General features: G+C 35.8%; 1 protein-coding gene and 1 long non-coding RNA gene across 4 annotated transcripts; both read right to left on the reverse strand.

The window, feature by feature from the left end:
- Positions 1-662: 662 nt before the first annotated feature.
- Positions 663-39,964, reverse strand: LOC149840913 (ARM repeat superfamily protein). The gene is made up of 8 exons (XM_090003457.1): positions 38,390-39,964; positions 37,342-37,426; positions 2,898-2,994; positions 2,694-2,757; positions 2,528-2,584; positions 2,288-2,325; positions 2,093-2,174; positions 663-1,200 (listed from the first exon to the last, which is right to left on the reverse strand). Exons 1-8 carry the CDS (start codon positions 39,455-39,457, stop codon positions 1,111-1,113), a joined length of 1,581 nt encoding a protein of 526 aa, XP_089859583.1. The 5' UTR covers positions 39,458-39,964; the 3' UTR covers positions 663-1,110.
- Positions 39,965-60,569: 20,605 nt separating this feature from the next.
- LOC149840914 (uncharacterized) lies at positions 60,570-67,611 on the reverse strand. Of its 3 annotated transcripts, XR_016431614.1 has the most exons (8): positions 67,364-67,558; positions 66,016-66,080; positions 65,828-65,917; positions 64,628-64,754; positions 64,484-64,552; positions 64,089-64,200; positions 62,187-62,351; positions 60,573-61,066 (listed from the first exon to the last, which is right to left on the reverse strand). It is a non-coding gene; the product is annotated as an uncharacterized LOC149840914 (long non-coding RNA). The 3 variants fall into 3 exon arrangements; XR_016431613.1 differs by having other exon boundaries at positions 60,570-61,066; positions 64,089-64,552; positions 67,514-67,611; XR_016431612.1 differs by having other exon boundaries at positions 60,570-61,066; positions 64,089-64,552.
- Positions 67,612-72,089: the final 4,478 nt, after the last annotated feature.

Genomic DNA, 72,089 nt, shown 5'->3' on the forward strand with positions numbered 1-72,089 from the left:
ATATATATATATATATATAGAGAGAGAGAGAGAGAGAGAGAAAACATATTGTGATTTGTATCATGATTTCATTTTGTGGTACACTTGTTTGTAATGCAAGCATTTTCCGGTTAAATTTCTCTGGCTGAAAGATTATTGGTTCAGATTGAATGATCCATAGCTGGAAATGTTTTCTGTTATTGTGCTTAGACAACAAGGTATGCTTTGTCTTAATTGCTGCCTCTATATGAAAATGAGATAATTCTGTAGTTGAAAAGCATATTAAAACTGCCTTATTTAGGTCTTGGTTTTGCCATCTAGATAAATATTGCTGACACAGGAAAAATGTGCCTAGAACTAACATGAGACTACTTTCTCCTGGTCCAGGCACAAGAATTAGTTATATGCTGAATGATCGGTTGGTGGAAACTGTATGCTATTTGTTTTCTTGGTGAGAGTTGTAAAATTTTTAAAGCAAAAACCCATATTCGGGGTTAAAAATCCCATTCGAGATCCATATTCAAGGCAAAAGTCGATATTTGGGGCTAAAATCCAATTCCAAATCCATATTCATGGCTAAAAGTCTCGATTTTAGATATAATTTCATAATTGAATCCATATCCGGGCAAAAAACCATAATAAACTTGTTAAAACATATAAAATGGTGGATGGATCACGTCATACAATCCAAAACAAAGTAATTCAACATGATTGTCCAAGTTGTCGTCATCAAACGGATATTTGGAACATAGCATTTGAGTACGGTCCAAACAAACATTGAACTTAGGAACAGTTATTATGGAACGAACCGAACCAATGTTCTGTTCCGTTCTTTTTGTTCATTTCGTCCAACCCTGAACAAGCAATCAAACATACCCTAAGAGTGATGCATTTCAATTAGGTTGGTAGATAACCAATCTGTTGGAAACGCCATCATGAAGACTGCATCTTGGCTGCTGCCATGGCCAGCATGACTTCAAATGACGAAGAAAAAGGATTTGGACCTTTTAGAATTGAATGATGCTGTCAATTTTGATACAGCAACGATAATACACGCACAATTACACGTCCAACCTCTTCAGTCTTCACCCTTCCTGGCATATCATCAAAATTTCTGACCGTGACAGCAAATCACAAGGCCTCGATGAACTTTTGAATCTTTGCCTGTGCCCGGTCCTTTTCCTCTGGTCCATCGAGATCCCCAATGTTGTCATGATATTCCTACACATATCCAGAGTAAATATCGAATCAAAGGAATATGAAATCGTTGGGCTTCATTCCTGATGAACAAAAACAGACTTCACGTACAACCAGATAACTCTATAGATTGTTAGTCATTGCTTGTGCAATGGACTTATTGCAAAAATAAGGGTCAGCACTGACATCAGCATGACCCACTCCAGCACCATGGACTACGGAATCTCACTGGGTCAATTTTCTCCTCTTTTTTGTTTTAAATCCATGGAGAAGGTACCGAATAACAATAGAAAATGCATGGAGCACTGGATCAAGGAAGGCTAATAAACAACTGGTTCTTAATCATTTGAGAAGGCTGGCATAAAGAAAACCACCAAAGTCCACAAGAAATTACGTAAGTCAGATCAGGCATCTGTCAGGCTCAGTCTGGAAATAGTCACAGGCCTAAGCAACACTATTATGGACAATAGGAGTGCACAACGAGCCAAGCTAACTCGGGCTCGGCTCGAGCTCAACTTGTTTAAGCTCGGCTCAAACTCATCCGAGTAAATAAAAGGGCCAAGCTTGAGCAAGGGCTCAAGATCACTACATATAACTGAGCCAAACTTGATCAAATAATCAAAAGCTCAGTTGAGCTCGATTAAGCTCGGTTTGTGTAACTATGTAAGGCACCTAGTATTGCTATATGGATGAGACGTTGAGCCTTTGTAAAGAAGGTGGGGAGTTTGAATCCCACCCACAGTTAACCTTTTCATAAATAAAGATGTTTGTCTCGAGTTTCACACGAGCCGAGTTTGGACAAAAGTTGTTGAAGCTTGAAAAGCTCTTTTTTTAGCAAGCGGAGCCAAGCCAGCCTAAGCTAGGCTCGAACTTGGATTGTGTGCAGCCCTAAAGGAGATGGATGCTAAGCACACACCTGCAGTACATCCTTAACATCATTCTTTGACAGTCTATGTTGCTTTAGCAAAAGCTCGATTCTTGCTCTCATTCGAGGGTGCCTGAAAGACCATTATAGTTGATGCCCTGTTAGTTATTTATCAAAAGAGTTCCTGAAAATACAAAAAGCAGCAAATGCACACAACGTTGAAAAGATATGATCAAGTACGCTTACTCAGAAGACCACAGGTGACCAAGAATAACTGCAATTAACTGAGAAAAGAAAAAAAATCATATTCAGATAAACTTCCACTAAAAATACATCAAAGAAAGATGAAATTGGCAAAAAAAAAACAAAAGCATAAAAAAATACCAAGATTATTCCTTCAAAAGGCATCATGAAATTGGCAAAAAAAAACAAAAGCATAAAAATAAATACTAAGATGATTCCTTCAAAAGGCATCATGATTATTACTTGGAGCGTATAAAGACCAGATTCAAGTTTGCGGTTGTAACGCTCCTCTTCATCCATCTATCAAATTAAACAAAGACCAGAAGTAATTAAGAGTTTCTTTAGCAAAAATTCATGAATCAAAAAACTGATTTCATCTTGGCTTGTGAATGACAGAGAAGGGACGCACCTCTAAGTCATCCAGCTCCAGTTGGTCAAGCCGTTCAGTTTCTGCTTTAACTCGATTTGAGTACCTGCAGCAAACAGAACCTTGTCATGGTAGCAGCGCAGCCACTTGAACACCACCAATACAAGAATCAAACGTCACATTTTTTCGTCCTTAAACACTCGAGCAAGCAGATTACTAGATCTTACAACCTCTTATAAATTTTACCTCATATACAGTTCCATCAGCCGATCTATTTTTTCACATTCATTTTCAATGAACTTGCTAAGTAGCCTCTCTCTTCTTGAACCTCGTGTGATGCAACCTAAATGAAAGAAAGATCAAAGAAAACTGATCACTGAAATTGGCAGCTACTGCAAGCATATTAGGCTTCTGGAGGAATGGATTTACTTGAACATAGTAAACTACTATAGCACAATGTACCTAGTACATATACAACAAAGCCAAGCTAGAAAAACTTAGATCCAATAGTAGAGCTTAGCTATCAACCACAAGAAACTACACATAACATGAAAAATGGTAAAGTGCGTATAAAATTTTCCAAATTGTGCATATCCCACTGGATGTGAAGTGAGCTATAGAGAAAAAATGAAGCTGATCTCCAAGCCATACCATCAAGCCAGTCCGTAGTTTTAGGGAAGATCATACAAAAAACTAGTATCAAGTATATAGGGCACAGCAACTTCAAAGGAATCAAAAGTAATGCAAATATTAAATAAAAATGTATGCAAAGTTCATCAAGGTCAAATAAAAACAAAAGAAAAATTCAATGAGGGGATAACTTATGTGCACATTAGAAAAGATCAATGATAACCAGCACACAAACTCCTTTTGAATAACACTGTACAGTAAAAACTGATTCTGACTTTCCCTTTAAGTTAAACATTATGAATCTCCAGAAAATTCAAATCATGCGGTCAGGAGCAACTCCACACCTAAAAGATATTTGTTTAATCCACGCTTTCCCACTATCAAATGACTCCTCCACATCAGGTCAATCTCAAGCAAATATGTTCATAGCTGTCACAAAGACATAGACAAGAGCCATGACTCAACACAAGTATAAGACACAAATTCACAATAAAAGAAAAGGATAAGGACATGGATGTTTTTAATTTTTTAAATGATTAAAAAAATCCATTTAATATTTTAAAATGTAAAAGATATATTGCTTATTGAAAATAATGATCATATGTGTTATATTTTGTCACATGGCATATCTGCATTTCATGTTGAGTCACCTAGACACTGTGCCCAGAAAATGGTGTGCCCTTATGACAGTCATATAGGTCATAGAGAAAGACCAAATGAAGAAAAGACAATTATTTGTAACCTTCAAGACACGATGAACATCTAGCCACAAATAGTACTTGGCATGTTAGAAGAACCCTCCACTTAAAATCAGCTACTCCAGAAAGGTTGCAGACAAAGTTTCCACAAGGTTTATGTAGCAAGAATTGACTGAAAATATTCCTTGTCCATTCACGCACAATTTTATCATCTTCATATAAACATGTTATTTGATCCACTATACATTTCAACATCCTCTCATTTAACTCTTTCCTGAATGAACTCATGTTCAATCACTTATCCATTGTTTAGTTATTGAATCTTGAAAAGTACCCATCCAGAAAACCATTTGATTGGATAGCTATATGCCCATCCGAATGCTTAATGATTTATTGCTCCCCCACCTTTCTCTGATGTCTATAGGTTATCAAAGTCGGCAACCAACATCTCTCTATTCAATTATAATCTCTAGAAGCAGACTCTTCCCAAGACCATGGTAGCCCCCTATCTCACATTCAGTCCTAGACTATCATTTAGTTCCCTTTAGGAAGTAACCACCAGAAATCTAGCACTGTTTCCCCATTAATAGATTCAATTCTTCTTGTACCAACCTCGTTTTGGTTGGGAAGAATCTAAGTTCTAATCATCCAAGATGAATTACTTTTATCTGTCCATACCTTTCTATAAGAATGCTCTCATCTTCATCACATTTAAGGAGAGAAGAGTGAGGTTTGGGGAAGGATAGGTGAACCTAACAGCTAGAACTAAATGGATATAATGGCTAGAACAAAAACGTTCTTGATGTTGCCCAAGAGAGAGAATCTGTGTTCCAATGTAAAGCCATATCAGCAGTGTCGTGTTAATATTATTTTTCAACCACCTCATGTAAAGCCTTCCTAGATTGTTCATATATGTTGAACACTAAGACGTGACTAACCTCAATTGTACAATAATGAAAGGTAATTTGTTCCACACCTCTTTATTGTTAATGTGCATTATTACCAATGAGATAAAATCCGGTACACGTTTCAAATGCTTCATTCCTTCCAAACTCTCCATTTTGTTGAGGGATCTAGCATCACATCGCCTGACCCATACCATAGTTGGCGAACTCGTGACTCGGATTCACATTGCCTGACCCTTGACTTGCGAGTCAGCGAGTCGACTTAGTAACTCAGATGAGTTAGGACTAGGTATTTTCTAGTGTTAAGATATGGAAAAAAAATCAAAATTCATATTGTATAATCACTAAATTTCGCACATGACATCAGTGACTAAGCTATTTAAATATTAAACTATACATAATTGTTAATATTTATGATTTAAAAACATATGATTCTTTATAACAAGTATTCTTTTATGGGCATTACACATTAAAACCACAATGCATAACAAAAAAACACATGAGAGGCATGTGGATCGGTCATCCTGAATCGGTGACCTAGTTGGGTCCGATCAGATCGACTCAAGAGATTCTCGAGTCAACTCGTTGGGTTTGCCAGCTATAAATCATACAATAGGGATGTATTGTAGTGTATCGTACAATACACTCGTACCATACGAGTCAACACAGTTTTTTTCTTTTCTGGTGCTGAAAAAGTGGTCACCAACCACCTATGGAGGCCATTTTTAAGGCCCCAGGAGTCGTTTTTGTGAAAAGTCTCACACAATCAAGTTTCCAAATAAATTGATATTCAAAACATATGCCAACACAAAATAGCATCAAAAAGCTTCACACCACAAGAAAGAACAAGTGCTTCAAATGCACTGTGGTATTGCTATGAGGGGATAAAACTCTTTCATTCATACACACTTACAATGGGCTCATTGCCCTTATTTATAATGCATTACACTTTAAAAGAGCCGTTGGGCTATTCCCAACAGCTCTAATTAGAGCAGTTGGGAATCAGCCCAACAGCTCTTATTTGACAGACTCTGTACACAGTCAGTGGCTGACTGTTGTACACTATACACAGTCAGCTACTGACTATGTACAGAAGGGGAACAAAAACTGAAAAAGAAAAATAAATAAAATGAGAAATTACAGAAATAAGAAAATAAAAATTACAAGAATATACGTATATACTTTAAATATATATTTATATACATATACATACTCTTGTATTAAGAAGAGTATATATATATATATATTCAAGTATATACATATATGTATTGTTTTCTAACAGTCTCCCTCAAACTTATGGTGACATCACCGAAAGTTTGTCAAGTAAAAAGTTGAATCTTGGTGAGCACAGTGCCTTGGTGAAAAAATCCGCAAGTTGATATTTTGATGTCACGTAGGGAAGATCAATAGTCTTTTTTAAATATTCTTCATGAACAAAATGACAATCCATCTCTATATGCTTGGTTCTTTCATGAAACGTATGATTTTGAGCAATGTATATGGAGCTCTTGTTGTCAGAGCATAATCTTGTAGGATTCTGAAGATGAACTCCCATATCTAAAATTAGTTGTTGGAGCCATACGATTTCCATGGTAGTAGTTGTCATTGCTCTATATTCAGCTTCTGTAGATGATAGTGACACATTTTGTTGTTTCTTGCACCTCCATAAAATCAAATATTCACCTAGAAACACACAAAAACCAGTTGTTGAGTGTCTATTATTTGGATCTTCTCCCCAATCAGCATCAGAATATGCAATAAGATCTAAGAAGGAAGAAGAGGATAGAAAAACTCCCTTATTTATTGTGCTTCTAATGTATTTTATAATTCTCATCACTGCACTCATATGAGCTGATGTTGGAGCGTGTTGAAATTGACTGGCTATACGTACAGCATGAGCTATGGCTGGTCTTGTAATACTCAAATACATAAGAGATCTCATATCTCACGAGTTGTCTGAAGGGAGTTGGATTGTCTAAAAGGACTCCATCATCGGCTCGCATTTTCATTCCAACAGTTTCTGGGGTGTCAACAACTTTATCATCCGATAGTCCTGACCTGTCAATAATATTTGAAGCAAACTTTGTTAGTGACAATATGTACCCTCTATTAGAGTAGGATACTTCTATACCAAGGAAGTATGTTAGGAACCCAGGATCTGTCATTTCAAAAGAATTTTTTAAAATTTGTTGTACTTTCTTGATTCCTTCTTTGTCACTCCCTATAATCAACATATCATCAACATATAAAAGTAAAATTATAATACCTGTAGAAGAATTCTTGATAAATAAAGTTGTATCAGTATAGCATGGTTTAAAACCATATCTTGCAATAACATTGTTAAAAGTATCAAACCAAGCTTTAGGTGCTTGCGGTGCTTGCTTGAGACCATACAGTGTTTTTTTTAATTTAAGTACTTTACCTGAAGGAATTATCAATCCAGGTGGAACATCTATGTATACTTCTTCATTAAGATTCTCATTCAAAAATGCATTTTTAACATCCATTTGAAATATATTCTAATTTTTAATAGCTGAAATAGCTACAAGCATTCAAACAGTGATCATCCTGGCAACAGGAGCAAAAGTTTCTTCGTAATTCACTCTATATTCTTGAGAATATCCTTTAGCAACTAGCCTAGCTTTATGCCTTTCCAATGATCCATCACTTTTGGTTTTTACTTTAAAAACCCATCTACATCCTATGGACTTCTTTCCAATGGGTAAATTTAGAATTTCCCAAGTGTTAGCTTCTTTAAGAGCGTCTAATTTTATATGCATAGCTTTTATCCATTCGGGTAAATTTTTTGCTTCATTGTAACATGAAGGCTCAAAATATGAATGAATAGTTATAAGACATGTTCTATGTCTAGGAGAGAATGAGTCATAAGACACAAATTTATTTGAAATTCTTGAGGTTCGTTCAGATCTACGAATGGTGGTTTATTCTGAAGGAATTTCTAATGCTTCATAGTTACTTTGATTTACACTTTCATTAGTTGCATTTTGATTTCTTCTAGTGTATGCTATTGGTTCAACTGTTGTTCTATCTTCAATAGGAGATTCTACATAACTATTTTCATCATCAGACAACAGTTTAAACAAGAAAGAATAATCAAAATTTATGTCTTGTGACGTGTTTCCTTCAAATCCACTTTCATTTTCAACAAAATTAACATTTCTTGAGACGAAGTTTATCATTTTTATGTTTCAGAGTAACCAATGAACGCACAGGGGATAGCCTTAGAGGATAGTTTATCTCCTTTATCATTTAAAACATAACATTTACAACCAAAGATTCTCAGTCTTTGATAGTCAGGTCGATATTTGAATAATTTTTCAAAAGAAATCTCATTTGACAGTTTTTGAAGACATCGTGCTTATGAGATATACTGCGGTTAATGCAGCTTCAGCCCAAAGATTTTTAGGAACATTTCTAGCAATAAGAAAGGTTCTTGTAGTTTCCATAATATGTCTGTGTTTTCTTTCTGAAATTCCGTTTTGTTGTAGGGCTCTAGGACATGATTTTTGATGTAAAATTCCTTCGTTTTCTAAAAATTTTTTAAACTTTGACAAATATTCTCCTCCAGAGTCAGTTCTGAGAATTTTGATCTTACTTTCAAATTGATTTTTAATCATGTTATGGAATGTTTTGAAGGTTGCAAATACATCTGATTTAAACTTAAGAAAGTAAATCTAACAATATCTAGTGAAGTCATCGATAATAGTAGGAGAATCCTCCTTTAGAAGCAATAGGAGTAGGACCCTACACATCCGAATGAACTAATTCAAAAGGCATTGAAGAATAAAAAGTTCTTTGACCATAAGGCAAGGCTGTCATTTTACCGAGTAAACATTCTTTACATTCAAAATTATTTTTACAAAGATTCTTGGTAACCGGTACAAAATTTAATTTCCTTATATTTAGATGCCCAAGTCTATGATGCAAAGTCCGTATATCTTTTGTTTGGGAAGTGTTACAAAATGATTCCTTTGGAATACAAAGGAAAACCATATAATAGAGATTTTCTTGCCTAGAACCTTCCCCAATCAATGTTTCGGACTGGCGATCCTACACCCAATATTTACTTGATGAGAAAATGACATCATATCCATGATCCGAGATTTGAGAAACTGAAAGTAGGTTAAGATGAAGTTTTGGTACAAGTCTTATTTTTGAAATGTAAAATTTGTTATGTTTTGACAAATCATTTTTAAAAGTTCCAACACCCTCTATTTCCAAGGCAGTGCCATCGGCAGTGGAAACAAAAAATGCATTCGAATTAGATTGGCATTCAGATAATATAGACTTATGTGGGGTCATATGAAAAGATGCTCCTGAATCAAGAAACCAAGAGTACATACCAGGAGTAGAAGATGATGCAATGGCCGCTCCTGAAGTAGATCCTTTGAGTAATGGTTGCAATGCTTCTGTTAGCTGAGATAATGATTTGGTGAGGTCTTTGAGATTCAGAGTATTCTCATCTTGTTTTGATGGTGCAGCAGCAACACGCTTTTCTTGAGGCCTATATTTGTATCTACGACATTGAGGCCTAATATGACCAGGTTTATTACAGTTATGGCAAATGATTTTTTATTCTCCTCTATTCTTGCTAAAATGAGGAGGTTTATATGACTTTATATGATGCCCTGGTTTTGATGCGGAAAGTGCGCAATCCTCTTATTGGCCATTGTTAGAAGTAGCAAGCACACTAACATTTTTACTCATATTTAATCTAGTTTCTTCTCTACTAAGTTTAGTGAGAATCTCATGAATAGGAGGAGGAGACGAAGATGATAGCAAGGAGGCCCTTGTTTGTTCAAACTCTGGTCTCAAACCATAGAGAAAAAGCGAACAGTCTATCTTCTTCAACTTGAACTCTTCACATTTCGATACACTTACCTTCCCATTTGGGTTCAAATTGGGCAAGTTGGGTCCATATGGAAGATAACTCTATAAAGTAATCTCTTACATTTTTATCTCCTTGTTTGATATTTCTAACTTTTTCTTGGAGATAATACTTGTGGGCCATATCTTTTTCGGTAAACATACCTCTAAGATATTCTCATGCTTCATTTGTCTTTTTGTAACTTAATAGGTTTGAGGCAATTTTTGTCTCAACTCCACTTAACATCCATGAAAGATTTTTTGCGTTTTTCATTTTCTATTCATCCAATTTCTTGTAATATTCTTCCATGGCTTTGTTTCTTTCGTCAAGACTAATCTTAATCCCATTTTCACCTAATGTAATTTTGGGAATAGGTTCAAGAATAGTACCTCTTAAGAATCCCCACAAACCTAACCCTTGATAAATATCTCCAAGTGTCCCGCCCAAATGTTATAGTTGCTTCCTTTAAGTTTGAACGGCGGAATAAAATTGGAGTTGCTTGTATTGTGTGGGAAAAAATCACCTATAGCGAATTAGAAGAGAAAAACTAATCACCACCATGAAAGAGAATAAGCACTCATTTCGAGACAACCCACCAATGCACGGTTGATCATACACCAAGCTCTGATACCATGTGATAAAACCCTTTCATTCATACACACTTCAATGGGCTCATTGCCCTTATTTATAATGCATTACACTTTAAAAGAGCCGTTGGGCTATTCCCAACAGCTCTAATTAGAGCAGTTGGAATCAGCCCAACGGCTCTTATTTGACAGACTCTGTACACAGTCAGTGGCTGACTGTTGTGCACTGTGACGACTATGTACAGAAAGGGAACAAAAACTGAAAAAGAAAAATAAATAAAATGAGAAATTACAGAAATAAGAAAAAAAAAATTACAAGAATATATGTATATACTTTAAATATGTATTTATATACATATACTTATACATATACATACTCTTGTATTAAGAAGAGTATATATATATATATATTCAAGTATATACATATATGTATTATTTTCTAACAGTTTTGACCCAATTTTTTAGCCTTCTCCCTCTCCAAACCTCATGTTGAAGTTATCTTATTGAGTTTTGAGATCAGACCAACCCCAAAAATAAACCTTGAGCTCAAGAGGTGTGATTTACCCTAAATTTACATATTTCCATCCTAGACGATATTTTTTTTCTAACTCTCAAAATTGAGCCTTAGGGGCTTAATTGAAGGTGTTTGACATAACATCAACCATGTTTGAATAGTGAAAGGCCTGAAAGCATCAAACCACAGGTAAGCTTCCAATTATCGGTAATTTTGAAGGGAGGTTTGGCACAATTTCTACATTTTTGGGCATGTTACATCAAGAGACCTGGCATGAGACCATTTGCATGTCGATTTATGAGGGAAATAGGTTGTTTAACAGGTGGAATTACTGTAAGAAGTAGACTCATAGGAGAATTTCAAGAATCAAGCATCATTTGGATGGTACAAGCCAAGATGTGGCCCTATGCACTTCTAGGTTGTTGCCAGAGGTTATGAAATGGCACATGAAAGGCCTATTGCAGGAGAACCAAAGAAAGAGAATGAGAAAATAAAAGTCAGCATACATTAGGGGTTGGGGGGTGGGATATGGCCCAACCATGAGGAGACCTAAATGTAGGGCTGCACGAGTCGGATTGGAGTCGAACGCGGGTTGGCTCCGCTCGACTTGACTCATTAAGAAAAATTAGTTGTTCAAGCTCGGCTCAATTTTGGGCCAAGCATAAACAACCTTTCTTTGTGATCAACTCGACGGCTCGACTCGAGCTGAGCACCTCTAGTTTAAAAAGTTTTTGAAATCCATGTAAGAAGCCTTGATGATCAATTAAAGAATAGTGGGATTCGAACCAATACCACTTCCATAGGTGACCAACGTCTTACCAGTCAAGGTAAGACCTCCTTTTGTGTAAATGAAATGGACAAAATATGTACATATATGAAATTTAATATCTTTATATAACTATGTGAGTTTAGCCTAATCGAGCTTATCAAGCCTATCCGAGTTGGAATGTCTGTTCAAGCTTAACTCATTTATGTGTATCAAGCTTGAGCACTTGCTCAAGCTCAGCTCATCTATTTTATTTCGAACTAGTTCAAGCGGAGCTTAAATAGATTGAGCTCGAGTAGAGCCCCAGCTAGCTCGTTTCGTTGTGAAGACCTACCCAGATATGCCTCCTGAAGAGCATGGGGAAGCAAGCAGCAGTGTCAAGGACAAACCTAAGAACCTAGCCAGATATACGTTCTGTGATGGCTTCCAAGCAAATAATCGAGTAGTCACACACAGCAATGGGCGTTGACGCCCTTCAAAGCTGCAAACTCATTTCAGTTTCGAGCTATGGCTAATTCCATAGCCAGTATAAAGGCTGGTTATAAGATGCCCTCTATCGTGCATTGAAGTAGGATTCTAAAGCAAGTTGCTGCAAAAGCAGTAATGTGGTGTGTTCAGAGAGTCTTGAAACACTATTGAGTCGCAGTGTCGCACCATCATGGCAAATGGATGGATAGACAGGAAACTAGCTAACTTTTTGGATGTTTTTTAAATTTATTGATATGTCAGACAGGACAAAGATGGCAAATAAGTTGCTCCTTATGTTTAAGGAGGTGATGGAGGATACTAAACCTGCTAATGTGATCCAAATCATTACTGATAATGCAGCAAACTTCAGAGTTGCAAGAAGAATGTTGCAAGATTACTATAAAAGTTTTGTTTGGTTTCTATGAGCAGGCATTGCATTGATCTCATGTAGCCAATACCATATTTGACTAATTGAATGTTGGCTAAACGGGTCCACATTCAGGTTAAGATTCGGATGGTCAAAAGCTCATACCATGTGTAGTTTTTTACATGTAAATGAATTTATATCTGTGTCAAATTTGGATACTTATACGATTCTGTAGCACAAAACAAAATTACGTTTGCATCTGATTATAATCGGATACAGTTTTGGCTTACCAAATGCAACGAAAAGAAATTGAATTCGGTCAGATATCAAATAAAATCCAATTCATTGACATCCCTAATTCAGGTGTGCAACTTACAAAATTTACCTATAATCATATTGGGATACCAAACTTGATGAGAAGGTTCACCAAGAGGATCGAGTTGATACGACATGCATTGACAAAGTTTGCTACAAATGTTTTGACTATACAAAGCTTTGTCATTTATCAAAATAAAATGAAGATGTTTGCTTTAGGCAGGTGGAATGCTACGAAGATTGTGTATAAACTGATTGAGATTGACTAGTGGAGTCTGCAGAGTTTTGGAAGGGTCGTAATATGTTTTTTATGCTACTTGTGAAATTGTTGAGGAGAGTAGACATTGATGAGAGGCCAACTATGCCCTACTTGTCTGATTATATGGATAGGTCAAAAGAGTAAATTATGGGGAATTTTAAGAACAAGTAAATATAGTATATGCCAGTTTGGAAAGTAATTGATAAGAGATGGACTAGCCAACTTCATCAAGACATTCATGCCCCTTCCTATTACTTAAACCTTCCCTACCATCAGATTCTTCCCCACATGCATAGAAGATAAAGAAGCGAGGAAGCACATCCTGAATACCATTGAGTATCTAAATAAAGATGATGTGCAGGAAGTCATTCATATGGAGTTAGATAAGTATACCCAAAGCGAGGGGGGGCTTTGGAAGGAGGGACACAATCCATTTTCCATTTGCACAACTCATTGCAGCAAGGTATGCATTTGAAATTCACTGTTATTATATATAATTATGTATTTATTTATTTTTGTAAGGCACTCAATGGAGTAGGTCTAATGGAGATGCTCCCGCATTCTCTATGTTTGCTCAACATATATTGAGCTGGGGATGCAACACTGTGTAATGAAATATGCGGAAAAGAAATGTATGTCCTACAATGGACATTCACACATAGAAATCAAAGAACAAGTCCAAAAGAGGACATACACAAAAGCCAATAATGGCTAGAAAGCATAAAATCTTATAAATGCACAAAAGGGCTTGAAGAAGCCACTCATTACAAAGGGGGAGACCCCACTTATTTATAGGCAAGAGAGGAGTGAGGGAGAGTTAGAGAAAAGCAAGAGAGAGGGACCATTGGGAGTCCCAACAAGGAGTCGTTGGGCTCCCAACGGTCACAATTGTGACCGTTGGGGGCCCAACGACTCTTTGTTGGGGCCCCCAATGGCTGTGCATTAAATGCACAAAAAGAAATAAAAAAAAGACAAAAAAAGAAAAAGGAAAAAATAGAAAAAGAAAAAGGAAAAAAGAAGAAAAGGAAAAAGTCTAAAATGCCCTTATTGGGCGAGATTACAAAACTACCCCTCATCGGGTAGTGAATGAGAACTATATATATATATATATATATAGGTATTACATATATTTTAACACCCTCCCTCAAGCTTTACGGGGATACAACGGAAAGCTTGTTGAGAAGAAACATGAAACGAGGAGCAGCAAGAGCTTTGGTGAAAAAGTCCGCCAACTGGTACTCGGATGTGACATAGGGCAGTGCTATGGTTCCTTTTAGGTATTCATCTCGAACATAGTGGCAATCCATCTCAATGTGTTTAGTACGCTCATGGAAGGTGTGGTTGCTTGCAATATAGATAGCACTCTTGTTATCGCAACACATCTTCGACGGAATTGAGATGACGATGCCCATATCACAGAGGAGACTTCTAAGCCACACAAGCTCCATGGTTGTAGTGGTCATTGCACGATATTCCGCTTTAGTTGAGGACAATTATACTTTATGCTGCTTCTTGCATCTCCAAGAAATCATAGAGTCACCTAGGAAAACACAAAAACCAGTGGTTGAGACTCTATCATTGGGATTTCCTCCCCAATCAGCATCTGTATAAGCAATTAAATCAAGGGATGATGAAGAGGAAAGAAAAACTCCCTTAGTTATGGTGTTTTTAATATATCTGACAATTCTTAAGACTGCACTCATGTGCACAGTTGTAGGTGCATGTTGAAACTGACTGACGGAGTGAACTGCATGAGCTATGTCTGGCCGAGTGATGGATAAGTATGTCAGAGACCCAACGAGTTGACGGTAGGGAGTAGGATTCTCAAGAAGTGTCCCATCTTCCAGTCTCAGCTTTGCATTGATAACCTCAGGGGTTTCTGTCTTCTTATCATCCGAAATTCCAGACTTGGCACAAATGTCAGCAGCAAGTTTCATCTGAGAGAGGATGTACCCTCGAGGTGAATATGCAACTTCAATACCTAGAAAATATCTTAAGAAACCAAGGTCAGACATGTCAAAATTTTCTTTTAAAATTTTCTTAATATCATGGATTCCTTGCTCATCACTTCCAGTGATGATCATATCATCAACATATAGTAGTAGAATAACTACAGAGGACCCTGCACTTTTCACAAATAACGCAGTGTCAGTATAACATGAACGAAAATTTAAGCCAGTCATTACAGTACTAAATCTGTCATGCCAAGCTTTTGGAGCTTGTTTTAACCCATATAGTGCCTTTTTTAGTTTAAGAATTTTGTTTTCACCAATAGATACTCCTGGTGGAGGATCCATATAGACCTCTTCACTTAGTTCGCCATTAAGAAATACGTTCTTAACATCCAATTGATAGATAGGCCATTTTTTAACGGATGCAACCGCAATAAGAGTTCTAACACTAGTCATTCTAGCTACGGGAGCAAAGGTTTCTTCATAGTCTATTCCGTACTCTTGAGCATATCCTTTGGCTACCAACCTAGCTTTATAACGTTCCAATGACCCATCACTTTTAGTTTTAATTTTGAAGACCCATCTACATCCAATAGACTTCTTTCCAGTGGGTAATGAGGTTATTTCCCAAGTTTTAGCCTTTTCAAGGGCACTAAGTTCAAGTTTCATGGCTTCATTATAGTGTGACGGTTCATGATAAGAGTGTAATGCAATTAGGCATGTCCTATATTTAGGTGTTAGGGACTCATAATAAACAAACCTATTAGGAGGATTGGAGATCCGGCTAGATCTCCTTAAAGAGGTTTCTTCTATGTTGGAATTTTGAGAATATTTTTCTAAAGCGCTAATGGGAGTTTCTTGACCACGCCTAGCATAGGTTTGAATGGTCCTATTTTCAACATCATTACTTGCATTTTCAACATTACTAAGAGGAGTATCCTCTAAATCATTAGGAACATCCTCTTCGTGAGGAGTCACATCTTCTTGAGAGAGAAGATCAAATAAGAAAGCATATTCGCTTTCATCAATATCTTTATTTTTCTCAAAACCGTTCTCATTTTCTAAAAATGTAACATCTTTGGATACATATAGTTTGTTGCTTTTGGGATCGAAGCACCTAAAACCCTTTTGATTTTCTCCGTATCCTAAGAACACACATTCGATAGCTTTGGGAGATAACTTATCTCTTTTATGTGTAAGGACAAAGCACTTACACCCAAAAATTCTTAATCTATTAAAATCGGGTGTTCTTTCAAAAAGTTTTTCATATGGAGATATATTTTGTAGGGATGAGGATATCATTCTATTTATCAAATAAGTGGAGGTTAAGGCGGCTTCGGCCCAATAGCATTTTGGAATTTCTTTGGAAATAAGAAGAGTCCTAGTGGTTTCCAAGATGTGTCTATGCTTTCTTTCGGCTAGACCGTTTTGTTGGGGAGTCCTAGGACATGACCTTTGATGACAAATTCCATTGGTTTCCAAATATTCTTGAAATTCATTTGATAGATATTCTCCACCGGAATCGGATCGAAGAATGGAGATATTAGTTGAAAATTGATTTTTGACAATCATATGAAATTTTTTAAAGAAGTTAAAAACTTCGGATTTTAGATTGAGAAAATAGATCCACACATATCGAGTGAAATCATCAATGAAAGTAACATAATATGAGTATCCTCCTTTTGATATGACCGGAGAAGGACCCCAAACATCCGAATGAACTAATTCAAAGGGTCTTTTTGACACAAATGTTCTCTTTGGAAATGGGGTGGATTTCATTTTTCCAAAAATACAACTCTTGCAAACAAAATGTTTCTCATTACAAAATTTCTTTCCAAAGGGAAAGGAGTACATTTTTTAGAAGCTTGGATGTCCAAGTCTTTGATGCCAAGTTTCTATATTTTTATCTTGGACATGATTACAAAATGAGTTAGTAGGAAGTTTCAAGTGGGTCATGTAGTAGAGATCTCCCCTCCTGTGGCCTTGCCCAATCCGCTTCCCGGACTGGAGATCCTGTATAGAACAATCCTTGGTTGAGAAGGAGATTTCACATCCATGATCACATATTTGGGAGACCGATAAAAGATTTAAATTAAGTTGAGGTACTACTCTTACATTTGGCACAAAAAAATCTTTTGAAAAATCTAAGGTTCCAAAACTTTTAACTTGTAAAGAGGTACCATCGGCGGTGGAAACAAAGGAATTTTTGGAGTTGCTACATACATTGGATAGTCCATTTTCAATAGGGGTCATATGAAAAGATGCTCCAGAGTCAAGGATCCAAGAAGGCGTACCTGGAGGAGAAGAAGAGGCAATGGCGGCTCCCGAAGTTGATGGCGACTTGAGTAGAATTTGTAGTGCTTCGGATAGTTGAGCAAGGGAGAAGGACTCTTTCCCTTTCATTGTCTCCTCCTTCTTTTGTGGGATTTCTTCAATAATAGCAACTTTACCTTTTGGAGGTTCATTTATCTTTGGACAATTAGGTCTTATATGACCCGGTTCTTGGCAATGATGGCAAATGGCTTTCCTATAATTGCCATTATAGTTATTTTGCCTCCCAAAGTGTGGAGGCTTATATGCTTTCATATGATTGCCGGGTTTAGACACGGCAAGAACTTCATCTCCTCCTTTAATCATGCCAAGACGTGTTTCTTCTTGGCATATTTCGGCTATGGCATCTTCCAATGGAAGTGGTTTGGATCTATGAAGGAGGGAGGACCTAACTTGTTCATATTCGGGCCTAAGCCCATGTAAAAATTGAAAAAAGTGTTTTTTCTCCATTTGTTCTCTCCTCATTTCAACATCTTCACTTGATACCCATTTGGGTTCAAGAAGGGATAGCTCATCCCACAAAGGGCCAAGAGTGCTATAGTAATCTCTTACACTCATTTCACCTTGCTTAATGGTACGAATTTTTTCTTGGATGAAGAATTGACGAGCAAGGTCTTTTTGGGTATACATACCTTTCATAAAGAACCATGCTTCATTTGCTAGGCGGAATTTAGCAATGTTGGCGCAAATCTTTAACTCCACGTTGTTCATGAACCATGCAAAAATTTTTGCATGCTTACTTTCCCAATCTTCTACCTTGGATTGGTGATCTTCAATAGCTTTCATGCGAGCATTTCCTTCTAGAGCTTTTTCTTGATCACCATCAATTTTCGTAAGTTGAAGTTGAGGTTCCCTAATGGTGCCCATAACGTATCCCCAAAGCTTTTTACCCTTGAGGTCGTTCTCCATGGCGGCGGCCCACATCATGTAGTTAGTACCATTGAGCTTGAAGGAGAGATCAATCTTTTGTTCTCCTTCCATTATATAATCAAAAATGGAGGACAAACAAAGAGAGATAAAACAAGACAACTAGCAATATGAATCAAGAGCACAACCAAGGCTCTGATACCATGTAATGAAATATGCGGAAAAGAAATGTATGTCCTACAATGGACATTCACACATAGAAATCAAAGAACAAGTCCAAAAGAGGACATACACAAAAGCCAATAATGGCTAGAAAGCATAAAATCTTATAAATGCACAAAAGGGCTTGAAGAAGCCACTCATTACAAAGGGGGAGACCCCACTTATTTATAGGCAAGAGAGGAGTGAGGGAGAGTTAGAGAAAAGCAAGAGAGAGGGACCATTGGGAGTCCCAACAAGGAGTCGTTGGGCTCCCAACGGTCACAATTGTGACCGTTGGGGGCCCAACGACTCTTTGTTGGGGCTCCCAATGGCTGTGCATTAAATGCACAAAAAGAAATAAAAAAAAGACAAAAAAAGAAAAAGGAAAAAATAGAAAAAGAAAAAGGAAAAAAGAAGAAAAGGAAAAAGTCTAAAATGCCCTTATTGGGCGAGATTACAAAACTACCCCTCATCGAGTAGTGAATGAGAACTATATATATATATATATATATATATATATATATATATATATATATATAATATATATATATAGGTATTACATATATTTTAACACACTGATGGATATGAGAGAAACTGGAGTTTTTTTAGCCCTTCTACACAAAGAAAAGTAACAAGTTAGAGCACCAAGATTGAATGATATTTTATGTCACCTACAATCAATGTTGTAACTATTGTACCCATATCGAAAAGGCTAAGGATATGTGTGTATTGCACCGTGTTGTATTGTATCATAAGATACGGGGGGAAACACTTAATTTTGCAAAAAAATTAAAAAAAAAAATCTAAAACTTAAAAAATCATAGAATACAAGAAAATAAATTTAAGCATGAGAAAAAGCCTTAAATCAAGCAATCAAATAAAAATAAATATAGGCTATTAACAAGTGATTAACATGAAATAGAGTTGAGTAGTTCACTATATAAAGTCAATAACATATAACTTAAAAGTTCAATAAATAAAGTCAATAACATAGAAATTTACTACATGACTACAAAAGTCAAAAGACTCTAAACAACAAGACTCATCACTCAAAGTTCACTAATATAAAGTCAATAACATATAAGTTAATTATATAATTCACTACATGACTACAAATGTCAAAAGACTCAAAAAAACAAGACTCATCACTTGTCTTCGTCATCAAATATTTCACGTTCATAATCAGGGATGACATCTTGTTGTGCCTCGTATTGCTCCTCATTTGATTTATTATTTGCTTTCTGTTGTGTCAATGCATGAATGTTGTGTCCGTGCCAATACTTGTAATATTTCTTCTCTCCAATTTATCTCATTCAGATTAGTGAGCATTGCAACCCGTCTGAAGTTTGAACACATGGTCGCACTGGCCCACCAGGTTCCCAAGCAAAGTGCTACTTGATAAGATGCAAATCCCCACCAATCAATAAATGACAATCTACATCTCAAAACATCATGCGCAAAAATACTGTCAACAACCTCACAATACTCCATGTCAGGTCATCAACACGTCGTGCCATTGCTAAATCTAATGATCACAAATGTAATTAATTAAACTTAAAATAAAATATTAGTACATACAAAAGTCAAAAGTGTACATAAGAGGATGTCATAACCAAAGGCCACACAAAGTTACAAACTAAAGCTCAAATACACACACAGATATATATATATATATATATATATATATATATATATATATATATGAGCCATGATATGTGTATGTATGGGAAAATATATGGTGGTTGTGTACCATGGTAACACTCTTATTTATAGAGATCTAGCCACCAAATGGTAAATCTAACCGTACATATGTATTTAGCATGGTTTATTTACTATATTAGACGGTTTTATCATGTCTAATACAATATAGGATTCCATTTTTAAGAAGGTGAAAATCAAAGGCTCACAATTCATAAAAATAAGAGTGGTTTAAAAACGGTATGAAACATCATATTTGAGTCAACTTTAACACATGAAAATTATAAATAGAACATGCTAAACATGATCCAACGGTTAGATTTTGCTTTTAGCACTTAGATCTATGTAAATCATGTGTGCACCACCAAAAGCTATGGTGGTACATTACCACCATAGAAGCACCCTAATATATATATATATATATATATATATATAGCTCAATGATTTTCTCCGTTTGCTGCCTACTAGCCTGAGACGTCGATGAGTCATCGTCTTCTTGTTAATCATATGGACGACTTCTAGCAGTTTTTCTGCGACAAATGTTGCATGTACTTAAACACTTACTTTGTTGTCTTCTATAAGGATTGTAAGAAGCTCAAGATGAACCTCAGTGGGAATATGATGGGTACATAATCTTATGATGGAATTGCTATAGCCCAAGATATGACATTTAAATATATAGAATCCACTATGCATCACAAAAAAATAAAAATTACATTTACTATCCCTCTGAAACCCTCCCTCAGGTCTAGCAGTTTGCAATATTTCCATGCTAAATCATTTGGGAGGCATCCTCTACCCTCCATGGACCTCTTAGGGCATGATTTTTGCTTAACACAAAAATATGGGATTTAAGGTGAAAATAAGCAGAAATAAGCTCAACAATACACCTAGGGGTAAGAAAAAAAAGGGATAAAGACGAAAATGAAGAAATGTCTTGAAATAACAAAGGAAACGAGTTTACCCTTGGTTTTCATGCTTTCAACCTTCTTAAAACTTCAATCTCACACAAATTAAACCCCTAATGCTCAGGTTTGATGGTTAGAGGTCAAAAAAAAGGTTGCTTGGTATGGAACTGTGTAGATTTGGGGTTGATCACACCTCTAGGACTTGAATCTAGCAAAAACCTTAGTTTTTGAAGTTGATTTGGTTTCAAAATTCAATGGATATAGAAAATGAGGTTTGGAGAGAGAGAAGGTGGAAAATTGGGTCAAATGTCCCATAAAGACTTAAGAAGGACATCTCTAAGTGGTCGATCACCACTTTTCTAGCACTGGAAAAGCTTTAAACAATTACAATTAACTCGTACAATACAAGTTGTATCATACTATACAGTACAATACACCCTTGTATCATACAATAGGTTCAATAAGAACTGATAATCTTATAAAAAGATATGAGTGATGTATCAATTCATGCACCAATACAATGATTCAGCATACATCATCACACAATATGATACGATACTGATAACGCTGCCTACAACATGTGATTGCGGCAAATGTAACATTAAGATATATGTTAGTGAATTTAATTGATAAAATCTGCAGTTTTATATTCATATAATTAATATTTGAATGATGCAGACACATACAAAAAGAATCAAGAAGATGCCATAAGAGCAACAGCTACAACCCTATCAGTGTTAACAACATTGAGATATTGGATGAGTAGGTGGAAGAAGAGCTAGGCATCCTCAATGATGGTGAAAACTGAAAGCCACTGGAGGCAGAGATGGAGGCTACTGAAGTGGAGGATGAAAATTATTATGTTGGCCCAAAGTTAAATGAAGAAAAAGGAGACAACTCAGAAGAAGAGGATCCAGCATTTTGCCATCATTTTCGTCATGATTGATGAATATAGATAGATTAGGATGTTTTTTCTTTTGTTTTGTCATGTAATGTGTGACTCGTTAATAGTAAACAATCATGCTTGTAACTTTTGTTGTTAGCAGTGTTATTAGTTTCATTTCGAATGTTTTACTAATGCATGTGCTTGTTTAATTGTTCATAATGCTTATATTTGATTTTTTTTTCTATTGCATCATATGATTTTTCTTGAACTTTTCTAATTTTTTGGAGAATTTTTTTTGTGTCTTTTTGTTATTTTTGAAATGAGTTTTTCTCATCTTAAGATGAAATACGATACAGCATGCTTGTATCGTTTGTTGTTAACAATGTTATTAGTTTCATTTCGAATGTTTTACTAATGCATGTGCTTGTTTAATTATTCATAATGCTTATACTTGAATTCTTTTTTTTCATTGCATTATATGATTTTTCCTAAACTTTTCTGTTTTTTTGGAGATTTCTTTGATTTTTTGTGTTTTTTTGTTGTTTTTTAAATGAGTTTTTCGCATCTTAAAATGCAATACGATACAGTACAATACACCCGTAGCACTAGGCTTTCCAATAGGGGGTTCCGATACGATTCTTAAAACATTGGTTGGTAGGTAAGACATTTGCCATCAACTAATAAAAAGAAGAAAAGTGACCTCACGAAGTTAGGTTACGTCCTTGCATCTATCATTAAGCAGCAAATACACGTATAATAGAATTGAACTATAAATAGCTTTAGCATGAAGGTGAATTCCTTTCTTAACACACGCCTAAGGAGCCAGCATTTCCAAACATATTTTAATCATTCACTGTGAATTAATTGCAATGGACCCATAATGAGCTTTCAGATACATGTACCTCCAGAACATCAAAACCCAAGCTGTGCCATGGCCACCTGAAAATCCTTTTAAAGATGCGTATTTGCAAAGCAGAGTTCAGCGATTGCTTCATTTTGAGCACGCATAAGACACCAGCTGGTCTCATGAAGACCCCATTTTTTCAAATTCATGTGTTTATTTTATCCATGAACGCCAGCCATGCAACTAAGTTGTGCTCTAGGTGATGAGCATGTCCCCATTGGCACCCTTCGGAAATGCCCCCACCACCAGTGCTAACAAAGATCAATGAAATGAAGCAACCAAGTTCATACATGTATCATTGTTGCCCCAGCACATGTCCCAACTTCCCTTAAAAGGTCAAACTGCCATCAAAATATTTATAAGCTACAATCTATGCAGTCAAAATCTGTGACTAGGCTACAACTAGGTTGCCTAGTCAGACTAAGTGCAGCCTTACTGCCTAGAGTCATGCACCAAGGCATTAGGGCCCATTTATGGGAACAACATTGTCATATTTCTTTCGTTTGACGAGTACCTAAAGACACACACACACACACACATATCTATATATACTTGTTTTTTTGCACATGCATAAGTATATATAATTATATACGCCTTTCTGGATATATATCTGCATTTTTTCTTATATAGGCATATATATCTTTTTCATATATATGTATGTTTTACTTTATAATATATATATATATATATATATGCCGTGATCCAATTATCCACAAAGAGCTGTCTTTTATGATACTTTAATGCTAGATCATTCCACACTCCAATCTCCATTTCAGGCTATCACTGTTAGCCCTTGAGCTATAAGGAGAATGTTGCAAATCGCCCAAGGATAGTGAAGCTATGCCTAGGACTTTAAGCTCTCGAACCAGTTTTGCTTCTTTTTTGGAGCTTTGGATTCACCTGGAAGCAATAATCTATTTAGGATATCCATACCCAGCAAGTGCCTTCGTGCCAGCGTTACACTCCCAGCAAGTAATACTACATCTTCAAACCACTCCCCATGCAAGGAAATAAGTACAGCTTCCTCTATTGACTCCCACTTAGCGGTTGAGCAACCTCACCACGGCCAAAAATCTAATCCTGGTGAGAATCGAAGTTTGCTTTACCAATGGCATCTACTTTTGAAGGCCATTTTTGTAAGCTTTGAATAATCCCCGTGACCCATCTACTATTGAACCAAGAGAAGCTCGGTACACCTTTGAAGGGAGCAAGAAGTCAATTAGGCATCCTTGATGCCACAACTTGCTCCAAGTCATTCCTCTACCACTTGACAAAGGAAAAGTCTCAATGAGGTCAAAGGCTGAGAGCACACGAGGATTCCTAAACAAGAGTGTTAATAATATATATATATATATATATACACTGTTAGAATATTAGAAAGATGTTGGGTTAGTAAAATCTTTTTGTCCTTTTGTTGTTTTTTTTCTTTTGTGTTTTGTATTTATGACTTGTCTTTTGTATGACCTTTCCTTTAATAGGTTTTTTGTCTTGTCCTTGTCTTTTGTACATTTGTATCTTTTGTTCATTCTTTATTTTTTTGCTGCCCATCAGAGCTGCTTTTGTGCTAGCCGTTAGCGCTTGCTATGTTAGAGCTACCTATATACTAGCCGTTAGGAAGTTCTAACGGATAGTCTTTTTCACTCCTGAATTTATATGGGACTTGGTCCCTCTTGTAAATTATGCATTTTTTATGCATTCCCTTATGCATATTTGGTTAATAAAATATTTATTTTTTAAGTGTGTTGCCTTTGTGATCACCCCTTTATGGGTGTATTTGTATTCTTGCCCTTAGTAGGCATTGTATCTTTGAATTCTTGATAATTCATTACATGGTATCATAGCCATTGGCTCTTGGTATTTTGCTCTTGGGATCGTGACTCAAGAATCGGTGGGGTTCACTCCAAGTGTTTGTGGTGTCATCATTGCTCGTGCATCCCCCATCCTTTTTCTCCCTCCACTTTTTTCTTTTCATCTCCATGGCCGACAAAGAAGTTGTTATCATCACCCACATCAAATTCAATGAAAACAACTATCATAGATGTGCCACACCGATGAAGAAGCTCCTTGTTGAAAAGGAACTATGGGAACTTGTGGATGGTTTAACTTTGGAACCCCAACTTGTACTTACAAAAAATGTAAATGGAGTGGAGAAAGCATTAAAAGATAGTGAGAGAAAGAAGGCTATGTCTGATTATCAAAAATCCTTGAGAGATTTGGAAGTGGGTCATGCTAAGGTCCTTTTATAGTTCATAAATAGCATGGACGAAGATCTATGTGGCAACATCTTGAACTATGAAAGGGCTGATGAGGCACGGATATTTCTAAAAGAAATATATACATAAAAAGATGTCGCCTACTTGGGGGAACTTAGAGAAGATCCATTCATGCAAGCAAGGTGACCAATCAGTGAGAGAATATTATGGCAAATTGAAAAGACTATGGGATGAGATGGCTAGGCATGATTTCATATGGGACACACTTAATGATGTGAAGCAATGGAAGAAATGTGTTCAAGACAATTCTTCAAATTCATGAAAGGGTTGAGATCCGAATATGAACAAGTTCGTATTGCTATTATACATAGAAAAGAGGTTCTCTCAATACATGAGATATTGGTGGAAGTTTGTACGGAGGAAATAAGGCTCAAATCTTTTATAGATCCTAAAGAATCCAAAGAAACCGTGTTAGCCGTGTCTAGGCCCAGTTCGAATGTTAGAACCTACAAACCTTCTCACTTTAACAAATTTCAACAAGATGGTGAAGGAAAGAAGAAAATCATTTGCCACTTTTGTAAAAAAACGGGGTATATCAAACATAATTGCCCCAAATTGAAGAAGGTGGACGAGAAAAGGGTGGCTTTGGTTCCTTCCCAAGAAGAACAAACAAGAGGGTTTGATGATGGATCCAAAACCATTTGTTCTCTCTCGTCTCAATTGGTGGAGGCCCTTCAATCGCTCTCCTTAAAGCTCCTTTCACCACCACTGGTGTCACGATCATTACTTCTCCTCCCGGTATAGATTCTTGGCTCTTGGATTCGGGAGCATCCTTTCATATGAACCCAAATGTTAATGTTCTTTCTTATTGTTGCACCAATTTAAATGACTTTTTTCTCTACGGCCAATGGAACCCTTTTACAGATAAAAAGGCATAGGGAATATTGACAAACCTCTTGGAAACTCAAAAAAAAAATGGTTTCAAATGTTAGACATATTCCAAAATTGAGTTTAAATTTTCTTCATGTTTCTCAAATTTCTGACCATGGGTGTGATGTTTCCTTCTCTTCAAATGATTGGGTGCAACATCGTCGATCAAGAAAATTGATTGGGCAAGGCCATAGAGAAGGAAGCCTCTACTACATAAACTTTATTGAATTATCCAAAAAACTTGTAATATTGCCAAAAATAGTGACTATGAACTTTGGCATAAACGTTTACGACATCCTTGTAAATCCAAAGTTCAATATTTTTCTTGTTTGAAAATTTTTTGTATTGAAGAAAATTCTAATTGTATCGATTGCATACTTGTAAAAGTGAAGTCACTTCCATTCAAGGTTTTAAAACCCGTGACTCGAAACTCGACTCGTTCTTTATTGACTCGTGACTCGGCGGGTCAACTCGGTGACTCGGACCGGGTTTTGTTAACTTTTGATTTTAAAAGAAAAACAATATATAATTTGTCTGAAACCATGTTTTTGAGTAAACATAGTCTCCAAATGTCTGTAAGAATATAAAAACAACTGCAAAGAGCTATAAAGGTTTGCTTGAATAATTGAATTTGATATCTATAGTATACAAGCACTTTGACTAATTCATGACTTGAATTAGAGGATTTGGTCACCATGAGTTCAGTATGCTACTAACTAAGGTTCCTAAAATGGCCAATCATATATGCTAGCTTGTTTTAAAAGTTTTAATTCCCTCTCTAACAAATCCATAAATGTAAAACAGGGATATATGTGCATATTGAAAGTTTACAGAATGCCCAATATCAACATAAATAAGCAATTTTCTCATGTATAAAACTATGCAGGAAATATATTAATGGCACAACTATAAAAAGACTACTAATATTTGAATATGTACAATGCTTGTTCACATAACAAATGGATGATGAAACCTAAATGTGACTTCCCATAGGCACAGTTGACCCACCATATATAGTGAGAATCATTTCTTTAAAATATTTTGCTAGAATAAGTTGATAACACAGGGTGAACAGTAGTTCGAACAACATGGCGATTTTATTCTATGGATTTAAATGCTTTTTTATCTTTAAATGATTTTTTTTCTTTTTTATACAAAATCTGAGGGTAACCCTTGTTAAAATATATGTACTTATATATTTCGAAACTGTAATTTGAAACTCAAAAAACAAATTTCAAACATCCCAAAACTCGCCCGAGTCAGGCCGAGTCAAGCCCGAGTTTTGGCAAACCGAGTTTGCCTTGCCGGGTTGACTCGCTGGAGGGGCAAGCCGAGCCGAGTCAGCCGAGTCAACGAGTTGACTCGGCGAGTTTTAAAACACTGCTTCCATTTGCCAAACAAAATTTCATTTATTCTCGATCCTTCAAATTGGTGCACTCGGATGTTTGGGGTCCAGCCCCCATTGCCTCTAAAGGCAGATTTTCTTATTATATTGTGTTTGTGGATGATTTCTCTATATATACTTGGATTTATTTTCTTAGGCATAAGTTAGAAGCTTTTCATTATTTTAAAATTTTCATGCCATAATTAAAAATCAATTTAATTCTAACATATCTATCTTTCGAACTGATTTAGGGGGAGAGTGTTTCAAATAATTTCAAAAATTATCTTGATTTAATTGGCATTCGTCACCAAAGGTCTTGTCCTAATGTCCATCAACAAAATGGTCTAGCAAAATGAAAACATAGACATATAATAGAAACTGCTAGAACCCTCTTATTTCAAACAATGTTCCAAAAAACTTATGGGTCGAGGTAGCTCTCACTATTGTTTATCTAATAAATCGTATGTCATCATCCTTATTAAAAAATATTACCCTTGTTGACAAACTTTTTTGTGTTCAACCTGATTATAGTAGGTTGAGGGCTTTTGGCTGCAAATGTTTTGTTTTAAATGAAAAACGAGACAAACTTGTTAAAAATATACATATATAATATGTAATGTAACTAGGAATAGTTTCTTTTAGTTTCTTTAATTTTTTGGTTGAATGTGAACTAGTCAACACATGTTGACTAGTCAACATAGGGAACCGTTGGGGTCCCCTCCTTCAATTGTGAATAAATATGGGGCAAAGCCCCACTACAATGTAATGCTTCTTGCATATGTTGAGATAAATAAAATCATTATTTTATATCTCTTGTTTTTATTTTCCTTTAGTGGGTGTTTGTGAGTGAACCCATTTGTGGTTCTTTGAGTATTCTTTTTGGTATTTTGGTGAAACTCTCTTGAGTGTCCACTCTTGGTGATTGAGTGAACATCTTTAAAGGAACTCATTTCCTCACATGGTACGAGAGATTGGTGATCAAGCTGAAATTGTTTTTGGTAAATTGGGAAGCATGTCACTCCAAATTTGAAAGTGTTGAAATTCTCATGCAATTTCATATTCAAGTGATAGTAAGATCATAATTGTTTTTCAAGTAATAGATCGGCGGTGCTTGCGTGGAAAATGAGTGTTTGTGCTCTTGATTGGTGGCGTTTACTTGGTGGTGGAGTGCTTGTGATTTCCACCATTGCTCTTGTTCTCTCCTCTATACTTTTTATCCTTCTCTCTAGTCTTTTTTCTTTTTCTTTATCCTTGTAAAATGGATGACTGAAAATGTCACCATAAAACCCATCAATCTCAATGATTCAAACTATGTAACATAGGTTTCAATTGTAAAGCATCTCATATGAGGAAAAGCGTTATCGGGATTAGTGGATGGGACCGATCCGGAACCCAAACTAATCATTACCATAGTAGAAGGTGAGAAAGAGGTACCTCTTACGAAGGTTGAGAAAAATAAGACAATAACCACTTATGAGAAAAAGTGGAATGAATGGAGAATGGAACATGCCAAGATTATGTCTTGGTCAGAGTTGTCAATCGGAGAAGCAAGAGCCGGAAGCGATTCAGAAAGCAAAAGCAGGAAGCGAGGCACTTGTAAAATTTTAGGAGGCGGAAAGCAAAGGACGATTTAGAAGCGAACTAGGAATCGTCTCAGAAGCGAGAAGAGAAGCAACCTAAAAGCGAACCGAAAGCGACCTAGGAAATGAGGGAGATGTGAAAAAAGAGGAAAAAAAAGAAAAACAAAAATGAAAACGCAAAAAAATGAAAAAAGAAGGGGAAGTGAGGGAAAAGCGTCATTCCCTATTTTTTTTGGCGCTTCCCATCATGTTTCGAAAGCGCCACATTTTGCGCTTCCCCATGTCCTATGGCGCTTTTGGTAACCCTGGTCTTGACTCATTAGTAGTATTGACATTAAGAAGTGCTCAAGTCTTGCTAAATTCGAACATGAAAACAATGCATAAGATTATATTAAGAAAATGTATTCTCTTAAAGATATCGCACATGTGTGCAACTTGCAAGATAGGATACGGAATATAGTTCAAAGAGACAAAATCATTAAAGAATACTAGAATAGTTTGTCTGAACTGTGGGAAGAGTTCACTCTTCTTAAACCAAAGTGGCATTGTCCAGAAGACATACAACTCAGACAAAATCAAATAAATGCGAAGCATTTTTACCAATTTATTAATGAGTTGAGATCGGAGTTTGAATCCACCAAATCTGTTCTTCTTCATCGAAAGTCCTTTTGATAAAAGATACTATAGAAGAATTAAGTATGAACGATAATAGGCTTAAAAAGTAAATCTCTAAGAGTGATGATGACTCAATTCTAGCCATATCTAGACCAAGAAACTATGTTCGTACCTACAAGTCACCACACTATGGAAGGCCAAATTATGAGAAGCAAGGCAATGAGTATGAAAGAAAGAAAGTTATTTGTTACTAGTGTCATGAACCGGGACATGTGAAAACATATTGTCATTAATTAAAGAAACCTTACGAAAAAAAGGTTGCCTCTGTTGGACCTCCACAAGGGTCAAGTGATGTAAAAATCACACAAGATCCATCTATTGAAAGCATGTCCTTGACACAATTAGTGGAGGCTTTTCAACCTCTACTCAAATGAGCATCCTCATCCACTGGAGTTACGATCTCTTCCTTCGGCTTTTTCGATCATGGTAAATCTCTTTGACTTCTTGATTCAGGTGCCTCTTTTCATATGACATCAAATGGTGATATGTTATCCGAATGTCAAAATTCAAGTGGGTCAAATGTTTTCACTATTGATGGAACATCTCTTGAGATAAAAAGAATAGAAAATTTTGAAAACATTTTTCAAAATTCAAAAAGATTTTCTATTCCAAAAATTAGATATATTTCTAAATTGAACTTAAATCTTTTATCTGTTTCTCAATTATCTGACCATGGATGTAATGTTTTATTCTCCTCTCGTGATTGTCGATTGCAGGATCGTCAGTCAAGGAAGTTGATTGGGGAAGGCCATAGAAAATGAGGCTTATACTACATGAACTTTTTGGAAATACCCAAAATACATTTTGTTGCAATGTTCAGAAATTGGATTTGGATGTATGGCATAAGAGACTTAGCCATCTTAGTATATCGAAAATTCATGTTTTTTCAAAGATGAAAATTTTTTGTAATTTTGAAAATTTTATATGTGAAATGGTATTCATGGCAAAATGAAAAGATTATTATTTCAAGAAAGAACCTTTATTTCTTCTAGACCACTTAAGTTAATACATTCGGATGTATGGAGCCCAACACCTGTTATATTAAAGGGTGGTTTTATGTATTATGTAAATTTTGTTGATGATTTTACCACACGCTTAGATTTATTTCCTTAAACAAGTCTGAAGTTTTCTCACATTTTCAAATATTTCACAGTTTAGTCAAAAAATAATTCAAGAATGATATTTTCATCTTTCGCACTGATTCAGAAAGAGAGTTTTTATCAAAAGAATTTAAAGATTAACTAGACCTACATGGTATCATACATCAAAAATCTTATCCTTATACCACTTAACAAAATAGTTTAGCTTAAAAGAAACATAAGCATATTATAGAAACAACAAGAACTTTACTTGTTACAAACCAAGTACCTAAAGATTTTTTAGCTAAAGCCACGTTAGCTGTAGTTTATCTTATTAAGCTAATGCCACCTTCTTCTTAGAAAAATGTGTTTCCTATTGAAAAACTTTTCAAACAAGTCCCAAATTAATCTAGAATGAAAGTTTTTGGATGTAAGTGTTTTGTTTTTACCGACAAAAATGGCAAACTCTCTCCTCGAGATATGCAAATCATCAAAAAGGTTATAGATGTTTTGACTTTAGAACTAAAAGGTTATATGTTTCAAGGAATGTATCCTTTTTAGAAAATGAAAGTTTTTTTGAAATTGAAAAAACTAAGAAAATAAATTATTATTCTTTTTTTTTATTTAATTCCAAAGATTGGTGATTGTGATATTGATGAAGATCAAGAAGTTAAAAGTGATGTGATGAGTGAAGAACAATCTCACAAGAATCAAGATTGTATTCAATATTCTAGGCGTGGTAATTCTGAATATCCATGTGCTCTTGAAAAGTATACCAATGATGAAAACCATGTAGGAATACAAACTAGAAGGTCATCTAGAGTATCAAAAAATCTTAAAAAAATTGTATTATATGAGTCCTTTTCACCTAAGCATCAAGCTTACATTGCATTAATACATTTCTATATAGAAAACCTTTCAACTATGTTGAAGCAAAGGAACATCCTGGATGGGTAGAAGCTATGAGAGTGCAATTAGATGCCTTAGAAAAGGCGAATACTTGGATTGTCCAATACATTCCCCCAGAAAAAAACCTATAGGTTGTCGATGGGTAGATAAGGTTAAAACCAAAAGTGATCAAACTCTTGAAAGGTAGAAAAGCTAGATTAGTTGTCAAGGAATATTCCCAAGAGTATGAAATAAATTATAAAAAAACATTTGCTATAGTTGCTAGAATGACCACAGCTAGGACCTTAATAGCCCTTACCTCTGTGAAAAAATGGCCTATATATCAAATGAATGTTAAAAACATTTTTCTTACTGAAAATTTGGTTGAAAAAGTTTATATAAAACACCTCATGGCATAGTTATCCCTAAAAGAGAAGCTTTTCGTTTGGACAAGGCCCTATATGGTCTTAAACAAGACCCAAAGGCTTGGTATGACAGGTTTAGTCAAGTTATGCTTGATGTTGGATTTCAATCTTGTCTAACTTATACAAAATTTTTTTTTAAGATTTCTAATGCATGTACTATTATATTCTCCTCTACGTGGACAATATGATCATCACTAGAAGTGATAAACAGGGAGTTAAACACATTAAAAAGCTTCTCAAAGCACATTTTAAAATGACTGATTTGGGTTTTTTAAAAAAATCTTAATATAAAAGTTGTTTATTCTTTTAGAGGTTGTCTGTTGACTCAATCTAAGTTTGCTTTAGATATTGTTGCCAGGTTGCATGAATGTTTGATATGAAAGTTATATATTATATAACAAAACAACAAAGAAGCATTCTAATCTATCAATCATAACGAAAACGATATTCAAATGATGAACCTTCTTCTTCTGAGTTGTCTTCTTCTCACCTTTCATCCACATTCATCTATGGGCCATCATAACCATTGTCGTCATCCACTTGAGCCTCCATCTCCGCTCTTCTTCTACCCACTCATCTAATATATCGAGGTTGTCAATACTGATGGGATTGTAGTTGCTCCTCTGGCGTCTTCTTGATTCTTTTTGTATTTGTTTGCAATATTAAGATATTAATTAGAATACAAGTTGTATTAAAGTGGATCCAGTAACATGCATTTTAATGTTACCTTTGCTTCAATCTCATGTAGTAGGCGACAAATACAAAGATCATTTAATCAAGAGTGCTCTAATCTATTCATTTTCTTTGTGTGTATGCACTAAAAAAACTCCAATTTCTCTTGCATCCACTTGCATTGCATCCCTGACTCAATATACTTTGTGCAATCCTAGATAATAAAGGAGCATCTCCAACAAACCTATTCCACCATTGATCTAAACCACTGACACTGATATCGCCGATATATCAAAAGTATCGCAATATTTTCAAATTATCGCCAGAGACAAAATATTTTTGGGAAAAAACTCTTTTTTTTATTTTAAGTTTGCTTTTCCTTTTTTTCTCTTGTGACTTTTGTTAAATGTTTATTAGGAGTGTTATCAATATCATATCCAATGTTTTACTAGTGCATGTTTATGTTTAGTTACTCATAATTGTCTATTGCATTCTATAATTTTTTCTGATTTATTTTGAATATTTTGGAGATTTTTCTCTATTTTTGTAATTTTTTATATTTTTGTGGTTTTAATTCAAGTTTTTCTTGTATCGTCTGATATGATACGACACAGTACAATATACATGTATTTGAGGCTCATGTGATATGGGTTTCGATATGCTATTTACAACATTGTAAAAGACAATTAAAGATCAATCTTGTGTCTGGTCTAGCCTTAGCCTAGAATTGCTAACACTATCAGCCACTTCCTCATCTTCCCACCCCACTGAAATTTTCAAACAGAAAAGTTTAAGATGACTCGCAATCTCCAATGACAAACAAATAAATCCCAAAACCACTGTGTGCACCCTATGTACAAGAGTAGGGAGGATGCTTTTTGACAGCTTCAGGACAACTGAAATAGAATCAATAAGAATAGTGACCTCAATCATTGCCGAAGAGTCACTGTTGCTCCCTTCAAATTCTTTTTTCCTCAAGCTCCTCTGTCTATACCTAACCACAACAAGATTTGGGTTGTTCCTCCTACTAGATCCACAAAATAGCATTCCTCTCTTCTAAAGCTTGCAAGCTGGCAAATCTTTAATCTTTCCCAAAAGCATTCTAACAATCCTTGTTCCATTTTACAAAGGGGCTCAAAGAGGACGCTTGCAAAGATAACAAGAGACCAACATGCCTCATAGGTTAATGAAAAAATATTTCTCCAGTCCTTGGGGTGACTGTCCAGACATCGCATCGCACCTTCTCATTTCATAAGCTTCAAATTCCACTGATTCAGATACAGCTAAGTTGGATAGAAACAGCCCATTGATGATTACACACACCCTAGGAGTCGTCACCAGATCCTCTAGTGCAGCACCTAAGGCTTACCTTCTGAACATCTTGAGTCTTACACCCCCTACCGTCTTCTACTGACCTCTCTTTTCTCATAATGGTTTTGCTCATATAGCCTGTGCCATTTAGATACAGATAATTTTTTTATGCTTTCAAAACCAAAAGGACCATCTCAAGATCGTTGCAATTGGCAACTTATCCTCGGCTAGATGGTATCGCTTTCTTGTTAGATTCAAGTTGGCTTCTGTTGGTAGTGTTGCAAAGAGAGAGAGAGAAAGAGAGAAAAGTTGTCAAAGTGAGTTCACAACTTATTTAAATTCATAACTTATTTAAATTAATCTTCTATTTCTAGACACCTTTATCAATTTGTAAGACTTTTTGCTAGTAATGGATAAAAAGTTGCAACAATATTATTGTGTTTCAAGAAATGAGAGGGAAGTAAAGCATAGGCAATAAAATTTAATAGCCAACAATCTGGTACTTGGGGTCTGCCTCATAATAGGAAAATAACAACAACAACAACTACGCCTTCATCCCAAAACAATTGGGGTCGGTGATATGAACCAAAAAAAGAAAATCATTCTGGGTCTGCCACATGAATCCTTCTCCTCCAATCATTTATATCCAATGTCATGTCCTCGGTGAGGTTCAAAGCATTCATATACTTTCCTATCACCTCCATCCATGTCTTCCTAGGCCTAGCCCGACCTCTTTTAGCTAATATATTTTCTCATTTCTCCATCCTTCTAACTGGAGCATCATTAGGCCTTCGCCGAATATGCTCAAACCACCGTAAACGATTCTCTCTCATCTTATTTTCAACGGGTGCAACACCTAACTTCTTACGTATCTCCTCATTTTGAATCTTATCTTTTATTGTATTTCCACACATCCATCTCAGCATACGCATCTCAGCTACACTCATTTTTTGAATATGATGTCTCTTGGCAGCCCAACATTCCGTACCATACAGTAAAGCGGGCCTAATAGTCGTCCTATAAAACTTTTCCTTCAACCACAATGGCATTCTACGATCGCACAACATTCCAGTTGCACTTTTTCATTTCATCCACCCAACCTTTATCCTATGATTTACATCTCCATCAATTTCTCCATACTTTTGAATTATAGATGCCAAATATTTGAAACAATCATACTCCGGTATTTCTTGCTCACCAAGCTTCACTACACTTTCATCACTACTTCGTTGCTTACTAAACCGACATTCCATATATTCTGTCTTACTCCTACTCAACTTAAAACCTCTTGCTTCCAATGTCTTTTTCCATAATTCTAACTTAGCATTAACCCCAACTCTAGACTCATCAATCAAAACAATATCATCAGCAAACAACATACACCATGACACATTTTCTTGAATTGATCTCGTAAGCTCATCCATCACTATAGCAAATAGGAAAGGGCTTAAAGCAGATCCTTGATGTAACCCAACCGTTATAGGAAAATTGGTTGTCACCCCTCCACAAGTGCGGACATTGGTTACTATTCCTTCATATATATCTTTAATTATACTAATGTACTTGAGAGAAACACCTTTCTTCATCATTGTCCACCAGAGAACGTCCCTAGGTACTCTATCGTATGCCTTCTCCAAATCAATAAAAACCATATGCAAATCTTTGTTCCTCTCTCTATTTCTCTCAATAAGTTGTTTAAGAATATGTATAGCTTCCATAGTTGATCTTCCAGGCATAAAACCAAGTTGATTCTCTGATATCATGACAACCTTCCTCAACCTAAACTCAATCACCCTCTCCCAAAGTTTCATAGTATGACTCATGAGTTTTATACCACGATAGTTTGCGCAATCTTGTATATGACCCTTATTCTTATATAGAGGCACCAAAGTACTCTTCCTCCACTCATTAGGCATCTTATTTGTCCGCCAAATCTTGTTAAAAAGATTTGTCAATCATTCTAAACCTTTCTCTCCCAAGCATTTCCAAGCCTCGATAGGTATACCATCTGGGCCAACTGCCCTTCTTGATTTCATTTTCTTCAAAGCCTCTGCAATTTCTTTCTTTTGAATCTTGCGCATGAAGTCACGATTCATCTCATGAAAAGGAATGGACAAGTCTCCAAGATCCTGAGCATGACTTCCATTAAATAGCTTATCAAAATAATTTTTCCATCTCTCCTTAATCTCCTCATCTTTGACTAAAACCCTTTGTGTTTCATCTTTGATACATCTAACCATACCCAGATCCCTCGATTTCCTGTCTCTCATCTTTGCAAGCCTATAAATATCTTTCTCGCCCTCTTTGGTATCCAATTTGTCATAAACCTCCTTATATACCTTATCCCTCGCGTTCTAAACTACTTTTTTAGCTTCCTTCTTTGCTATCATATACTTCTCCAAATTCTCATTATCACGACTCTTACTTAGATTTTTATAACACTCTCTTTTAACCTTAATATCTAATTTGACATCCTCGTTCCACCACGATGTATCCTTACCTAGCGGTGCACCGCCTTTAGACTCACCCAATACCTCCTTAGCCACCTTTCTCATGCCACCCGCTATCTTATTCCACATTGATTCTGAATCCTCCTCGAGACACCAATCAGCTTCCTTAACTACCTGCTCTACAAACATTCTTTGTTTAGCTCCTTTCAGTGCCCACCACTTAATTCTAGGATCTATCATATGTCTATCCCTTTTGCGGCATTGTCTAATTCTAAGATCTAAAATTAAGACTCTATGTTGTGTAGCTACACTTTCTCCCGGTATAACCTTACAATCGATGCAACAACTCCTATCTTTCTTTCTAAGTAGGAAAAAATCTATCTGACTCGTATTAACCCCACTTTTAAATGTTACTAGGTAAGACTCCCTCTTCCTAAACCAAGTGTTTGCTAAGATCATAACAAGGACAAACCAAAATCTAAAATCCTTTCTCCACTTTCGTTTCTTACTCCTATACCATAGCCTCCATAGATACTCTCAAATCCATCCCTACTAATGCCTACATGCCCAAATTTAAAAGTTTTAGAACTGTCAAATATATATTTTTTTGAAAGCCACAAAAAAGAAAAATATACGAGAATAATGAAGAATTGTTTATCGAAAAAACTCAAGAAAAATGCCAAGTAGAACGTCTATGAGCATGCCTACAAACAGGGCCCAAAATAAGCAAAAAGACAGTTATCCTTATCAGCTACTATTTAAACAATAGCAAAAGGTTTTTAACAAAAGATGTGTGAGATGTAAGCTAAAGTTATTGTTTTCATTTGACTTGGAAAATAAAAAATAGCACTCTCTTCAATCTTGGTGTCAATGATGTACATTGAATCCATAAAAAAGCTTTTTACAAACTAGGCTCTGAAAATTGACTTGCCTTCTTACCAAATAACGATGCAATGAGTGACACAATACGCTCTTCCAACTCCTCCTGGTAGCTTTCTTTCTTATTCTTCTTGTGCACAGGAACCTGAATATACATTCCCAAAGCAAACCAAGGACACTGAAATGAGTTGTTCACCATGGTCAAGAAAGAAAAACAAAGGGATAGGGTGCTGTATAAAAGTAACTTAGTAAAGAAAAACTGAATACCTTCAAAAGATGTCACCTTAAATTTTTGGCTTAGGGTTGAAACCTATTCCTAAATTTCTATTCCACAGATGAAGTGATGACAATATCACAAACTTTTGAAAGCCATCACAAATACCCTTTGCTGGGCCTTGGCTGCTGGACGGGTGGTCAGGATTCCATTCCCACGGGCATCAAAACCTTGAATATGAGAAAGGGCAAGGGTATTATGCCCCTTGCTCATGCCAAAGAAAGGGGACTACCTTGGGGAAAGGGGCACGCCGGGGGTTGCATTGTCAAGAAAGTGACCATAAGTACAGCAAGCATAGCCAGCGCGACTAGGTCTCTAATCACGGGGTGATTTCCCCGTTCCTCATGGAAAAAAGAAATACCCTTTGTTGAATAATGGAGAAGGACTCGCTTTTCACAAGATGACCATACAAAATTAACTGCAAAAGGTCAGCAAATTATCCATACTAAGATAGAACCATAAACAGGCAGGATGAAAGTGGCGCTAAAAATGCAGAAGCCAGATTCGTGTAGGACGATTTGGATTAGGCGCTCGTAGTTTGTAACTTTGTACACAAAAAAGTAACCCATGCAAATATACAACTAGAGTCCGCTTGTAAAGTGGTGCATCACGTCAAAGCTAGTAGGCACTACAAATGTAGAAAACTCATAAGGTTTAAGTAACAGAAAAAACAAAGTCCTCCAAATAGATAATGTCTTGTGGCAGGAAAAAGGACCAACAAATGATTTTGTGCAGGTTAAGCCAAGAATATGTACGAGTAAAGAAGATGCTAAACTAATGATTTTGCTAGACGAGGCACCCCAAATAGATATGGGTCAGAAGGATCAAACTTACCTTTCCCATGAATGCAGCAAACGCTGTTTTTAGCCCCAACACATCGATGAATCGTTCGCAGGCACGCGGGTACTTGGTGATGGAGAAATTAAGCACCCTGATTGCGGACCCATATGCAGATTTCTTCTGCTTCATGATGATGATCATCAACTCCACCCCTTCAGAATTCACGAATTTCTCTTTGTTTTCCACTGGCATCACCAAGCTGCATAAGCAATCAAACAGGTTTTCCACCATCTCCTCCTCATCGGCACTTTTTGGATCCCTCGACTTGTACATGGCTACAGCCTGGAGGATAGTATCCACGCCGTTCAGCTGTCCAAGCCGCCTCTGGTTCGCGGCACTACTCTGCAGAAGTATCGCGAGGATCTCTGCTGCATACTGCTTGTTGCTATCAAACTCGCGTGCCTTGATCCTGGTCTGCAGCCACCGCAGGAGCTTCGTCCGCTCGCAAACGAGCTCTGCAACCGCCGGCTTCACCTCAATCAAGTTCTCGATTGTTGCCAGCGTGTTGTACACCGCGCTCATCTCATCGGGGTCGGACTCGTCAAGGCGGCCAAGGTTCTGGACCAGCGACTCAAGGGCGTTGTTCTCCACCAGAGCGTCAACGAGGACCTGTGCGCCTTCGTCGCTGTCCTCGACCACGTCCTCATCAGTGAGATCGCGGAGGAGGCCGACAACGTCAATGGCTATGTCTGTGTTATCATGCGTCAGGAGGCCCAGCACCGACGGGATGGCGTTCAACTGGACGAGCTCCGGATAGAGCTCGGGGGCGCCGGCCAGGATCTTGAGTTTTTCGATCTCCTCGTGGAGCTCCACCTCCGAGTCGGCGAACTTCTCGGGCTGGTCCGGGTACTTGAGGCGGGCCTCGAGGTTGCTGCTGAGGCGCCGCTCGAAGGAGAGGACCAGCTTCTTCACTGCGCGGGCGTCGATCGCCTCCACGGAGCTCTGCGATCGCTCGATCTCCTCCAGGAGGGCGAAATCGACGCCCCCGTTCTCCGCAACGTCGGGCTCGAAGGCGTCCCTCTTCCGCTTCCCCTCGTGGTTGTTGGAGTTGACATACTCCATCGCTCGGCGGATCCAAGAGAAAAAACAACCCTAATCCGGTAGGATCAATGTCTCCCCTGGCTCGTTTCGTTTAGCCCGCCGCCGCCTTGTCTTCTGATCCAATTCCTCGGGTAGCTGCTCACTTCGAGAGAGATTCGGAAGGTTTTTGCGCTGCCGAAAACCCTAAAAAAATGAAACGGATGGTTCTTTGGATTCTTCTTCTTCCTCTTCCAACGTCACGTCGTCGTCGTCGTCTCGTTCTCTCTGCTACCGCTTGAAGAGGGTTTGGCGGTACCCTGAAACCAAAGTATGTAAAACTCTAAACCCAACACAATTACAAGGGAAGGAGTCTGGCGGAGGTAATCCTTGAAAGTGGGCGCGGTTGAGCTCGGTCTGGTTTTGTTTACTTCCTAATGCAGAGACGGGCTCGGAGCAGCGCGGCTTGGTGGCGGTGGTGTGATGAGCTGAGCATAGTTATCAAGAAACCAAATAGATACGAAACCAAATAGATACGAGAAGCGATGCCTCAAGCGGAAGCGGAGAAGGGAGTGTTAAAAATGTAGTATGAAGCGAGAAGCGAGAAGCGAGATAACATGAAAAATGAGAAGGAAATGCATAAAAAGCAATATAAAGCGCGGGCAGAAACAAATAAAAAAAAGACATAAACACAAATACAAAACCATAAACAGTTATTGTCAAGAAGCGAGAGAAACACCAAGAAAGCAACAGATAATTGATTTCTAAAACGAAGAGAAAGTGAGTTTCTCACAAAGAATTTGAGTTGATCATACTTGAGAAGCAGGTCTCCCAAAACTTCCACTCATTTCGAGGAAGCTAAGAGTTTCCTTTCCCAAGTGAGCTTCCAAGGAATCAGTAGCAAGAAGCTTCCAGTAACTATGAGGTGGGATTATATCAATTTGGTACGTTCAAGTAAAGTGTCTCTTGAATGTTAGATGGATTATGGGTAGGACTTGGACTCAAACTAAGAGTACCTCTATATAAACAATTAGCTTATGTCGTTTAAATTCAGATTCGAATGTAAAAGCAGTGTAAGAATCTGAATCAGATTATTAATCAATGATAACTTCAGTTTGCTAGGTCACGTGAAATAGAATCACATGAAGCTCCTTGTGATCTTCATCACTCAAATTCTGATGCTTGTTTAGCCAATGTAAATGGAGATTCACTCATTTGCTTTCCAATCCAAATCTCATAAGACAACAAAAACATGTGCTTGATATAAACAACTCTTTCTACCAAAACCTAGTTGTTTGCTTCCTGCTCCAAGGGTGATGGCAGTGGACTGGGGGAAAATGAGGCTCCGCCCCGCCTCACTCCGTTTGGCCCGGAGAGAATGAACTGAAGATGGAGGTTAAAATCAAAACTCGTGCGGGGATGGAGGTGGGGATCGACCTACTCTTGCTCTCATCCTGCCCTATCCCTGATTTTTGTTAAGATAATTCTTACTATACCCTTATACATATTATAAAATATAATATATATATATAACCTTAACATATAACCCTTTTTTGAATTTTTCTTCCTCCTTCCTCTAATGATTTATGCGAGCTCTTTTTTTTTTTCTCCTTCCTCTAACAGCAGAAGGCGGCAGCAATGGAAGGACCAGAGAATCGGAGACGGAGACCCACCCTGCCTAGTCCTGTTTGGATTGGGATGGAGGATGTGAAAGGGAGAATGTACCAGAGATGGAGGTTAAAATCAAAACTTGTGCAGGGATGGAGTGCAAAAAATTGTGACAAGGTGGGGGGTGGAGACCTTGCCCCCCTTCCACTGCCATCCCTAGTCAAGCACGAAGGCGAAACCAGAAATCTGAATTAGGCTGGACACAATTGTGTGAATGTGGGCATGCATGTGACGTATTATAAAAGCAAAAGCTGGGTTAATAGATGCAAAAGATCAAATGCTTTATTACTTTTCTTAAAAACGAGGAGATACGTAAGAAGGTAGGTGTTGCATCCATTGAAAATAAGATGAGAGAGAATCGTTTACGATGGTTTGGACATATTTGGGGAAGGCCTAATAATGCTCCAGTTAGAAGGATAGAGAAATGGGAAAATATATTAGTTAAAAGAGGTCGAAGTAGGCCTAAGAAGACTTGGATGGAGGTGATAGGAAAGGATATGAATGCTTTGAACCTCACTGAGGACATGGCATTGGATAGAAATGATTGGAGGAGAAGGATTCATGTGGAAGACCCAGAATTATTTTCTTTTTTGGTTCATATCATCGACCCCAATTGTTTTGAGATGAAGGCGTTGTTGTTGTTGTTTGTTTGTTGTTAAAATAACATTTTTGTCATGTGTTGTAACAATGCAATTAAAAATTTATTTTATTTTTATAAAGTTTTTCAAACATAAGATTTTGTTATGTAAATTTTACTAAAACAACACAAGAACATGTAGCCACCTCTCCTCTCTCTTAATTGCCATATAAATAAAACTAAAACAACGGTGAAACATAGAGAGCAATGGGTATGTGCTAAATGAGTTTTTCATGTTTTTTTTGTTTTATTTTTAATTTTTGACCATACAAATGTGATCTATGTACATAATTTTATAAGAATCAGCTCTTGAAGTGTTTGATTTCGACACAAGGGTGGGTTTTTATAACATTCCAAAAATCAACTGTCTAAAATCTTTGTAAAATTTTTAGTCTCCAAATATCACTTTTTTCATTGAAAACACATGATCCAAGTGTGGATTACTCGTAAATCAACCATGCCTAATACATTTACGGAGTTGAAACTGCGAAAAAAACACCAAAAGAGAAAAAAAAACTCATTTTAGGATGTTTCATTTAGCACAAACTCATCTCTCTCTCTCTCTCTCTCTCTCTTTCTCTCTCTCTCTCTCTCCATATATATATATATATATATATATATATATATATATATATATATATATATATATATATATATATATATATATATATATATATATATATATAAAATATATAGAGAAAGAGAAATTCGTAGGAACCTGACCATTTTGAGCAGGGCTTAATTCTAGTATCCATTGGATCTTAATCAGATCTAACGGCCAGAGAGAGATCGTGATCCCTCTCCCTCTCCTTGCTTTCTCCCTCTTTGCGCCTAGGGATGGCAGTGGACCAGGGCAGGTGTGGGGGACAAGCTGTCCACCCTCGCCCCCATCTCAAAATTTTGTCCTCAATCCTTGGTCTATCTCTCTGGTGGGTTTTGATTTTCACCTTCATCCATGGTCCATTCATCCATTTCATGTCTTTCATTCCCTCCCCAAATGGGACTGGTTCGGATGGATGCCCGTTTTTTCCAGTATAGGATTTAAATAATCCTTTATTTAGATATGTGAGAAAGGGGACTCGTTTAGGGTTAGTAAGTAGGAACTTAAGATTATATATATATATATATATATATAGGATTTAAATATTATTTTATAATATAATAAGGGTATGTTAATAATTTCATTAACCGAGATCGGGGGTGAGTTGGGGCAGGGCCGAGAGTAAGTCCATCCCCACCTCCATCTCTGCACGGGTTTTGAAGGAATTCATTAACCGGGCTGCCTCACGCTCACCGCTTCTGCTCATTAGATGGTAGGCGCTATGCTAACAACCCAATGTTAGAATCGACCAAGTTTTTTTATGCTGATATGAAGGAATTTACGAAACTTATCTTGTGACCAGGGCGGAAGGAACATAGTGAACAAAGCAAGTCTTCAGTGTTGGGATTTTTTTGGGGGAATTATGGACTGAACATTGATAATTTCATCGTAGCTTCCTTGTCATTCCATTCCATTTTTCTGATATGCTGTCTTAACTTCCACCTTAAGCTAGTATCTATGATTGAGCTTTAGACATAGAGAAGTGTTGGTAAGTTATGTCAGCACTCTGCCATCACTTTATTAAATTTTGAAAATTTATTCAAATCATGGAGTAAAGACAGACTAAGCTAAAAAACATATCAAAATTAGTAGAAAAGTGTGCCACCAAGATATTCTATAGGTTGGAAGTGGCTAGTTTTTTTTAATTTTCTATTGAGAATATATCTGGATATGGTACAGTATTATGGATTATTGATTGTAACATAGACATTGAATTCTCTACATTTACGAGTATTCAAGAGCCCTCTTCCACTTGGTCCCTTATCATTGAGCAAGTTATATAAATCAAATAAGCAATTACAGTATTAGGCCTTATCTTCTGAGTTGCACGTTGTCAATATGTTGGCTTCCCTGAGAACGTGAAGTTCCACATTGTTTATTGCAAGGTTTAAGTTGAGGCTTTTCTAGACCTGGAATCATTTAGAATTCTTTATTTAAATTTATCATTCTTGTTATTTCACAAAGTACACTGTTTTCATATTTGGTTGATACAGAATGCTATGTTGAAACTCTGCAATTAGGATGGTTTTGACTAGGGGTGTCAACAGGTCGGTTTGACCCAGACTCAACCCGTACCAAACCTTACAGAGTTAAGGTTTGGTGATAAATAAGAAGGTTGGACCAGAAGGGTCCGATTAATATATGGAGCTGGGTATGGTTTGTATAATTTCATACCAGACCCGGGCCCAATCTGAAGTTCTGATTAAGGACCATAATTTTTCAATGCAAAAATGATAAAAAAAATATTATTTTATCGGGGATGGTTTGGGTCTGGTTCATGTAATCCTTATAAGATTCAGTATGCTTTCTATTTTGGTGGGTCCGATTAGACCCGATACCATCATCTAAAATCAGTTCTGAGTCTAGTTTCACCTGAATCAAAACCAAACCCGACCCATTGACACCCGTAGTTTTGACCCTGCTAGTGCCAGTCCCAAGCCTGAATAAAAGAGGAGGGTTGGCATCACCTTGTGTTGCAGGCTGCAGCATCTAAAATTAGAGGGTGTTGTGTGTTCTCTCTGGAACACAAATTGCGTGTTCCGGTGTGTACAAAGGAATATTTTGTGACCCACGATAATGCATATGCCAATGTTGCCCATGATGACTTTATAATAAAATAACATATAAAAAAGGTAGATATGCTTTTGATGGAAATGTCCTCCTGTAAGATAGATAAGCGTTGGACGAAAATGCCCTCCCGCTCCCCATAAATAGATTTGCACGTTCTGCCTTTGTTTTTAGCTTTTGTTACAACACATGGACGCGTTCTCATTCTTGCCTTGTGTTAGATAAAAAACTTTTTTGGGTTCGTTCCTACCTCGTGGAGATAACTATAAATCGAACGACTGGTTCGATCATTGGTGGGCGTCATAGGGGGATTTGTCGGCCATCTCTTTTTACAGTCTTCTCCTTCTTCTTCATTTTTGTTAGGCAGTATGGAAAAAAGCAATGACGTACAAACATTCCAACAAGTGTCATTAAGGTCACATCGTGAGTATCTTTTCATGTCATTATGCTATTGTTGAAGAACGTATGTCGTCGTGAGTGTCATTAAGGCGTTGTTTTGTTATTGCAGGTAGATTTTATCGTTTCAACGGTTGGAAACTTGAAGACATTTGTAAGACGCTGGGACCTGTTGGCAAGAATGTTTGGTTACAGATGCGAGCAAGGGCCTCTACCCCATCCGGTATTGTTCATTCACTCTGTATATTTAATGTAACACAAATCGCAGTTGTAGTAACACGTATATCGATTTGTGAGATATTTTTTTGTTTATTAATATTGATTTGTAATATATTATGCTGAAATGCTGCATATCGATTTGTAATAATATTATGTGTTTTTTAGTGTCGATTTGTGAGATATTTTTTTGCTTGATAATATCGATTTGTAATATATTATGCTGAATTGTCGTATATGGATTTGTAAGATATTATGTATTTTCTAGATTCATTTATAAGATATTGTTTCGGTTGAAAATATTGATTTGTAATATATTTTGTTGAATTTTCGTATATCGATTTGTAAGATGTTATGTGTTTTTCAGTGTTGATTTGTGAGATATCGTTTTGTTTGTTAATATCAATTTGTAATATACTATGTTGAATTGTCGTATATCGATCTGTAAGATATTATGTGTTTTCTAGTGTTGATTTGTGAGATATTGTTTTGTTTGTTAATCTAAATTTGTAATATATTATGTTGAATTTCCGTAAATCGATTTGTAAGATTTTTTTTTCAGTGTCGAATTTTGAGATATTGTTTTGATTGTTATTATCGATTTGTAATATATTTTGCTGAATTGTTGTAAATGTATGCGCTGGCTAATGCAAATTGATGTTTTGCTCATGACAGTGTTGAGTATATCAACTGATTGCAGTGAAGATGATATGTCTCAATCACTGGAAAGTCATGGAGCAACAGACATCCGTACTATCGATGCACCTGAAGAAGTGAATATGTGCACTATTGATGCACATGATAATAAGGGTGCAGACATTGGATTCACTCTAGACTTGAATATTCCAGCAGACGAAATGCAATTCGATAATGATATTCCATCAAACGAAATGCAATTCGATAATGAGGTAGATGATCATGAAAGTGCACTTGACAAAGGTGCAAGCACCTCAAGTCTACATGATATTACACTTGACTTTGTTCCCGTAGAGGGAATGCAGTTTAATAATGAGGAAACTGCATACAAATTTTACAATGATTATGCCTTAAAACTTGGATTCAGTGTTAGAAGGTATTCTTGGGCAAAAAATGCACAGGGTGTCATGGTGAGAAAGGCATATGTTTGTTCTAAGCAAGGTTGGAAGAAGTCAAGTGAAAATCCAACAAGGAGCAAGCCGGATTCAAGATATGATTGTCCATCGAGAATGGTGTTAAGAAGACTTATGAATGGGAAATATGTAGTTCGTACTTTAATCAATGATCATAACCATGAATTAGCCTCTTCTTTTATGACTCCTGCGTTAAGGTCACATCGTAATGTAACCGAAGTGCATGCTGCAATTGCTCAAATAGCTGATAGCGCTGGCATTGCACCAAGAAAGATATATAATTTATGCGCGCGCATAGATGGTGGTTGTGAGAATGTATCATTCACACCTATAGATCTAAAAAACTAAAAACCATTTGAGAAGGAAGAGGTCAGACAACATGAAGAATGGAAGAATATGTTCTTTGTTTGATTACCTACAGAAGAATTCAAGCAATGACCCTGGGTTTTTTAGTGCAATGCAACTGGATGAAGATGGGTATGTTTTTAATATGTTTTGGGCAGATTCAAAGCCAAGAGTAGATTATGAATACTTCAATGATGTGCTTATTTTTTATATGATAGTGAAGATTAATACAAAACAATGGTCATTTGCACAGTTTGTCAGAGTGAACCATCACTCATGGAGTTGCATATTAGGCGACGCTTTTTTGTATGACCAGACCAAGAAAACCTTTGAGTGGTTGTTCAAAGTATTTACACAGGCAATGAATGGAAAGCACCTTAGAGTTGTTCTTACAAATGGTGATTATGCAATTGTGGTTGTAGTGTCTCATGTATGACCATATGCACATCATCGCTTATGTTTGTGACATATATTTCAAAATGCAGCAAAGAACATATGACACATTTTTAATCAGAAGCCAAGGTTTGATAAAATGTTTAGAAAGTGTGTACTTGAGAGCATGAACGAGGTCACTTTTATGTCTGATTGGGAGCAAATGTTTCAGATGTACGACCTTGAAGACTGTATGTGGTTACAACACTTATATGCAGACAAAGAGAAGTGGGCATTGGCATATGGAAGATAATACTTTTGTGCATGTATGATAAGCACACAAAGAGCTGAATCTATGCATGCCACACTGAAAAAAACCTTATATTCATGTTTAACAATGTTTCACTTCATGGAACAGTATGAATTATTTGTAGACGATCTTAGACAGAATGAGCTTGGACAATATGTGAAATGCGTCAACACTCGCCTTGTAACTTTGGGCATGAAAATATTGACGCTACCTGCAGATCTGTATGCACTAATTGTATTTAAATGGACTAAGAAGGAGGTTATACAGGTCATGAATTGTAACATAGAAGGACGTGTGTAATATGTGAATATGCATAAATACCATATTGTATGGGAGGGCGAAGAGCATCAAAAAATCCAAGAAGCACATGTTACGTACAATGTTGACAACGAAACAGTTGAATGTATGTGCAAAATGTTTGAATTCAAAGGTATTTTATGTTGTCAAACATTAAAGGCACTTAATCAAGAGAAGATACATGAAATACCTGAGTCATATATAATGTAAAGATGGATGAGACAAGCAAAGATTGAACTGCTGGATAAAAATAATGTCAGTCCATCTAGTGTTGATGAGAAGTGTCACATAGCATCCCGTTACCAACAACTATGTAGGTCACTTATGCATGTTGTAGATTTGGCATCGAAAAGCGAAGAAGCCTATGTATGTATGAGAAAAGTGTCAATGGAATTACTTGAAAAAATACAGTTAATTCACCATGAGTCTGTTGCAGCTCGTGAAGATCAATCTAAGATAATTGGATCAAACAACGTAGGTAAAAATCATGCTTTCCCTAACCCTTATGAGAAGTTGCACCAAAGCGTAAACATCATCTTCGACAACTCAGGAGTAAACCTTGTAGATTATGATGGAAATATTCACTTAGCAAAGGGTATTAAAAGAAAACTTGCCTCTGATCGCAGTCAACGGAGGACAAAGGGTTCACTGGAATTGGTTTGCAAGAAAATGTCTAAGAAACAACCAACCCTTAAGCAACCAAGCCCTTCACATGAACAGGTATGTAATACAGTATATTGCTTCTCATGTAAATTGTATTACATGCAACCTATCAATATCTAACTTGTGTAATTTTCAACATGCAACAATACCCTACAGATGTGCATTATAATGTTGGAACCTGCAATCCACCCGACCTGTTTGAGTGGAACGATGGCATGAGTTTGACAAATCTTTTGATATGTAACAATTTTGGGATGATTGTATTTCTTGTTGAACTTGTAGTGCCCGATATTGTTCTGTTTAATGACAGGCTCAATTCAATTCAAAAGTGAGCAACACAAGAATCGTGTGTGGATTCTTCAACTATAAAATAGTTGTAGCATTTAACTTTCATTAGTGTAAATCGTTGTAATGTTTAGCATTATGTAATTCTTTGTTGTAATTCTATAATTCTTTATTGTAAATCAATAATTCTTTTTTGTAATTCTATAATTCTTTATTGTAAATCTATAATTCTTTGTTGTAATGTTATAATTCTTTGTTGTAATTCTACAATAGAAATCATACTACAAATATTATAAAACTCATCCCTAGAAAGCACATAATATCTCATAAATCGATATACAACAATTGTGCATAATATCTTACAAATCGATATATGGCAATTCAGCATAATAGCCTATTAATCGATATTAACAAACAAAACAATATCTCAACAATCAACACTAAAAAATACATAATATCTTACAAATCGATATACGACAATTCAGCATAATATTACAAATCGATATTAACAAATAGAACAATATCAACAAATCGATACTATATCGGAAAGTTTCATTTTAAAAAAGGCATGTTGCGGATGCAATTTCGCCTCATTAATTTCCTCGAGAGAAGAGAGGGTGTGCTCACAAAAATAGTAATTAGACTGACATTAAGAAGCCAAAGATTGAACCCGCTGATGAACATTTTCCTATTTCATTGATTACTGACCTAAAAGTGATAATTTCTAAGAAAGCTCGTAATTCTCTTTGGCTTGATATCTTATAAATCGATTTACGACAATTCAACATAATATCTTCCAAATCGATATATGACAAATCAACATAATATCTTCCAAATCGATATATGACAAATCAACATAATATATTACAAATCGATATTCACAAACAAAACAATATCACCAAATCGACATTCAAAAACACATAATATCTTACAAATTAATATACTGCAATTCAGCGTAATAACTTACAAATTGATATTAACAAACAGAACAATATCTCACAAATTGACACTAGAAAATATATAATAGCTTACAAATCGATATACGACAATTCACCACGATAGCCTACTAATCGATATTAACAAACAAAACAATATCGCACAAATCGACACTAGAAAACACATAACATCTTACAAATCAATATATGGCAATTCAACATAATATTACAAATCGATATTAACAAACAGAACAATATCAACAAATCGACACTATATCAGAAAGCTTCATTCTAAAAAATGTGTGTTGCGGATGCGGTTTCGCCTCATTAATTTTCTCGAGAGAAAAGAGAGTGTGCTGACAAAAACAGTAATCATACTGACATTAAGAAGCCAAAGATTAAACTCGCTGATGAACTTTTCCCTATTTTATCAATTAATGACCTAAAAGTGACCATTTCTAAGAAAGCTCGTAAGAAATTTCACTTCTCTTTGGCTTGATATCTTATATATCGATTTACAACAATTCAGCATAATATCTTCCTAATCGATATTCAAAAACACATAATATCTTACAAATTGATATGCCGCAATTCAGCATAATAGCTTACAAATAGATATTAACAAACAGAACAATATCTCACAAATCAACACTAGGAAATACATAATATCTTACAAATCGATATACGGCAATTCATCATAATAGCTTACTAATCGATATTAACAAACAAAACAATATCTCACAAATCGACACTAGAAAACACATAATAGCTTACAAATGGATATTAACAAGTGTCAGTTGCATAATTTTGTAAGATGTTTCGATTTTTAAGATATTTGTATTATAATTTCGAAACATGTGCCTGCGCAAGACATTGTTGCGATTTGCGTGCTTGAAGTGGCAATTTGCGTATTCAACACACATGTGTCAGTGCATAATATTGGTTTATGGATCAATGTGAATTTTGAACAGTCTTACAAAATTTGTATACACAATCTACAAAATTTGTTATAAATGTATATACACAAAAAATTTCTCCTATTCGGAAAATTGAATGTTGAACCAAAAATTGCTATCTCTCTCTCTCAGCAGCAGAACGTAACCCTCTTCACATTATCCTTGCGAATAGGTAGACGTTTAAAACGGCTTTCTTTTACTCCTAGGGGTCTCGCACCCTTCTTTGCTTTCTAGGTATTCCTGCAGTCTGGGGTTTTGTATCCATCGTAATTAGAAAATCCATCAATTTTTTGCATAGTTCCATGCGGAATCCAGGAATATCATCCTAAAAAAAAAATTGATAGTCAGACCAATATAGAAATGTAGTCAGCAATAATATAGGATAATAAAACATGTTTAAGTGTACAACATACAACGGTGAATTCTGGTACTCGTACATAGTATATTGCTTTAATATACTTCATTATAAAGATGCCACAATCAATGCCATTATTTGTAAAAGAGCATCCTCGGCGACGTGAATCCTCCACTGGCCAATGTCGACATCCAACATGTCTGAAAAATCCAACATGTGGTTTATGCAAAAGCAAGTAAATTTTGGGCCACGGTAGAAGATATGGTAATCTTATAGATAGAAAATTACCAAATGCACAATGTCACAGTCTACACCAATGTTATAGTCGAAGGAGTTGTATAACCATATTTTTTGTTTTCGTACATCCAACACGTATAAGACCCAATGCTTTTCTGATTGTCACAATATAGAAATCAATATCTGAAAATTGATGTTAAGAATCAGTATAGAAATCGATATTAAAAATCAAAACAATATCTTAAATCAATATTAGGATTCAATATATAAATCGATATTAAGAATCAGAAAAATATCTTAAATCGATATGTAAATTCCTATTGATAGCTTAAAATAAATATTAAGAATCAACATATAAATCAATATTAATAATCAAAACAATATCTTAAATTGACATTAGGATCCAACATATAAATCAATATTAAGAATCAAAACAATATCTTAAATGGATATATAAATTCCTATTGATAGCTTAAAATAGATATTAAGAATCAACATAAAAATTGATATTATGAATCAAAACAATATCTTAAATTGATATTAGGATCCAACATATAAATCGATATTAAGAATTAGAACAATAACTTAAATAACTCAAAACAATATCTTAAATCGATTTAACATCTTGCAAATCGATATGGTCATAAACCTTTTAACTTGACGAGAAGTTTGTCGTTTGGTCATTGTCACCCCAGTATTGTAGTCCGTCTAAAAATCCAGCCACGTATGATATTCAACGAACGATACTATGTTGAACGAAACAATAATAATAGTACATTTAAAACACGCAGGTACATTAGTAAATAAAAAAAAACATATAAGATAACCAATATACCATAAAATAAGGGGTGAGGATGCGTACATGCATGGATAATCCCTTGCTTTGAATATACACGATGAAATCGTGTATAGTCTGTTTACAACAAATATGCACTTGTTAATATACATGACCACGACATATGTAAATGTATAACAGATAATAGTTTCATATATACAAAATTACTGATAGTGTGTCCTTCTGCAAATTCATCTTTCATTTGATCGATGTTCTCTTCGAGCATTTTGTTGAGTTTTCAGGCACCTTGTTTTGTGGATGTTGCACTGAAATTAGCTGAATATTCAGTAAAGGAACTGTTGCATTGTATTCAGTAAGCGAAATGTAAACTACATAAAAAAGATGAAGTAGGTTTAAGCAATCGAAGGTACTATTTTTTTTGGACGGACGACTAAATTGCAGCTTCCTTCTTCGACATTGATACAGTTTTTGTGACGACAGTGGTTAACTGATACATTGGGTTTTCTGTTCGTTGTTCACGAAGTAGGAAAATGAAACGTCGCATGTTTCTTGCTCTTAAAGGAAACATCGTGTGTTCCATGTGGAACACACTACCGAAGTTAATCATTTCACGTTGTTTCACGTCCTGCCCATTTTTAAAAATACTGCCTCCAAAGATTATATTAAATAAATTAATTAAATTATACATTAAATAAAAGATGTCGTTTCATTTGCTAGTATCATCGCAATGATGTTAGTACGTGTAAATGAATGACACGTCGCTTAACACCAGTAGTGTGTCAGATGACGTTTACCTAAACGCTAGACCCTAAACCCAAAACTAATCTTATGCGGTGTTCCTTGCACTTAAAGGAAACCCTACAAATAATAAACCCTAAACGAGAAATCGCTTAACGGTTGAGCAAACCTGCATACAAATCGTGGTAACTTCATAATCGCTCTACCTAGTAATCGCTATTACAGGAATCACTATACATAATAAACTCAAAACTAGTAATCGCTATATGAGTTAGCAAACGTAAGTACAATTCATGGTAACTTCATAATCTCTATATTTATTAATCGCTATCACAGGAAACACTATAAATAATAAACTGAAAACCAATAATCACTATGTGATTTAGCTAACGTATGTACAAATCATGCTAACTTCATAATCGCTATACTGACTTATCGCTATTACAAGAATCACAGTAAATAATAAATCTTAAACCAGTAATCGTTATACAAATTAACTACTTGTAAGTAATAATTGCAAACTTCATAATCGCTATACTGAGTAGTCGTTATTGCAAGATTCACTATACATAATAAACTCAAAACTAGTAATCGTTATATGATTGACCAAATGTAAGTACAAATCATGAAAACTTCATAATTGCTATACAGAGTAATTGCTATCACAAGAATCGCTACAGAGTAATCACTATCACAGCAAACGTAAGAAAAGAATTAAATAATTACACTTATTAATCGCTATCTGTGTCACACTTATTAAGAAAAGAATTATATAATTACAACAAAGAATGAATGAATTACAACATAGAATTATCGGGATACACAAATCACATAATATATTTATTCACTAGCACTTGACGACTCAGATAAACCTACAAATCGTTTCTTTCTTTTTCTCGGTAGAGTCTCTTTATTCGGTGGCATATTCGTTCCCTTGATCTCATTAAATTCACTGGTAATCATCTCAACCAGCGACCCAATTTGTCTTCTCAAATTTTGCACGTCCTTCCGTAACTCCTTGTTCTCCCTCTCCAGCATCATAAACCTTCTATCGAGCGATATATTCTCCTTTCGGAGCAGTGTTTGCTCTCTATCGTGTACTACAACAGAGAAAATCGCAGGAAGTGCCAAAGGGATACGAGGGACATTACGTCTATGCTAGAAGATGACATGATCGGGGACAAGAGCGTCCTTACTTTCAGGTTGTTGCTTCTCAATTTGTCGATTTGAACGCATGGGTTGCCAATATTGTTTGAAATAGTTGGGATCATATTGTTATTCTTTATAATCATATGGCATGACATGAACACCTCCTTTGTTCCAGTTATCAAATTGTTTTCTGAAGCGTTTGTGCCAATTCATGTTCTTTCCCCCACCACTATTCATTTTCCTTCTAAATAGCACAAGCGCTTTTGGTACCGACTGTCCCAAGCCAACTTGTAGGAGTACTCGACTGTCATGTTGCAACTCAACTTCACATTTGCTAAAGAGTCAAATATCGCAAACAGACAGTCTCGCAGCCACAACAACAACGTCTTTGTTCTCGTCCTCCATATCTATATAGGGATCCAAACAACCTGTACATTCGAAATTGAGGTTTAAATATAGACATAATTATTCATGCAAAATGTTGAATGCGATAACGATTTATACTAAGGAAGACACAATCTTAAGGCGATTATTACTTAAGAATACTACACATTATAACGATTTAAGCTGATGAAAGTTAGATGCTAAAGAGATAACGATTTGTATAAAGAAAGACAAAATCCTAAAGTGATTATTACTTAAGAATGCTAAACATTATAACGATTTACGTTGATAAAAGTTAGATGATAAGGAGATAACGCTTTGTACTAAGGAATACAAAATCTTAAAGCGATTATTAATTAAGAATGTTAAACATTACAAAGATTTTAAACCATTTACCTCATTTAATTGTAGTCCATCTAAAATGAACTGAGCATTTTCCTTCTTGACATTTATTGAAGCCCATTGGTCGATCCTGGAAAAACCACAAACCGTAGGGCCACACAGAGGACGCAAGGCGACAATATGCTCCCACGTCCAGGCCTACAAAATCAATATATTAGTAAGACTATAACCTTCAACGAGCTTAGTCCACAAATACTAAATATTTAATAAACAAATACTTAAACAAATGGTCAAAACCCGTCGATGATTTTTGTACCATTACTCGCACTGTAAAGTTGACTGTACAAGTGTGCGAGCATAGCCGCACCCCATGCCCAGTTGTCAACTTCATCTAAGTCTTTCAGGAACTGCAGCCACAAGTAACTTATTCTCGAACCAGAACAATCAAAAAATAAAGTAAGTCTAAAAAAATAAAGGAAGTCGTACAACTCTTGGTCAACTGTTTCAAATGCACATGCAGCAGACCGACCTTCCCATTTATTATGAAAAAAATAAACTTTCATCGTTGAGGAATTGCCTCCACCAGAAATACACTCACGTCATTCCTCCATCGACATTCCTAGAAGGGTCGTGCAATTGTCCCTTGGGTTATAGTTTGAATCCCTTATTAGGACAACACTTTCATGGTACTTAAGACCCGTAATCCGTGTCACATCTTCTAGGGTCATGGTCATCTCAAAAACCCCAAACGAGAACATATTCGTCTTATGGTTCCACTTATTGACAAGGTGGTGTCATGGTGTTCCAGCAATTTTCAAAATAATGTTGGTCCAAAAGGCCGCCGAAGTGCATCATTCATAATCGGTCATTCTGATATTCACTCAGCTTTCTGTACCACGACAGAACTACAAGCCACTGACACCGCCCTTTCAGTTTTTCACTTGATGCTTTGTTTCTCTTCTGACCAACCTGTAACACAAAATATCAAATGACAATTAATCGCTATACATAGTAATCGCTATCACAGTAATCGTTATCGCAGTAATCGCTATACATAGTAATTGCTATAACAATAATCGGTATACAAAGTAATTGCTATTTATAGTAATTGCTATACAGAGTCATCACTATATATAATAATCATGTAAACACCCCAAATTTTTCACTTTCACTCACAAACCCTTTCCTCTTGCCACTGGGACCCACTCTCTAAATCCTTCAGAAAACCAGTTGGTCGATATCTGAGCCAGGGCCATTCAGAGCCTGAATTGTACCCCAAATTCAAATATTTCAAAAGACAATCTCCATTATGGCTTAATTTAAATCATCAATCTTTACCTCCGAACATAAATGTTCAACTCTTTGTTTCCGCAAGGGGTCCGGGACTTCAAATCCCTTATTCAGGGTTTGCCTTTTGCATCTCATTTTATATCATCTCGCATCATTGTATGTCATTGCATGTCATTTCATTGCATTGCATGTCATTGCATCTCATTATCGAGATTCAACACTCTTGTTTTCAAAATATTTAATCGAGATTCGAGTTTTAAAACTTTTCTTTCGAAATCAATTTCAAAACCTGGGTTTTAGATCGATGTTTGCCATTTGTTAACCCCCGGGATCTTATATTCCTTTATTTCAAAATATTTTCTTTAGAAAGCGATCTGGATTCATTTTAAACTCAATTTTAACTGAACTCAATTCTCGAATGAGACCCATCTAGGTGGTGTCGCTTCCAGATTACTTCTTTCATCTGTATTTTTCAAAAATTCAGAGTCCTAGTTAGATTAGGATTCTGTCTTTTTACCTTTTTAAGCCTTTTTTTAAATCTTATTTCTGTTTTAAACTAGAAGCAGTCCTATCCCTTGTCTATTCCTTTTATTTTGGCCAAAATCCTAGAGTCTCAGTCGGATTGGGACTCTTTTCCAGAGTTTCAGTCGGATCAGGACTCTACCTTTTATTACTATTTTTACCTATTTTCGAGAAAATCTTTCATTTTGGCTAAAATTTTAGAGTTTCAGTTGGACTAGGACTCTGTCCCAGAGTTTTAGTCGGATTAGGACTCTATCCCGATTTCATCCTTTACTCCTATTATTTACTTGTTTTTTAAAACCTTCACATCTAACTTTTAAAAAGACAAAAATCTTAGAGTTTCAGTCGAACTAAGACTCTATCACAAAGTTTCAGTCAGATTAAGACTTTGTCTTACATCTCTATTTTTACTTGTTTTCAAGAAAATCTGTCAAAATCTTCTATTTTGGTCAAAATTCTAGAGTTTTAGTTGGACTACGATTTTATTTCAGAGTTTTAATCAGATCAGGACTCTACCTTTCATTGTTATTTTCACCTATTTTTAAAAAAATCTTTCGAAAGAAGTCAAAATTCAAGAGTTTTAGACAGAACAGGATTTTGTTCCAGAGTCCCAGTTGGATTAGAACTCTAATCCTGACATCATTTTTTTGAAAGGATCTTTCAAACACTTCTTCCTTTATCTTCAAAAAATCAAATTTCCAAATTTCAGGACTTTATTGTAGAATTTCAAAATTTTAGGACTCTACCCCCAGAGTTTCAATCGGTCCAAAACTCTACTTTGATTTCCTCATTTTACTTTTATCCCACTTATTTTTCAAAAACAAACCGAAATTTAAGAGTTTCAAAATTTTAGAATTTTGTCCCAGAATCCTAATCGGGTTAAGACTCTATTCTGAATCTTATTTTCACTTTCAATTTCACTTGTTTTGAAAACCTTTTCATTTGTCCTTCAAAAATTAGTCCATTTGCAGAGTCCCAGTTGATTCAAGACTCTATTTTAGAATTTTGGTTGGTTTAGGACTCTAACCCTGACTGCATTTTCTGACTTATTTTCATCAGTTTTGAGAAAATCCTTCAAAAGTCTATTCGTTTAGCTTTTAAAAACATGAATGTCAAAGTTTTAGTTGGTTTCGGACTCAAGTCTAGAGTTTTGGTTCGTTTAGGACTCTATTTTCAAAACCTTCAATTGTCATCTGATGATTCTAACTCTGTTTTAAAACTCTTTTTAGTCTTTATTTCAATTTACAAAACCCTGATATGGGGCCCACATAGTTGGTGCCACATCTGGAAGAGTTTTAATCTATTTAAGACTAGTTGATTTAAAACCTCGGTTTTATTTTCAAACTTTCTTTCAAAAAACTTTCTTTTTTAAAACCCTTTATTTCTTAAACTTGATTTTCAAATCAATTTTCAACTTTCTTCAAGTGGGGCCCACCCTGTAGGGATGTAAAACCCTCATTTTCAATTTCATTTCATTTTACATCTTTCATATTTCAAAAATACAAAAATATATTAGTTAGTTTAGGAATCCTTTTGAAGTTTTTAAGAAAAATCATTTTAACCCCTCTGTTTTTAAAGTGTTAAAATCATTTTTGAAAAATCAAGTGGAGCCCACTCTGTGTGGCACCACAGTTGAAAGAGTTAGGGTTAGCTTAGGGTTAGTCATTGTTCTAATTAGATTAAGAGTTTAAAAAATCAAAACTAATTTCAAAATATAACCTTTATTTTCACCTTTTAAAACCTTGTTTTTAAAAAAATCTTGAAATTAAAGTCTTTAAAATCAAATGTGGACCCACAATAGGTGGCTCTATATTTGGATTTTGTTTTAGTTCAGTTAGGACTCAATTAAGATAATTAAGAGGGTTGAAAAGTCAAGCCAAAACTGTCTCCCCTTAATTAATTCAATTAAGAAAATTTTAGACAAACTAGAACTCTTCTAATTAATGCTTGGAAAATCTATAAATAGGGGCACCTAAAGGGGGGTCCAACCATGCTTTCTGACCCTGTCTTCCTCTCAAAATTTCGTGATCCTCTCCTCCAGCAGCCTTCCTCCATTGCAGCAGCCTCAAGCTAAGTTTTATTTATTTTATTTCATGTTTTTTTATTAATTCTATTATTTATTTTTTAGTATTTTCACCATAGCCGCCCCTCTATGCATGATCTTTATCATTTTCTTTCGTTCAAGAACTGTGTAAACGATCCAAAAAAGTGATCTACAGATCACCCATGATCATCTACACATTTTTTGATCTGTTGAAATCATTGTTGATGGGTTTATTATGCTAAAATGCCCGAAAAAGATCAAGATTCGACTGTTCGATGGTCGAATCACTCTTTTAGAGGTTAAATCAAATCCCAACCATGCTTTCCCTGATTTTTTTTTTATTCATCATATCAATGCTTATTTTACATGTTCAAGCATCAAAAATTGATTCATTGCTTTATTTATATTTTTTTATGGTTTTTGCATGCTTAAATTAGGTTTATTCATATGCTTTAATGATAATACACATTTTTTATTCTGGGCATGCGGAAAACATGTTATTTTATGTTCAAGTTTCTATAAAAAAATATATAATTTTTTTAGGGTTAAACTGTGAACATGCCAGTGATTTCCTATAAAAAAATCGGATTGTTTTGGTTATGGAACCCTGTCAAAAAATAGAAAATCAAACCCTGCTTTTTGAACCGTGAAATCGCTGTGGATTCGAGAACAACTTGCCAAGGCGATATCTCCCTTGTTAGAGATCCGATGGATGATCCATAAGTTGAAGCATCTTTATTATCATATCTAGTATTTCCTGTGAAAATTTTAGTTTTTTATATATCTGTTGATTATTTTTCCGCTGACATAAATCAGAATCGATTTCACAGAGCCTATTATGCATTATCTAAACCCTAGATAGACATGTATCAATCGTATCTCCCTCACCAAAGATCCGATCGATGATCCGTAAAAAGGAGAATCTTCATCTGTGTATATACTATCATTTGCTAAAATTTTATAATTTTTGAACATTGTCTGCTATATTTTCCTATACCCAAAACTGGATGTGTTTATTTCAACTCGCTACATATTCGCCGGAATCAAGCGTATACTGTCAGAACAATATCTCCCTAACCGGAGATGATTTTTCCAATCTGTAAAAAGGAAAAGTTTTGTTTATCTGTTTAGTATCTCTCTATAAATGTTTATGAATTTCTGTGGTGGTTTGATACCTGATTTGGGTCTGACACTGTGACAGGTACGTGCTCGCAGGCAAAATCATGTATTTTAGAATTTTATTCAATTTTCATATTAAAATAACATCAAAAATATATTTTTTTGAATGCAGTTTAATTTTATGGTTATTAGAACTATCCATGTCAATTTTTACATATTTTTGAATTCATTTGATATATTATTTGATTAGATCATAAAAACAGGGTATCCGCGAAGTCCCGATTCAAGTAAAACACTGACAAAAATCACTATTTTTGTGATATTTCGATTTTTATAAAAAGTTTTATGTTTTTAATGATTGATCATGTTTATAATCATGCTAGGGTGCTCCACACCCGATTTGGTGTTTATTTGAATTCATTTGAGCCCTAAATCTAAAGTTTTACAAAAAACTTTTCTGAAAACCCTAATTTGAAGGCCATAGTCTTATTTTCAGGGACATTTTGGTTATTTTTCTCAAAATTCTAAATTTCAAAGTTGTTTATTTTCATTATTTATTCAATTTTATATCATCTTTTATTATGTTTATCTTAGAAAAACATGAAAAAAACTTATATTCAGATAAATCCAGTAATTTCCAAATATTGCTGGATAAATCCGGAAAAGTTGACATATCTTCACTAATAAGTTTGTTAGTTTTGCAAGGATATTCAAGAGTATATTTTTTTTCTTTTTTTTATGTAAATTATAATTATAAATTTGAAATAAAAATTTAATTTCCTACTTAGCATAGGTTGCATTGCATATATTTTATTCTTTTATAATATGATTCGTGTGATGGATGATGATTCATGCATATTTCTAATCCACTATGGTCTATACGAATGGCACGTCGAACGAAACCTAGATTTATCATCTTTTTTTAAGCCACAAATGGCCTACACTCTTAGACATTTTCATAAATCATTGTATATTTTAAAGTTTTTTCAAATATTTTTCCCTTTTATAATCAAATGAACTATATTCAATACATATTTGCAGTCATAGCTAGGGATACGTAAAGAATCTATTTCATATAAGTTCCTTAAGGCATAAAAATTCTTTTTCTCAAATATTTTTCATAAATTATTTAAAAAATATTTTCTCAAATTGCATTCATCCATTCATCTAGGTTAGATTGCATCATGAATAGTTTTCACAGGGATACACGTCAATGGAATCCTTATAGCAAAATCCCTTTAAGATGGAGTTACAAATCAAATAAACTAATTTTTCTTTTTTGTTTTCAACAGCACGATTATGAGTCAAAATATACGGAGAACTTTCTGTAAGCAAGCTTTGCACATGCAATAACTCAACCAAATGAGAGGATAGTAACACAGTTACACAGGCAAAGTACCCCCGAACAAAACATGACATTGTAAGGTGGTTATCATACAGAACATCCAAAAATAAGAAGCTATCATTGACCAAATAGCAGATGAATTCAAATAAACAGCAATCAAATACTCTCCAAAGCCCACTCCTGACATCAAACCCCATTATCTAACAAAAGTTCCAGAATCTTGCCACATTACTATCAGATGGAATTTCAAAATTGGCCCAGTCATTAGACAGTGTTTGCCAAAAAAGGAAAAAAAGAAAAAAATCAACTAGAAGATTACCAAAGGAGATCACAGATAGTTGAAGAGGTAAAAAATAACAAATATAATGGCATCATTCCCTCACTCATCATCCTCTGCTGCAGCTGAATTAAGGGCATTCAACCTTTCTATCAATTTCTCTTTCCTCTCCTCATATGTGAGTTTTTTCAGGTTAAACCTGTGTAAAGGGGAGAGCATAAACAAACAAGGTAAGCACAAAACGTTTAATCAAGTTTTTTTTTACTTCTCCCTCCACATGCAAAAATTATGTTCACAAATAACAAGATGTGCCAACACAATCAATCAGACTATACCAAAACTACAAAAGAGCACAAAGAAATATAGAAATACAAACTGTAAAGAATGCGTGTGCTTTTCGTCAGGACTTTCAAGATTGAAAATTGTCACCAAGGAAACCTGCAAATCTTGAATGGAAAACGACCTTCTTTATCTTATATTTCAGGAAACAGAGGAATAAGAAGACCCGGAACTTATATTGCTTTGACACTTACTGTATTTACCAGCCAGCTGTCTCCATGCCTAACACATAGCAACACCAATGCTGGCGATGATACCTAGGCACTTCTGGATGCTGTCTCCATGTTATTGGACACTTGAATGTAAATGTAGCACTTCAGACATTATTCATCCTTAGTCTTAAACTCTCAAAAATTTTAGCTCTCTGTCAAGCTTTTTTTAATTTTACTGAAGATTTAGAATTGTGTAACTATAATTAAAATTACAGGCATTTTGAGAAATTATTTTGAAGTACTTTTTAACCCCTCTCTCTCTCCTATATAATTGAACTGTCCACAATTTTAAGCTTTAGCATCTCTGACACTAATCATGTTGAACAGTGGCACCCCAATTCATGTTGGAGTAACATATCCATATAGACTTCAGTACTCCAAACCCGCTGCCTGGGTACATAACCTAATCAAAAGAAAAGGCACTTTCCCTTTTTGCAATAGTAAGCATTTATATAAGAATCCCTTTTTTGAGTGTCATATCCCCAACGATTAATCCATCATTTTCAGCAGAGACGTGAGCATAAGAGGGATGGAGCGGCTAGCCCTGGCTTTGACAAAAGGAAGATCTGTGGGTTGAGATCCTCCTTTCAGGCACTTACAGAGATTCCCCTTACATGCACAGTATTACAAGCAACATATAGCACATGATACTCACTGGGAGAAAACAAAAAACGAAAAAAGGAATACTGGCACATGATACCCAATAATAAGAGGAAAAAAATGGAATACTGGCTCCTATAATACAATAAAAAAAAGCAAATACCATACCTCTTGTGTTTTGGGAGGCTGCTTCTCAGATTTTGCAAAAGATGGATCAGCACGGATGGCAGAATGGACCTTATACATTTCCTAAATGTCATCAGGTTCTGATCCTCTCTTAATGTACTCACTAAAATGCAACTGATACTTTTCAGGCTCATCCTCCATCAAAGTCTGGAAGATAACGATGTTTATTAAAATGACAAGATCTCGGAAGGCACAATCTAGATCAGTAATCTCATACCCTCATATATGCTGCTACATGGCCACCAAAGATGTATTTATGATGGACATGAAAGTCAAGACGCTTCTCTTCCTTATTGAATTCAGCAAACCACTTATCACTGTGAGCTATGTCACAAGGATTCGGCTAGCAGGGTGCCGCACCCGCGTCGACGCGACTCGACGCAGGTGCGGGTGCGGCACAGGGTGTGGTCAACCCGATCCTAGGTGTGTTGACCGCACCCAGGATCATTAAGGTCCATTTTTTTTTGGGATTTTTTTTTTTTAAAAAAATTGCACAAATGGGCTGCGAATTTTTTTTAAAAAAACATTATGTTGACAGCAGCTGACAGCTGCAAAATTTGAAAAAAAAACCTGCTTGTTCCCCGACCCCCTTTATATATATATATATATATATATATATATATATTACATTTTTGCCCCTGCCGCACCCCCGCACCCGGGTTTTTTGGAAGTGCCGAATCCCCGCACCCGCACCCGCACCCATGTGACATAGGCTGTGACTCATTGATCAACATGGCTCAGACATGGGGTTTCTTTGTTGTTTGCTATGTACTATCTCATTCAATACCTGATGAGGGTCTAATGAATAGTTGGTATGTTTGAGATTCAGTAAACTATTATATGATTTATACTTAGCAGTTTTGACATATGTCACATGGGTGCGGGTGCGGGTGCGGGTGCGGGGATTCGGCATTTCCAAAAAACCCGGGTGCGGGGGTGCGGCAGGGGCAAAAATGTAATATATATATATATATATATATATATATATATATATATATATATATATATATATATATATATATAAGGGGTCGGGGAACAGGCGGGTTTTTTTTCAAATTTTGCAGCTGTCAGCAGCTGACAGACAGCAGCTGTCAGCATAATGTTTTTTAAAAAAAAAATCGCAGCCATTTGGGCAATTTTTTTTAAAAAAAAAATCCCAAAAAAAATGGACCTTAATGATCCTGGGTGCGGTCAACGCACCCAGGATCGGGTTGACTGCACCCTGTGTCGCACCCGCACCCGCGTCGAGTCGCGTCGACACGGGTGCGGCACCCTGCTAGCCGAATCCCTGTGACATAGGTCACAGCTAATTCTTGTTCAATAGGAGTTAAGTCTCCCAGTAAAATCTGCTGAAGGTTGATTAGCAACAGCAAACATATACACATGAAGAATTGCACAGAAACGATAAATCACCAAGACTAGGAATAATAAATCAAGGAAATCTTCAGCAATGCTGTCACAGGCCAAGAGGTGTCACGTTAAACATGGACGTGAGTCAGTGACCGCAGTTGCCAACTATTGAAATGATAAATCAAGGAAACGGGGAAAAAGTAAATTTACTCTAACGAAATGGAAGAAAATTTTGTATCAGATTCTAAAAAAAGATAGTCATTAATGATTCATTTTAGAAAACATATCGGAAAATAAGTTCCCATTGCATGACAGAGAAATATCTACGACAAGAAGATACCGACCAGCCATGCATATGAGTACATTTCGGCCAACAAACTTTTATTTAACATTCTTTACAATACACAATCAGAGAATGACAACTACTATGTTTTAATCAAATGTACAGGAGCTGTTTCGCTTGCATAATGAGTACAAAGTTCCATGGGCAGCAAAAGAATCCAGAAGACACACTCAGAGAGAGAGAGAGAGAACCTTTACAGCACCAAAAACACGGTTTCCAGTAGTGTATGAGACCAACATCCAACAAGGCACGAAATGGCCTTCGACTCTCAGCAGGCTCAACAGAGAAGTCCTCCCCAGTGGCCTATCACCATCATGCAACCAATGGTCATTCGTCAAACCACAAAAGCTTGCACCTTAATTAGAATAGTTATACTCCATGCTGTGACAGAAACCCAGCACAAGGTTTATGATGCAAATCTTCAAGCTACGAAGTGTGAATACAAGCATGTAGCTGCACAAGTTTTACTACATGAATTTTGAGGCATGAAGTAAGAAATAAGAATATAAGCATGTAGCTAACAACCATATAGATTCAGGCAAGATAATCATGTAAAGTGCATAAAGAATTTGAAAACCTTGTTTACCTGAAGGACCAGGAAACATACCTCCACATTGCAGGACTCTACGAGCCAACAAAAGCCTGGTGCAGTACGCTAGCAACAAAAGCAAAAAAAATTGACAAAACTAATCTCATGCAAGAGAGAGAGAGAGAGAGAGAGATTTCACACCAGCAGCATAATTGGTCAAGCCTACTTCCAGTCCATAACGTGGCAGCTCATGAGAGTATGCTGATGCTAGCACCAAATCTCCAGCAATGCTGGCAGATATGATTTGTGCTATAACGTCCTTGTTAGTCTAATTAAAAAGGCAGTTAAGTATCAACATCACAGATGCTGAGAAAAGACAAGAACAGCATGAGATTAAGAATTTACAACAGGCTGAATGATTTCAAAGGTACATATCCTTGACATTTGAAGTGAAAAAGTAAACGAGCTATGTAGTGAAAAGCGCTAGGCGGTGCCTAGTCGGTAGACCCCTAAAAAGACTAGTCGAGGACTAGGCGGGACTAGTCGGCACCCCAATTAAATATAAAAAAATACACAAAATATACATAAAATTATGTTTAATTCTTTTACTAATAAGATGATTTCATTACACAAGTAAAAAATTACACATGTTTTCACATAATATATTAATAATTTAATATACATATATATAATTGTACAGACACAAATATATATATATATATATATTCAAATTATTCATAACATATTCAGTATAATCAACAAAATATGCTTTCAATCTTTCACATAAGCACAATAACACATACATATATAAATAATATATTACATAATTCATAATGCTAAACATGCTTTCAGGCTTTTATAGAAAAAATCATCAGAACCAAAGTAACACATATATAAAAAACATAATTAATTAAAATTAACTGTGCATACTTTCAATGTTTCACAGAAAAAATCTCAAAAGCAAAGTAGCACACACACATAAATATAATAACTAAGCAAGTTTTCATGATTTCACATAACATATCACACAAAAACACACACACATACATATAATTATATATATATATATATATATACAAAAGAATAACAATGCATATATATATGAATAATAAATAACTAAACTGCCCTCGTGCCTAGGCGGAGGCAGCTTAGTCGCTGACTAGGTGCCTTAGTTGGTGCCTAGTTGGCAAAATTGCAAAGCCTAGGCATTTTACTTAGCCTAGACCGCCTAGGAGGACTAGGCAGTGCCTAGTCGGGGCTTTTGACTAATAGTAAACAAGCGAAGCAAAATTTCCAGGGCTAACAAAAAGAAATAGTACCATCCACAAGTACTGATTAATGTATTCAACTTTACATGCACTGTTATATAATTTAGAAAACCATATTTGGATGGGAGGATACAAATCGAACAACAAAACGGTATTTTGGAGTGTTGTATTTGTTCGTCTTGATTAATGAGCCGAATTCGTGCACAACAATCAGTCTTCCCCTCTGTTCAAAAAGAAAGAAAGAAGAAACCCATTGTTACCACGTACTACATAGCAGCCTTTATTTAAAATTACATATATAAACAAAAAAAATGCATATGCCTCCTCTTGAACTTGACTTGAAATCGCTTGAAGTAGACCTTTGTCTTCTGAGCTTTAACAAAGACCTGAGATAAGCAGAATTTAGATCAATAAAGCAATTGCAAGAATGCACATGCCAAAACTATACAACAAACAAACTAGATGCCAAAGAAATATTCACAGGGGAGAGCATACAAGTATCAATTTTCCAAGACCACAGACTAATACAAAATTACGAGTACAAAAGCAACCACTGAGAAATGACTTTCACATGGGATCAATGAAGCAAATTGAAAAGAAACAATAACCCTAGCTACCAAAGAGCTTCTAGAGGGCATACTAGTTCAAAAAAATAAAAACCTAGAAACTAACACATCACAATAACAAAAACTAACTTGACACCAAGCAGATTATCTCAAACTTTGAACAGCCACAATTCAAAGTTTGAGATTAATCCAGAGTAGTGCTCATGGCATTCTGGTTCTCCTGAGCAAACGTCAATTGATTGATGATGATGTCAAGCTCTTTGTAAGTCACCAAACAGCAAAAATAAGCAGGTAGAATAGTTTGAGAGAATCGTATCTACAGCTTATTGGTGACTCTGGAAGTACTTGCAAAAAACCTGAAATAGGCTGAAGACATTTTTATCCACTGCCTCTATCTGCAGTTCTCCAGAAATAACACGCAAAATCTCCACTACTGGAAAGAAAGGGCATCCTCTGCAGCTGAAACTAAATAATTTCTAGGAACATATCATAATAGGATCCTATGCTAGGCCGCTACTTCAGTAGTGAAAATATGGGAAGCTAGTGAGTTTCTAAAACAGAAATCCGAATTTTAGGTGAGAACTGTATAAGTTAATCATACAGCCTCAGATTAACAGTTGTCAACGGGTGAACAAGCAGGAATGGAAGGGAAACCATAACTTCCTGATAAATGTAATGAGCTGATCAATATATATATAAACACAATTCACAGTGACGTGGTAAATTATAAGGCAGGGAGTTCTACTTCGAAGAAGCAAGATTTTCAACAAGATCAACCCGTTTTCACTAGAGCATCTCATCCTTTAGATCACTATTTAGTGATCACAATTATGAAGGAGGTACTTCCAGGAGCTAAATAAACAAACGGTAAATCAAGTGTGGGCATTTAAGATACTGAAGGCAATTCTGGTCTTCTTTCAGAATAGCATCTATCTCCTTCTTATGTCAGAAATAAATATAAAAGCATAATCCTTCTTTTCAGAATCAAAAGAAGCCACAAGAAAAACACACCCAAAACCTTAATCCCACACTACTCGCATCTCTTCCTTTGTGGTATCACGAAATAAACAACGAAAACCACAAAATCCACAAAGAAAACAAACCGTGAAACCCTAATTCCCTTCTCCACAAGCAATCAAGTACCGCAACGAGAATCGAGGAACCTCTGCGTCACAGTCACAGAAACAGTCGCGCAGACGAGATCAGAAGAACCTAGCGCAGAGATATGTACTTGAAGGGGAGAGCAGGATTACCATTTCGACTGCAACAGATCGGAGTCTCCCTTCCCTTCCCTTCGAGATCTCTTCACTCTTCCGTTCCGCCGGAGCTGCTCGAAAGACCCTTAACCCCTCTCAGCCCATGACATTTGCATACGCAAACCCTAAATCCCAATACGAGGAAATTTTCGTCATCTGGTGGAAGCAATGGCCTGTGAGCAAGCCCTAATCTCAAATGAGGACATTTTCGTCTCTCTGACATCTAAGTTATGTTTGGTTGCATCATGCTTAGCCTTTTAGGATATGTTTGGTTGTGTTTTACAAAAATGAAAAACAATCATATTTGAAATCACATGATATTCAAAATCATGTGATTAGAAATCCCATGTAATTTCAATTCTCATGTTTGTTTAGTGTGTTAAAAAAGAAATCATTTGAATGAGATTCACTCCTAAAGAAAAAAAAAGAAAACAAGGGGTCGCCGAAGGGGTTCAGCTTCACCTCATTTCAACCCTAGGAAAGTGATTGCATATATACCCCTCCTCCCCACCCCCACAAAAAAAAACAGGATGTTGAGATGGGGAGTCGCTCTTGTCTAGGTCGAATTGTAATACCCATAATTTGTTTGAGATTTAAAATAAAATTATATTTATTTTTACATTTGTTGAAACTAGTTAGCCATTATCGATTGATAAATTAGTAAGTAATTATTGATAATATTTTGGCATTTATTTAAGTTATTTAACATTTAATTGGAGAATTACGAGGTGTTGTATAAGGTATATGAATCATAAGTTATTCAAATTTGGATCTCTTAATGATTCAGGTTAACCCAAATAGGTTTTGATAGGGTTTAGACTCATATTGAGGTTTAAACCGGATATAAAAGATATTTAGATTCATTTGAAGATACAAATGGATCTTATACAAATAAATAGGATTTGAATCCACTTGAGACTCAAATGAATCCCGCTAGGTAAAAAATATTTTTTATCCATTTGGAGACCTAAATAGATTTTACTGAGAAAATAAGATTTTGAATTCATCTGAGACCCAAATGCATTACATCAAAGTAAATAAGATTTAGGTCTGCTTGGGATCCAAATGAATCTAATTAAATATATGTGTGTGTATATATATATAATATTAGGTAGTAGATTGGATTTGGATCTAATGAGACTAAAATGAATCTCACCAAATCCAAATCTAAACCTAAGGCCCAAGACCCACCACCACATCACCCCATCACTTCACCTTTCACCTCAGCCACTTTTATAACTCCCTAATTCCCTCACCATCACTCACCATATACCACCCTTAATTTCCCCTCTCTCTTGTTTACACTAAATACCTCCTCCCCATTTCCATCTCTCATATGCTCTTCCTCTCTCATTTTTATTTTTCTCTCTCTCTCTCTCTCAAAATGAGAGGGGTCGACACCACTCTCTCTCCCCCTCTCATTTGTGTGTAGCTTGCCCCCCCCCCCTTCACCTTTGATTTGAGCCTAGCTCGGCCCAACCGAACCAAGCCTAGCTCGGTCTACCATGGCCTAGCCACTTTGGTTCAGTGGTTTTGTCGGTGACCCTGATGTCGTCAGTAGCCTCGTCAGAATTTTTAGGGACACCTCGTTGCCACCCTTGTTGAACCACAAATCGGCTTGAGTCTAACTCTTCAGTTGTAATCATCTCTCGTGAAACATCGTTGTTACAGGATTGGGTGGGCCTCGTGATTGCTACCACCTCGAGAATCATGTCGCTTGCTCCATTGGATTCATCGCCACTCGTCATGGTATGTTCCACCGCTTTCGATATTGGGCACACATTACGGTGTGACATCCACATGCACACATATTTCTATGATAGCAACATGAAAACCAAGGCACTTGCACATCTTCGCATGTGTTCACATCTAACGGCGAACACTTCTTTGATCAGGGACTATAGAGAATCCCTACAAGTATTCTTTTGCATACTTTGAGATAGTAAAACTATGATAACTCATATGATTGTGTGATTCTAATGCATGCACATTAAAGTAGGGTAAATTTATACTAACTATAGTATTTGTGTGATTTTAATGTATGCACATTAAAGTAGAAAAAAAAACTACACTAACTCTAGTGTTTGTTCAATTTTAATGTATGCACGTGAGTATGGGGTTTTACACCAATTATCTGACAGTTATATAATATTCAAATACATGTATATGCATATGTAAGATTTGAAACTATATAAAAAGTACATAAATAACAAAAATATATATGTATAGATACATATATTTAATACTAAAAATGCATGTTTTGAACTATGTGTGCATTACTTGAATGATGTACATAGAAAATACGTATGATTGAGATTTAGATGTTTCATATTATGTAATACGCATGCATGAAATATCATGTTTTATATATGCATGCTTGGATCCACATATGTATGGTTTGCATTTACTTGTTTTGTATATGCATGCTTCGAGGTTCAATTTATGAATATATGGATAATATATATGATGTTACTTATGGCTATATTATGATGTCAATGGATAAGATGATATGCTTCTGTATGATGTTGAAATGCCACATGATGTTGAATTATAAATGCATGTAATAAATGTCTAAACTCATGATTGAGTTATGGTTCATGAAACCCTATTGGCTATGCTAAATGCAAGATTATATAAATGATGTATGAAATGAAATATGTGATAGATCTTTTGGGATCAATCTAATGTTCGAGCTCAGACAGGTGGCTCATGACCTTGTGATTTACATTATCATATGATTGAATTTATGATGTAATGCATGTTGAATATATGCATGATTATGCCCAAATTAGTGGTCATCGACCTTGTCGATGGTCAAGTGTGTTTATGCATGTACGACAGTAAAATCTACTTGATAAAATAACTCGTTGAAGAAATGTTCTCAAGAGGATGATCCTATAAGGTTTTACATATTCAAGTCTGAATAGTCTGGCTAGGATGAGTTGTAAAGATATACAAGTCTAACACTAGTAGTCTGGCAGAGACGAGCCTGTAAGGGTGTACAGATTCAATACTAGTAGTCTGGCTAGAATGATTCTGTGAGGGTCTTGTTCTAATACCAGGAAGTCTTGCAAGGATGAGCCTGTAAGACGGTATGTTTTCAAGTCTAGGTAATATGGTAGAAAACTTATTTTAATATGCAGTAAATCTTAGTGAGTATTAATAGGTTAAATATATTGATTATGATGATCGAATGAGTTGGTTGAGTTAGTCAGTTATGAATCTATAGATTTAGTTGTACTTTAATTGTTGTAGCATGATTACATATTGAACTCGGATCGACTATATATCATCGTATGATTTAAATGAATATGTTGATATATTAAGTTAATGACACATTACGCCTACAAATAAATATATTGACTTATTAGGTGAATGACATATCAAGCCTACTTAATCATGTTGTTAATAAATATATTGTATTATGGATTATGTTGTCATTAATGTACTAGTTGTATTAGCTTTGTACACTCACCATGTATTTTAATGTAGACCTACCAGGCTTTCACGTGTCTGACCCATTTTATATGCATACCTAGTGATTATAGGTTTAGTTATGAATGAAGGATATTGTAATGACATTGATGAGCCACTCATTTTCCTTTCATGGGCAATGAATTCAGATATATGACAACCCAGACAGTGTGGGAGCTGCATATGTTGATATGGCAGTTTAGGTGGTGGATCAAGAGTGAGCCCTACTCAAGACAAGTGTTAGCTTCCTATAAAAATTTTATAATTGAGATGACATATCCAACACATGACACGTGTCAACACCATAATAAAAGAGAACAAGTCAATGGGGCCCGCAAGGGGAGGGTGTCTCCCCATCTCTAAAACATCTCCTACTTTCCTTAAATGTATAGTCTATTTTTTAATATTTTATTATTTTTATGATTTTAAGAAACGGAACTTAATAAAAAGTTACGTCAGGACAAAAATTTACTCCTCTTTCTAATTTAGTTCTAGTTCTAGTGTTTTGGTTTTATGGGTTAGCTTTAGTTTAGAAATTAGAATTGGACTCTACTCCAAGCCTCAAAACTATAAATAGAGGCCTCAGAATCCCTTTATGAATTATTGAATAATTGAATTAAAATTTGATTCTTAAATCCCCCTCTTTTCACATGTTTCTCTATCTTATTTCTATGATCCACATGAAGCCAGGCCTCCTTAGGTTGGTCGTCATCTCTTTCTAGTCCTTGCAGAGCATAAGCCCTTCTAGCTCCTAAACATCATCTAGAAGTGGTGTCCATCTTGGTAATCCAACTTTGTGTTGCCCCTCAATCATGCATCTACTGGTTTAACACCTTTATGGTATTTTCAAAGATATATCATATGTATACTTAAGCTAACACAGCCTTTGGAGCGTCTCTGAACTGTCCCATAACCCAAAACTACCTGAACACCAAAAAATGCACATATTGAGTGAGGTTGTTCATGTACCAAGATAATTCTAACTTCTAAAACTGACTTGCACCTATCCCAACATCAAAGCCTCTCTTCAGACCTCCTCCCATGTCCGTAGAACCTTCCCTAACTCAACCAAGTTGTGGTTGATCCATTAACTCATCCT

The sequence above is a fragment of the Nuphar pumila genome, chromosome 4 (genome assembly GCF_984573655.1).
Source record: "Nuphar pumila chromosome 4, dmNupPumi1.hap1.1, whole genome shotgun sequence".
NCBI lineage: Eukaryota > Viridiplantae > Streptophyta > Magnoliopsida > Nymphaeales > Nymphaeaceae > Nuphar > Nuphar pumila.

Coding starts and splice junctions, on each gene's coding strand:
- LOC149840913 (XM_090003457.1), bottom strand. CDS start 39,457: ATGGAGTATGTCAACTCCAACAACCACGAGGGGAAGCGGAAGAGGGAC. Junction 37,427..38,389: donor TTGCTGCATTCATGGGAAAG/GTAAGTTTGATC, acceptor ATGTATATTCAG/GTTCCTGTGCACAAGAAGAA. Junction 1,201..2,092: donor ATGTTAAGGATGTACTGCAG/GTGTGTGCTTAG, acceptor GGATATGTGTAG/GAATATCATGACAACATTGG.